Source organism: Pinus tabuliformis, chromosome 1_2 (genome assembly GCF_031772625.1).
Source record: "Pinus tabuliformis cultivar Carrire ecotype Pingquan chromosome 1_2, CPIR1, whole genome shotgun sequence".
Lineage (NCBI taxonomy): Eukaryota > Viridiplantae > Streptophyta > Pinopsida > Pinales > Pinaceae > Pinus > Pinus tabuliformis.
In genome coordinates, this window is record NC_142298.1 from 334,545,616 (window position 1) to 334,617,704 (window position 72,089).

At 38.1% G+C, this 72,089-nt stretch overlaps 1 pseudogene; it reads left to right on the forward strand.

The window, feature by feature from the left end:
* The first annotated feature begins 5,904 nt into the window (after positions 1 to 5,904).
* On the forward strand, positions 5,905 to 35,743 carry LOC149205731 (aldehyde dehydrogenase family 2 member C4-like; annotated as a pseudogene).
* The last annotated feature ends 36,346 nt before the right edge of the window (positions 35,744 to 72,089 follow it).

Sequence of the window (72,089 nt, forward strand, 5' to 3'; positions counted from 1 at the left end):
CCTAGCTATCAAGGTTGCTTGAAAATGGAAGACTATTATATCATTTCATAATTCAAACATGCATGCATTAACTATCTCATTCACACTTGTAGAATAGATAAAGTTCTAATTACTAAACTTAGAGATAAAAGAGCTAATGCTATTTAATCTTGTAGGAAGGAAAGGAGTGAAAGGACTGGTCTAGGTGGCACTTTTGGTCATGGAGCCCAAGTTGAGGGGTTAACCTACACCTAAACTAGGCTATACTATCATTTTTAGGTCAAAACAGGGTCAAAATAGGCTGCTACAGGATGTCCTGAACTGCTACAGGAAGTTGGCTGAGAGGTTTTGGAGGACAAGAATGGTGGAATGAAGTGTTGGAAAGGTGCATGACAATGGTGGAAGGTGTAGGGAAGGTGAACCTCACACAAGGCCAAGCCTAACATGCCAAGAAGGTTGGATTTGCCTAAGATGGTTTGCTCACGGTGGTTGGAAAACAAAGGTTCAGAATATGGGTTGGCATGCCTCAAGAGAAGGTGGAGAAGACCTAGGTGGACTTGGTCCGAGGATTCCCTTCCTCTAGATCAATAATCCCTGCAATGAAACCTGTCTCTCTTTGCATTTACAAATTATTTCATGTCAACATGGAAAATATGAGTTGAATTTAGAAAATCTGATCTAACTATTGTTAAGGACTAGATCTGTGAAATGGACTACCTTCCAAGCTACAACAACCTCAAGAATAATAATAACAATTGCAAATATTTCTAAGGAATCATAAACAGATATCTAGCTATGAATGAGACTTAACCTAGCCAATGAATAAAATACAAACTTTGCTTTTGGGTTGTGAGAGTGGGTACCCTAATCATGGTCCCATAAGGGAGATGAGATAGAGGTCCCTGTCACAATCTTTCCTGATATATTTTCCTTCACTAGACTGCAATAGTAATCTACTCTTTAAGATAATGAAAGCATGGATAAGCAACAACTTAATCAACCTTAATAGATAAACAGAAACATAAATAAATTTAGCAGTTAATCAACATTCTAAGCTAATAATACAGATACAAAAGAGAGGAACTTCTGCTGCTAGGGTTGGGCCCTAACCTAAGAGCTTCAACCCTCCTAGTCAACTCAGTGATGGATCAAAACATAATTTCTCATTATCATAAAAATGTTAAATACATCGTAACAATAGCAGTCAAATCTGCTTCAACTTAATGAACTCTTGGCTACAATAAAACTTTGAATCCTAATGAGTCCCTTAGCTTGCTTATTTATAAAAAACTGGAGCTACCAACAACTCCCTAGAAAATAGGGATAGTTGGCTCCCTAACTCGAGAATAAATTTTCCTTGACTAGCACTAACTTGGCTGTCAATGAACTCAGCTTGCTTGGCTGCCAGTGACACTGAGCTGATGAGATAGAAGGGGGCAATCTTCAAATGATTTGAGGAGTTAAGGAGGGAGATCACTTCCTAGAATCTCTCTTGCTTCCCTACTCCAAGTCCCTGCACTCAAGTCAACTCAAAACTGCTCCAATTTTCTACATTTAACACACATTAAACCATATGACATAGTAAGTCACTTTTACTCTTCTTACTAAGAAAAATATAACAAAATATATAAATAAATGTGAGAAAATACAATTTAATAAGTTGGAGAGTGGCATTGTGACCCATATAGTTTACCTATTGATGAGCATCATCAAATTTATCTACATTCTTCCATGGTATCAAGGGTAATATAACATGTATCTTGTTATCCCCACATTCGTTAAGATTTTATGTTCAACGTCTTGATACAGAAGACCCCGTGGAGATTTTATAGAAAAAGTAGGTTATGTGTTTTATTCACTATCACATGAACATGATGCCTCAATTAAAAAAATATATATTTGGATCGTCAAATGGCTTTGGATGAGTTTTCACTCATGGGGCTTTTTCTTTCGTAGGGCCTCCCCCTCCTCTAAAACCTTGCCATGAAATGATCACCATCAATTTGACTCTTTTGATGTGAACAACTAGACTCATTCATACCTTTTCCTCTAAAATTTTGTGAAGAGTCGTGACATGCACAAGTAGATTGGATAGATGTAGGTATCAGGGCCATGGAACATGGTACCCATCTCTTAATAACCCTACTAACAAGTTGGTGGAACCCTTATTACATTGGGATCATACTTTAGATATCTAGAATCACATGATTTGATGTATTGCTTAATTTTAAACATGAGGAAGAATATTATAAACTTCATATGATTTTGCAACATTATAAACTTTAATTGACGTTGTCACATTTATGGTTTCTCTTAAGGGAAGTTTTAGTTACTCGGTACATGCCTTAAAGTATGGATTTCACTAGTTTCAATCCCATTTCATTTCCTATGTGAGCATCACCCAATGCAATGAGTGCTAATTTAACTATTCAAACAATGAAAAATTAGTTAACTGCAACTAATATTTATGATTATAGGTCATAATGACTTACCCTTTGTAGATAATCTCATAAATGACATTTCATAAAATTAAATTATTGAAATCCCTCGACATTGAAATAAAAGAGTGAAGTGAACTAACTCAGTAGTTCATAGGGCACAATACTTTCTAAGATTTTTGCAAATGGGATAGAGACATAAGTGGGATTGATTATAGGGAAAGCTACATAGCTAAGCTGAGTTGAGCTAGATCAGTCTTGGAATAGGTGACCTCTCAATAAGTTTTAAATATCAATGATAAAGCTTGAGAAGTGTCGATCTATGCTATGTGATTCATTTTCTCATTTAAAGTTCTTGGTAATTGTTCAGTATGCTTAGCTAATTTTGTTGTCGATGCTCCCATTGTGATGCATTCCAAATATTAAAAATAGAGATAGGTAATCCTCATGCCTAGACTTAAAAGAACGTGCCTTAGTCCCAAATTTGAATAAGCCAAAATTGATTTCCAAGCACATAAACATGGCCGTATTTGTAAATTTTTTGCTACTCACATTATCCGCATGGGGGTAATGAAATTTTCCATATGTAACACTGGATCGTATCAACAACCCCTTAAAACAACTTCTCAACTGTCAAACGAAAAAGAGAGCATTGTCTAGTCGAAATATATATACAAAACATGTCAAAAAACCACTAAAAATGTGTGAATGCTTGGTTTCTAATATTCCAATTGTTATATCTCTTGCAAATGAAGGATAAATGATGTGTCATAAGAAGTAGTGCATAGAAAACACAAAGGGTTTTTTGAGGACTAGTTGCATGATACTTTTTGATGCCTTTTTTATGTACTCTATAAAGCATAATGTAAAAATTTTCATCTTGGGGAGACCTTTTTAATGTTATTATTTTGAACATTTGGAGGTCAGAATTAAATTATGTCAACTCAATGATGCTCCATGATCCTTAAAATATATCTAGGCTAATGCCTACCTTCAAATATGTCATTGTTTTTTCTATTTATTTGCTAGCTTGTTCACAACTTGTGAGACTAACATTTGGCTAAGAAACCATGAGTTATGGGAATCTAAGACATCGAAATCATAGAGGGATTGCACTCAACCTAGACCACACCAACCCTTAACAATTCTAGCCTTTTTTGTACCCATGAGGATTTGAACTAGCAACCTTCACACAAGGAGCGCCTTAGAAAAACACCCTTCATTGATTGCTCTAATCACATGGGTTTCAAATAGGTCATTCTATCATGATGCATAGTTTGGTCAACTCCAACATGATCGACAACTTTAAAATATTTTCTTAAGTCATTCATTGTACCTGAATTCTTCATTTGACCTAAAAACACAATTTCCTTTTAAGTAGTTTCATGTCTGATCCATTTCCATTTCCCATACTTATATATGTTATTTCATAAGAAAATTTTAGGGGCTAAATTTCTGCATGGTCTCAAATTCCATGTTTTTTGCCCAAAATAATTCAAATATTTCCATTTTTTTATAAAAGTGATTCACCTAAACTCTATAAAACAAAATTATTGAATAACGAAAATTTTATAGAAATATATAAAATCTTTAAAAATTTAATTTTTTTTTATAAAAATATAGCTAAATATTTTAAAGTTTTTATACCAAAGATTAATTAGATTAGCCAAAATTTATGCATTTTAAGATACATTCCATTCCAATATAGCTAAATATTTAAAGTTTGTATACCATATATTAATTAGATTAGTCAAAATTTCTGCATTGAATTTGATTATACATTTAAATTTAATGTATAACCAATTTAACTAATTTTTCTATTTTGTACAACTAGCTAATAGTATTATTTCCTTCTTATTTATTTTCCTTTGACTTGATTGATGTTTGATTTGATTATTTCTTCCATTAATTTGGATTAGGTTATTTTTATTGTAAGGGTCATGTTAGTTATTTATTATTATAATTTCTTTCTCTTTTTCTCAGTAACTATTAATTTAAAAACAATATATTAAAAACAATTAAAATTAAAATAAAAATTGATTATTCTTATTACATTTAATTTATTGTATAACCATTTTAATTGTTTTTTCTTTTTATAACTAATTCATAAAAGTAATTCCTTCTATTTTATATATATATATATATATATATATATATATATATTTGTTCAATTGTTGTTTTATTACTCCTTCCTTGAGTTAAACTAAGGTCATGTTAGTTAAATATTATTATATAATGGGCTTATTATTTAATTCAATTTATTTATTCAGTTAAAAATAAATAAATAAATAATAATAATAAAAAATTAATTAATATTTCCTTTTTTTCCTATTGAGTCAAAACAAATTGTTTTTAGCCGTTTTCCCCATAGATGTTAGAAGGTCTTGACTCCTTATTTAACTTATTCCTATTGATCTGATTTTAACTTATTCCTATTGATCTGATTTTTCATCTGGTCTTGATAATGAACCACATTGATTGGTTCAAAACACGTCGACCTAAATCTACAATATTATTTCTTCCAAAATTGTTTTCAAATCAAAATATAAATCCAAAAAACTTTAATTTGAAAATAATCTTTTTTTTCCAAGGAAAAAAAAATCGAACTTTTTAATAAGGAATAAAAAAGTTACAAAGCATATGGGTAAACATTCTACAAAATCTGCATGAGAAGGAGCATAAACTCCTCTGTGTAATCAGCAGCATACCTACATACCTACAGAGTTCTATAAACTCCTGAAACCATGGACACTGTAATCAAGAAAGTCTCAAGGAACCTGGGTCTCCTTTCGAAAGGAAAACAACCCATAGCAAGGACAATATACACAGATCACTACACGCTCTATCAAAACAGAACAAAACAGAAAAAACAGAGATAGACACAGTTTTCATATGCCACCAGTATCATATAAAGCCGCTGATAAAACTAGTGCATATATATATAAAGGAAAAAACACATTAAGTGTATGGGGGAAGATCCAACACACGGATCTGGTCCTGGAACTGTTCTGTTATTCTCCATGCGCCCACAGCTTGCTGCAAACCATCTTTAGAAAACCTGTCTGCCTCTTCATTTCTGTCCCTGTAAATGTGATCAATGGAAAAAACATTAAACTGCAGCTTTAAATTTTGTATTTCTTCTAATAATGGCATCAACATATAATGCTGGCATCTATATTTCCCGATGACCCAGTTTACAACATTCAGCGAGTCTCCAAAAATCTGAACTGCAAGGATATTTTTGTGAATGAGCCAGCAAAGGAGTAATTTTAAGGCTGAGAGTTCTGCAAAGTTATTGGATCCTATCCCAAGTCCCACAGAGGCTTTAAGCGAGTGAGAAGGGCTAATGTGAATAATAATCCCTGCTCCTGTGATGTTATTTTGGGCTGCCCCATCAAAGAAAGCCCACGGAATCCCATCTCTAATATGAAACTCCTTCCGATGTTCTGATTTTAAAGGACTTTCCGGCTCAGGAATGTTGTCGAGAATGGCAAAGCTTTGGATTGCAATGGCTGCCGCTGGGGTGGATTTTTCTCTAAAGATACTTCGATTTCTGGCTAACCAAATGCCCCAACAAATAATGGGGGGAAGGTTTCTCAGATTTCTCTCATGAAAATGGTTCCACCAAAATTCCCAGGCATTGGACATAACTTCCCCCTCCCACCTTACTTTGACATTCAAGAGCTTTTCCGCTTCATACCAGACTTGCCTTGTAAAAGGACATGAGAGAAACAGATGCGGAATGGATTCTGAATCAGCAAAACATAACGGGCATCTGCCAAGACCCTGCTTAAAACGAGATTGAATTTGAAAATAATCTTATTAAACCATCATGTTATATTTGTTGTTCGTTCGTTCGAAATATCGAGTTATTTATTTTGAGAGAGAAGCAAGAAACTCGGAGTGTACATGTAGTTTACACATGACGACGTTGACTATAATTAGTAATTCTTTTTATAGCCGTCCTCAAATTTGGTAAATTATAATTTAATAAATATAGAGAAGAGTGGAAATTTGGATTTTTCTTTTTGGTTAAAATTTAGTAATTTTTTTTTTAACATTATGTATTAAGAAATAATTGAGTTATACTTTGAAATAACTTTTCCCATAAAAGACCTAGGAATCCTTTCCAGAACAATGCTATCAAAATTAATTTTAGATTTAAACTTTAATATGCAAAGTCAATGACAATTAACGATCTAACAACAATGTCATCAACACTATTTTTAAATTTAAAAATATATATGTTAAAGTTAATGACAATTGTGGTCGAGATGTTGTATCAGTTGGTTTGTTAGGATTACTGAATTATTATGGCGTTGTTAGGAGGAATTCTCTACATCGTTAAAGTATTTGGTATTGGAAAAAAAAACTTTCACGAAATATTGCAGTAGTATATTCGAATTATGTTTTTTATGATAAAAATAAATTTAATATTATCAAAAATTTATGAAACGCTCCAAATTTTGAAATTTGACAATTGTGGTATAAATTTATAAAAATCTCTAAATTTTTTTATCAAAATATTACCAAAATTTCTCTTATTTAAAAAAAAAAAATAACATAGTTAAACTATGGCAATTATTATTTTCCACGAAGAACGACAAATCCTCAATGTACATGTAGTTTAAACATGACGGCTTATGCCATTATCAATCCTTTCTATAGCCGACCTTATGTTGGATAAATTATATTTATTTACATGTAGTTTAAACATGACGGCTTATGCCATTAACAATCCTTTCTATAGCCGACCTTATATTGGATAAATTATATTTTAATCAATATTTTTATGGGGAAATTTGGATTTTCTTTCTTTATAAGGATTAAAATATACTAAAATTCGGATTTTAAAAATAATAAATTAATTCAAATCCTTTCTAATTTATTTACCTATTTAATTATTTTTTATTAAAAATCAATAAATTAATAATATAACAAATGTTTTAAAAATTAAATTAAATATAAATATAAAATTAACACTATAAATTATTTTGTGGATAAGTAATAATATAATTGGCAAAAAAAATTTATGTTAACAAACTATTATGTATTTGGTTTTATTGTAAGAGATTCACCCCATTTTACCATGGATATTATTAACTTGTAAATAGACTTTGTTAGAATACCATCAGTGAATACCATGACATATCAATACCACATGCTCAAAAACCATAACTTATTTCAAAATGAAAACATTTTATTTTAATTTAATTTTATAACAAGCTAATAAGAAAACGGTTATAATTAATTTTGAGATATATCTAAATCCTCTATCTTCAATACTACTAAAAATATTCCCATAGAAATTAAATTAAGGTTTTAATAAAATAAAAAATGAGAATATTTTTATATTTAAAGACATGAAATTTATATAATACAAATGGTATTAGTAAAAACCAACATAGATCCATCTTAACTAAGTATCCAAACCATGGCAACGAAGGGAAGAGAGGGGAGGGAGAGAGAGGAAGGGATATAGTGACAAAGTTGGAGGGCAAAGATGGAGACAGAGACAAAGTGTGTGTGTGTGTGTGATGGCGGGAGAGAGAGAGAGGAGGGGAGAAAGAGAAGAAGAAAGAAGAGGGGGGAAGAGAGGGAGGAAAGAACAAATACATAGGGAGATAGAGGTGGAGAGAGAGAGGCAGTGAAAGGGAGAGATGGAGAGATAGACGGAGAGAGGAGAGGAGGGAAGAGAGAGAAGAGGTGGGGAGAGAGATAGGGAGAGAAGGGAGAGAGAGAGAGAGGGAGGCACAAATATGGAGAAGAGAGAGAGAGAGAGTGATGGCGGGGGAGAGAAAGAGCTAGGTGGGAGATAAAGAGAAAGAAAGGACTGAAGAGAGAGAAGGAGAGAGATGGAGTTGGAAGGGGAGAGAGAGGGAAGGAAGAAGAAAGAAATAGAGGGAGAAAGTTAGAGAGAGAGAGGGGGGCAGTGACAAGAGCGGTATGGAAGAGAGAGAGGAAGAGAGGAGAATAAGAAAAAGACACATAAATACAAGTATAAATATTATATAGTATTATATAACTAGCTTAGATACATATTAGCCTGAATCTATCAAGCTCCCAGAGAGATGAAATATCTAGAGGTGCAAACATTTCCTCAAGTTTTGCACTCAAAAAAGAGGTTTGCACCTCGAGAGATTGGATCCCTCTCTGCGCTTGATAGATCTGGGTCAAGATGGATCTACGCTAACAGTCAAAGTTAATTTAACTCACCATATCCATATAAAGTAAATTTTACACAATAACGATGTAAAAAACATGCCCACATAATCTTCCATGTTATTTATAGAAACCAAAAATTTCTCATATATAGTAATCCTCAATGAGTGAAAACAAACTAGCATCAGAATCTGGCAAAACTCTCCCTCGATTATCTACAAAGCAAATACTTTGAGAAGGTGGAACTTTTTTTCGGGAACTTTAATATATATTTATATATATTTTGTTACATTGTTCGTGGGAAACTGGTTCATATATATATATATATATATATATATATATTTTATAATATTACTATTTTGATTAACCATTTCTTATAAATTTTGGAAAATCTTTAGGAGTTACTCACAACTTTACCTAAATTCCCAAAATTCTCATGTGTCCAAAAACTCATGCAACATATATATATTTCACTGATCACCCTGCTCCTAGCTACTTCTACCTTATAATATTTCCGTTCAGCATGTCTCTGTTTTGGTGTATAACAATATTAATAATGGGGTCAGAGCTCCTCTTACTTATTCATGTGTAGACTTTGAAGGAGCTGTGTTAGCTATTTTAATCGTTATTCAGACATAAATTTAAAAGGAAAAGCAGAGAAATCGTATTTGAAGTAATTTTTTAACCGAATCCTTCCTTGAAGACTACAAGTGATTATTTGTATTTAATTCGGAACACGTTAATCTCCAGCGTGGTCGTCCAGTGAATTTAACAATTCGTTACTTGAATTTCATTATCTTGTTTTTGTTGACTCGGCGTCGTATCTAATAAACCAAGCAAGGGAGACGTATGGGGGGCTGTCAAGAAAACGTTGCAGAGATATCAAGAAGTATTTACAATTGGCAAATAATATTAAAAATGAAAGGTTACACATCACAAGTATTAAAAATGGAAGGTCACACATCACATGTCTTTGAAAATCTCAAAAGGATCGTTAGGCAATCTCTCTAAGGCTTGACTCGTTCAGTTCAGAGTTAATTGAGATTCGTCCATTATCACAGTGAAGAAGGGTTGACTCGTTCAGTTCAGAGCTAATTGAGATTCGTACGTTATCACAGTGAAGAAATTAGATCTTTCTAGCTTCATATTAAATTTATATTTAAGATGGATTTATACTACTTCTAATCACATGTCACATTCAAAAATTTCTGGTAATGTGAATAGAAAAGTAACGGAAATAAAATAAAGAGTTTCTTTTGTAAAATAACGGAGGTAAAAGGAGCGTATGTGTCTGCACGTGAGATTGGGAAGTAACGGAGGTAAAATTCAGAATGTGTGCATCGATCCCACGTACAAAGTTGACGTGTCTATCTGCCTACCGTAGAGAGATTCTTGGCTCTGTCACTCAGTCATTAGACTACTATAAATAGGATATCAATACATCCAGTAAGCTGTCTGAGGTTCCTCAGTTGAAGGTATTGTTTATGGTGGAATTCTTTCCATTTCAATTTACTTTCCAACTTTCTAAGTGTTGGGTGCATGGCTCTTCCTATGGATCTGTGTCTGACTTCAATGTTAATACTTTCTAATTATAACTAATGATGTGCAGTTTCGAAGGATTCGAGAAATTGGAGTTGCGTGAAAGAATGGCCGGCTCAGATAATGGCGTAGGTAATCGTATCGTGTCTGTGAAATTCACCAAACTTTTCATCGATGGAGACTTTGTGGATGCAATTTCAGGTATTTATATGTTATCTTGAACTATTTTGAGTTTTGCTGGGTTATTTTTTCAATACAAACTTGATAATCTAAACTCTAAGCAGACCATTTTTTTTAAATAATATAAATTTTGTTTAATTTTAAAAAAATATGGGGAATTTTTGAAAATCTCCATTACCATAAAATTCTTGATAATAATAAATCTATTTTTATTATAAAAATGATTTAAACATTCCCACAACTAAATTTCTTGAAAAAAATAACAATCCTAGCTAAATATTTCGAATTTTTGCTGTTTTATTTTATTTTTCGATATAGATATGAAGTGTGTATCTGAAGGAAACATGATTATTTAACTATGTATAATCTAAAGCATGTTTAACATGTTGGAATTTCTGATAATTCTAAACAAAACTCAAAAAACAGAACAATACTCTGTTTTAACACAGCAGAAATAAAAATCGTTTGCGGAATACGGTGTTTCAGCAACGCAGTTTCGTCAGTTGTTGTTTGCAGTGTAACAGCATCGGTGTTTCAGCAACGCTGAAACTCGTGTATCAGCGACACTCTGTTTTGACGTCAAGACTATTTTCTGGTTACGGTGTAATAGCAACGCGCAAATAAAACTTCTATTTATAAACAGTAAACCAACTTATACAAATTTGTCTTCCTCACATAGAGGGATTTTCACAAAAGATTATGCTGAAGAGCATCTTCCTCTTGACAGAGGGATTACAACAAGAACGTTTCAGTTCCACAAACCGATTTTTCATTATCTGAAAATTACAGTTTCAGCACTGTTGTGCGTTACAAAAAGAGACTCTCTATTATTCTTCTAACCTGAAACAGAACTACTGTTCATTACATTTATATGTTAAAACATATTTGGCTTTAAACAATAAGATAATAAAAATATCTTCTAAAGCTTATCTGCGTATTGAATGCAGCAAGCAGTGATGCCTATTGAAGAAATGAAGTCGAGTGGTGCAGGGGAATTTAATGCTGAAAATTTAATTCACATTAATGTGGAAAATATCAAGCATGAATTTGAGGCATCCAACAGTCTGGAATATCTACAACAAATCAGATTTTTGTCCCACTGTTTATGTTGCAGTTGGAATTAAATTCCAACACTCCCCCTTAATTTCAACTGCTGGGTTTTTTCTGCATACCGAAGCATTTCCTGAAATGATCAAAACTTTTCTTTCCCAATGGTTTTGCCAAGATGTCAGCTAGCTGATCCTTTGTTCTGCAGTGCTGCAAAACAATCTCACCATTGTTAACGAATTCATGTATGAAGTGAAATTTGGTGTCTATGTGCTTTGTCCTTTTATGAAAAACATAGTTTTTAGACAATGCTATTGCTGAGCTATTGTCACAGTAAATGGTTGTGCCTTTTTCTTGTTCATGACACAAATCTCTGAGAACTCTTCTCAGCCACACTGCTTGGCATGTTGCTGCTGTCGTTGCCACATACTCTGCCTCTGCTGTTGACAAAGACATAACTGGTTGCTTCTTGGAAGCCCATGAGATGGCTCCCGAACCCATATGAAACACATGCCACGATGTGCTTTTCCTATCATCAACACTTCTAGCCCAATCACTGTCAGTGTAACCTGTCAACATGAAACTTTCAGAAGAGGAGTATAAAATACCAAAACCCTTCGTTCCATTCACATACCTTAGAATCCTCTTGGCTGTCTGCCAATGAGTCTCTTTCGGTCCTTCCATAAATCTGCAGATTAAACTCACAGCGTACATAATGTCCGGCCTAGTTGCAGTCAAGTACATAAGGCTGCCAACTATGCCCTTGTACAGTTTTGGATCAAAATCCTTACTACTGTCTTCTTTGGTCAATTTCAACCCCATTACAGTTGGAGTCACAGCTGCCTTGCTGTTCTGCATGTTAAATCTCTTCAACACTGCTTCTACATATTTAACTTGAGAAATGAAAACACCATTTTCACTTTGGTTTACTTCAATTCCAAGAAAATATCTTAAGAAGCCCAAGTCAGTCATTTCAAATTCACTTTTCATCACTGCTTCAAAATCAGCAATGAGAGAAGCATCATTGCATGAGAGAAGCATCATTGCTAATAAAAATTAAATCATCTACATATAAAACAACAATAAGAATCTTATCGTCATTCTCCTTTATGTAGAGTGTGGGTTCACCATCACACTTATCAAACCCATTCTCAATTAGATAAGCATCTATTCTGCTGTACCATGCTCTTGGAGCTTGCTTCAGCCCATAAAGAACCTTCTTCAGTTTGCAGACTTTATGCTCTTGGCCTTCAACTTCATAGCCAGGAGGTTGTTCAACATAAACCTCTTCTTTTAACACTCCATTCAAGAATGTAGATTTAACATCCATCTGATAAATCTTCCATTTGTGTTGTGCTGCAATAGACAACATTGTTCTGAATGTTTCCATCCTTACTACTAGTGCAAAGGTTTCATCATAGTCTTTGCCTTGTTGCTGCTTGTAGCCTTTCACAACAAGTCTTGCTTTGTGCCTGTCAATCTTGCCTTCAACATTGCTTTTGGTCTTATAGACCCACTTAACTCCAATGGCATCTTTTTCTTCAGGGAGGTCCACTAACTCCCATGTTTTACTCTTCTCAATTGCACAAATTTCTTCATTCATTGCTTCAATCCATTTATCTTCATTTACAACATCTTCAAAATGAACTGGGTCATCAACATGACAATACAAAGCGAATAATGAATTCAGACCGGTATTGTTACTTACCTCTCGTTGTTCATAAATCTCATTCAGATTTCTGAATCTTGGTATTCATGGTGTGCTTGGAGTTCCATCCGAACTTGAGGGTATTTCTGATCCCTGTGGTGTGCTTGGAGAAGCACTTCCTTGACTTCTCAAGGCTGTTCGAATTCCAGCTTGTGGTGTTGTTGTGGGGAAAAATGCCTATGCAGGACGATCCTATCCACCTAAGGTGTGACAGTGCCTTAGCAACAAATAGAGACAACTATTTTAGTATTCTTCCTTTATGAATTAAGAATGAAGAGAGATGGATGGACTAACCGGTGTCTTCCGTTTGTCCCTCGATCCAGTTTCTCTTCTCTTTGGGAGTTCCCAGCTACTTGCCTTCTCGCTCGCCCAGCTTCAAGAGGTTTCTGCAAGATCACAAGAAGAGAACACTACACAAAGACATAGATTCATATTCATAACTAGTTCAGGATTAGAAATAAACTAAACATACTAATGCAATCATACATCAAAGATACACCAGTATATAGGAGAAACCAAGATAGCTTTATTGATGAATAACAAGGTTCAGGAAGAGATACAACCCAGAGGGTTCCAATCCAGCATCTCCTTCCTAACAAATGAAATTCCTATCTTCACCTTCCCTCAAAGCATTAAGCACCCAATAATTCCAATCTCAAACCAACAGCAATTCTTTGCAATAACAAAATTCCAGCCTCTAGATCTCATGGAGGAGAGATCCATATATAGATGTTTGGAGAGAGGATGAGTCAGCTTGAGATCTGACTAGTGTCCTCTCCCTCTGTCAGTTCTTGCTTCCACTTGGAGGTTCTTGCTTCCACTTGGAGATTGAGAACCTCTTACTTATCACTAGTTGAATTCACTGAGGCAAGTGTCATTGAGGAAAATTCTGGAAGCTTCCAGGGTCTTGACACCTTGTTGAATGAACTTGCCATTTGTCAATTCCTGCTTAGCGCACCATGGTAGTGCTTCTACTTGCGTTGCAGTGTAGGTAGCCAGTGCAGACTTTGCATTTCAGTGCAGACAGTTAGTGGAGCCTCTGAATTGATCCTGAATTGACTTGTTTTTGAGCAGTTTCTGGTGGAGAACTTCTGTGAATTGCTGTGGTTTGTTAGCCTTGTTCCTCTAGGGGTAGGAACAACATGTTTAGGAACTTTGGATCCCTTAGATTATGGACATTTCATGCTTATAGCTGTAAGGCACAAAAATGTCTATAACAGTTGCCCCCTAAAGTATGAGGCCGTTTATCGGGTGAAATGCTTTATCAGGAGGATCCGAAGTTCATTCATTGCTGGGAGGAGACCTGTAATAAGATACAATACAATACATTATTTTTCATACTGCTTTCATGATCTAGCTGAGGCGGGCATTCCCATGCTTAGCTTTATAAATTCATTTTTCTGTACATAGAACAGACAATCGTCTGATAGTAGACTGATAATTTTGATGAAATTATCATCCTTTGGGGTAGGATGATTATCTGCTGCAATGATGTACATGTCAATGTCTTTATTTTTCCTGAATATATATCGCAGCCCGGATGGATGAAACTAGATCCGGGGTCTTCAAACTCGTTCGATCTTCACTCTAAGTACAAGTCAATCCATGTGAGAAATGTTCTGAAGTCGAACATGGAAAGACATCGCTTGATTACCGGTCAATGAGGTAAACCGTTAACAAGCGCGAGAGGAATCACCGATAATGATAATGACCCTCAAGGTACTGCAGTACAATTCACGTGGTGTGAATAAAGGACTTGGCGTCGAACACCATGCAAAATCTTTCGGTCGAAGGTCATTGATGTATACCTGTCGCCGGAAGTGAGAAACTTGCCATTGAGGCATGCAAGCTTCAAAGCACTGAAGGGGTTGTTCCTAGATCAACTTCTTGGATAATGAGCTGATGTCGACAAGAAGCGATCCGTCAAAGGAGGGCCTTAATGTATCCCACATCAATGACACGGAACGGAGCTAATGATTTTGATGGAGGTGAAAACGATCTGATGACATATGATTCAGGGCGGCGGTCATGAAAGGATGAAGGATAATGTACGGCAGTGGATGGGACACGGTTGACTTTTCTGAACGACTTCTCTTGAACATATGGCGACACTTATGCGATGGATCGGTAGCATTACCCCAAATATGGATGGTATGGCGAGACCATGGTGATGTGACCAGTGAATGAAACAACCCAACCCGACTGTGGTACGGAGGAAAAGTGTCATGTTCAAGAGCGACTTGCTACCATCAAAGTTTTCTTGAGTTTCTCCCAATTTTTCCCCAGTCATTGCTGACCAGTACCTCTTTATTTTTGTCAAGCTTGAGGAGGATAACATATGCTTGTTCTATAACTTGCCCTTCGGGCAAGCCCATCGCTGTGTTTTAACGAGCCTAGCGATAGGGAAACTCGCTCTCGTCTAAAGACAAGTTTGTCGCTATTTAATGATTTATCGAGTCTAACGACAAAGAGAACTCGATCCTTTTCATTTTTAGAGAGTCAGAAAAGGTACGTAAAGTCAACTCCGAAAGTCCTTTTTCGTCATCTAATCCCTTAAGTCCGAAAAAGTATAAAACAATACAGAAGGGATGAGTTTTCGATAGTTTTAACGAGCCGAACAAAACAAGCGCTCGATCTTTTTGTGCAATAATCCCTCAGGTCCAAAAAGATTAAAATCTAGAGGAGGGATAGCACTTCCGGTCGCTTTAACGAGCTGGAAGGCCAAAACTCGGCAATCTTTTCATATTTTACGAGTCAGATGAAAAGAGCTTAAAGAAGACTCATCTTTTGAGGAACGAGTGATAAAATGGGTTAGCAGCTGATTCCAGGTACGGGTTGGAATTTTCCAATCATGGCGGTGTCACAAGGATGGCTAGTGAAATCACTCTTCGCAGCTGTTCCTCAAAATGGGTAAACAATCATATGGAGGTGAACGATCGGCCAATGGAAAAGTGGAGGTGGTGGGAAAACACGACCAAGGCTTTAATGGCTAATGATATTACATTCACGGTGGTTATTTACCGGAGGGTAGTTCATTTTTAATGAGCTTAAACGCGGAAAAACACTGCTCAGCCTTATGTTTATTTTTTAACGAGCTTAAACGCGGGTGGAAACATTTGCTCAATCTTATGTTTATTTTTTAACGAGCATGAACTATGCGCTAAAACTGCTTGGATCTTGCGTTTATTTTTTAACGAGTATGAACTGTGTGCTAAAACTGCTCGATAACCCAGTCATATGATAAGAATGTCTCATTGAAGATGCTATTTTTTATGGAGCTTCATCTTACAAAGCTTTGCTCCGGATCCTTTCGTTATGCAAGTTCGGAAACGACTAATCCTACGAGTTTAAAGGGTTAGACCTACAGGTTTAAAGGGAGGACCTAAAAATTTAAAAAATAAATAGCCGCCCCTTGCTTGCACTCCAAAAGGTTTGCATGCCCCCAGGTATAAAATATGATTTCAAGGTTACCCTTACTTTGTCCGCCAAAACATTTGTTTAAGCAGGAAAGGCCTACCTCTTTTAGGCTACCCAAAGATCGTTTCATTAATCTTTCAAACAAAACACTTCTTCGGCGGTGTCTACCGAGATAGACAAAGGTGAATGACCTTAGTGCCAAACACGTAGCTTTGACAAGAGAATCTTATTCTAGAATAACCCCTCTCCAGCAAGGGCGGGGTACAGACTAGTCATATTCTCCCGCGGAAACCTACTCTATACCCAAAGTTTTCCTGCCGAAGCAGACCAGGATGCATGCCCCCTGGGTTCCAGTCATATCCTCCCAGATTACTCGCGCTCAGTAGGACGACGGACCGTGGGTTGAGACATTTCTTGCGTGAAGAGACCATTTAGGGATGGTATATGACTATTTGCGATGCGTGATCCGGGAAATGAAAGCTGGTCTACGAGCTTGACCACTCTTCCTTCGTGCGGAAAACACATTACTCTAAAGAGTGAGGAGACGATGGCTCCCATGCAATATATATAGTCTCGTCCAAGGATTAGGTTATAATCCAAGGGTTCTTGAACGACCATCACGTTCATTTGAACGGTCTTCCCTTTCAATGTTATAGGCACATTGGGGAGGATCCCTAACGGTCGACTGGTTCCTTTATCAAAGCCTGTCAGATTTCTCATTTCAGGCAAAAGCGTTGGCGAACCAAGTGCTTTCCAAGCAATAGAGGAAAGGATACTCACAGATGCCCCCTCATCAATGATGGTGCCAGCCATTACCATTCTGTATATTTGAATGATAATTCTGAATGGTATGCTTGCTGGCAAACAGGGTCTGCCTAGTTGGTTCCAGTCGAACGAGACAACTAGGTTGCTTGGTGGTGGGACCGAATAGACGGCCGGGTATGACTCTGACGAAGTTCCTTCCTGCGATAAAGGAATGGGCAAATTGTCCCCTTGTTCGTCGGAGTCTGTGTTGATGAAGAGAATTTGGACGGTGTCGTCTTTATTCTCCTCTGTGATGGTATCATTCGAAGATAGAGCTTCTGAAGGCAAAACCGGGTCAACTGCCACCTCAACCTTTTGACTTTCGTCAGGTATGGATTCAGACGGTTCATCTTCAATGATAGGTGTTTCGGCTGACCACCTGAGCGGGCCAGCCAGGTTCTCAACTAGTGAAGGACTTGGCAGGAGTTTTTGATATCCAGGAGGAAGTTGCGCTCGTAAAATCGGGCGATCTTCCAAAACTCGTTTAGCCTCATCTAAGAAGGGACAACGGTGGATGGCATGGTCGCCTTCACACAGTTTGCAGGGAAATCTAGCTTTCCCTCTCTGTCCCGTGGCTTCACTTTCACTAGTTGACGGTGTGCTGTCAACATGGCTATCAGAGGTTGACGCTACTGAATTGTGCAAACGGGGAGACCAGTCCCTTAGTATTCGAGGGATGCAGGGACAATCTCTGTGGAAGTGGTCTCCCTTGCATATGACACATGGCGATTTAGGCCTAGTCAGTGCTGTGTGTGGATTTTTGTCAGACGACACTTGTTTGCCCCCAGTCGCTTTTGGCTCCTTCCTCTTCTTCTCTTTCTTCTTCTTTTCCTTCTTCTCCTTAGGAACTTGGTTTTTTGTTTTACCAGTTCCGCCAAGCGAAGATGAAGGAGGAGAGGAAGAATTAGATGAAGTAGAAGGTTGGTGGGCAACTCTGGTCTGGTCTAACTGTTGATTCGACTGTTCAGGAATAGTGGTGTTTTGAACGACATTGGTTGAGAAGAGCCAGACCGGCAAACCAATTGTCAGACCTGGAAGCGACAATGTGGCCATGTGGGGCGCACCAACATCTACCCAAGAGGAGAAGGGACTAGGATTTCCACCAAGGGGAATTCCTTGGTTGGTGTGCTCCATTTTCTCAACCTAAAGATCAACGCAGGAAGAAGGGGTGATTGTTCCGTTTAAAATAAATTTTAACGATGCTTTAGACACAACTTGCTTTTTCAATTTTAAAGAGTCGAGAAAAAGCTAAAGATGACTCTAGTCTCCTTCGATGTTTTAACGAGCCCGAAGTGACAAATGCTCAGATGGAATTTTTCCGTTATAGAGTTTGAAAAAGGCCAAAAGGAACTGCTCTGGAGTTCTAGGTAGAGGGTGTGCCAAACTTTTCGCAAAACCGCAGAATACTTTTTAAGGTACGGGCGGTCGATCTTCCTGAATGCTGTGTTCAGTGCATTGCGATCAGTAGGGCGGCCGACACGGCTTCCTAAGGATAAAGGTTTTATGCCTATAGGGGTCTCCCAATGTATACTCGACGGTACGTGGGAGCACAATCCGTACTGGCGCTATCATCCCTCAGGAGGAATCACCCACCATCAGCGAGATCAACAGTCACCAGGCTTTACGACGCCGGAACACGTCTCTAGCCTAGACCTCTATGTTGTGCGTTAAGTTACAAAGCGTTGTTAAGTTCATTCAATTTATTTTAGGTTGATCTTTTTAGAAGTTTGCCTTTTGAGGTTCACCACGAGATGTATGATACAATTCCTAAATGCAGTCTAAAGATGATAAGCAAGCTTTATATCTTTTCAACTATGAAAATCCTAACTACAAAGGGAAAAGAAAGACACCATCTTTTCTCAAAGAGCAATCAGCACACTCTAATGCACTTTTCCTAAATCAAGCATGCAAACTATCAAGATGAAAATGCACAATGCAGGTGTTTGTTTTCCGCTTTCTTAGTATTGATGCCTAAAAAGAAGGCTTTTTGTACAACTTTGAATTTTCTTTTAAATGACAAATACAAACAAGTTTACTTTTTCGAAATCAGAAAGGGTAGAAGAGATTACAACACTTAACAATTTTCGAAATGAATACTTGTTTCGACACTTAAAAGAGACAAACTCAAACCAAAAGCAAAAATGAATGTATAGCCAACCGTAAACAGCCAATGAACGCTCTCCTAAGATCACAATCAACAGATCTGAATCAAGGGCTACAGGATGACTATTTCACTCTTGCAAAGGAAAACTGTAAATGACGCCACAAACACATAAAAACACTCATAGCCTTTTTGTACAAAAGGAGGCGGAATTTAAGCAGAGAAAAGGAGTTATCAGACAGGTACGTATGCTGGTTACAGGCTGCAAAAAACAGAGATCAAAACAGGGCAAAACAGAGCGGAGAACCACAGCTGCACAAGGTCTAACTGGATCAACACACCCTCAACACAGGGGTTTTGACATTCAGCGCAGGTAGCCTTCACGGGACCTGCGTTGAAATGCAGAACCTCTTCCCAGGGTCTGCGCTGAAGGAGAAACGAGAGTTTCTCACTGGGTTCTGGGTCACAGTTTGCTGATTAATCTACGGTTTCAGGCCAAATCAAAGCAACAAGCAAGGTACAATCAAAGGGATGCTTTGAGGAAGGGCTAAGATCTATCACAAAGGATCATCAAATCATTTGTGAGTCCATTGTTCAGATCATAGACAAATCCAGTGATTGGATCAAAGCAGCAGCTGTCTACTTTGCATCTGAGAATAGCAGATGCAGTTTGATTGTTGCTGTTGAGTCTACGAAACAAACAATGATAGAGACACAAATAAAATGACTAAACAGATCTCCCCAGCGGAATTGCCAATTTGTTGTGGGGAAAAATGCCTATGCAGGACGATCCTATCCACCTAAGGTGTGACAGTGCCTTAGCAACAAACAGAGACAGCTATTCTAGTATTCTTCCTTTATGAATTAAGAATGAAGAGAGATGGATGGACTAACCGGTGTCTTCCGTTTGTCCCTCGATCCAGTTTCTCTTCTCTTTGGGAGTTCCCAGCTACTTTCCTTCTCGCTCGCTCAGCTTCAAGAGGTTTCTGCAAGATCACAAGAAGAGAACACTACACAAAGACATAGATTCATATTCATAACTAGTTCAGGATTAGAAATAAACTAAACATACTAATGCAATCATACATCAAAGATACACCAGTATATAGGAGAAACCAAGATAGCTTTATTGATGAATAACAAGGTTCAGGAAGAGATACAACCCAGAGGGTTCCAATCCAGCATCTCCTTCCTAGCAAATGAAATTCCTATCTTCACCTTCCCTCAAAGCATTAAGCACCCAATAATTCCAATCTCAAACCAACAACAATTCTTTGCAATAACAAAATTCCAGCCTCTAGATCTCATGGAGGAGAGATCCATATACAAATGTTTGGAGAGAGGATGAGTCAGCTTGAGATCTGACTAGTGTCCTCTCCCTCTGTCAGTTCTTGCTTCCACTTGGAGGTTCTTGCTTCCACTTGGAGATTGAGAACCTCTTACTCATCACTAGTCGAATTCACTGAGGCAAGTGTCATTGAGGAAGATTCTGGAAGCTTCTAGGGTCTTGACACCTTGTTGAATGAACTTTCCATTTGTCAATTCCCGCTCAGCGCACCCTGGTAGTGCTTCTACTTGCATTGCAGTGCAGGTAGCCAGTGCAGACTTTGCATTTCAGCACAAACAGCTAGTGGAGCCTCTGAATTGATCCTGAATTGACTTGTTTTTGAGCAGTTTCTGGTGGAGAACTTCTGTGAATTGCTGTGGTTTGTTAGCCTTGTTCCTCTAGGGGTAGGAAAAACATGTTTAAGAACTTTGGATCCCTTAGATTATGGACATTTCATGCTTATAGCTGTAAGGCACAAAAATGTCTATAACAGGTGTGGTTTGTTGTACTTGCTGTGGTGGAGGAGGAGCCACCAAGGAAGGATTATTTGCTGCTGTCCCTTCCTCTTCTTCTTCGTGAGACACAATTGTCTTCACATTCACTGTCTTCTCTAAGCTTCCATCCCAAGCTTCATCTTCAATGAACTGCACATCTCTGCTTACTATTAATTTCTTGGTGGATGGATTATAGAGTTTGTATGCTTTTGACTCATCACAATAGCCAATAAAAACACACTTCTCCCCCTTACTGTCAAGCTTCTTCCTTAGCTGATCCGGTACATGTGCATATGCTACACAACCGAATACTCTCATGTGAGTGACAGTTTGCTTTTGACCACTCCATGCTTCTTCTGGTATTTTGTTCATGACAACTTTAGTTGGGCATCTATTCAAGATGTAAACTGCGCAAATGACAGCTTCTGCCCAATACTCATGCGGCAAGTGTTTTTCCTTCAGCATACTTCTAACCATGTCAAGAATGGTCCTATTCTTCCTTTCGGCAACACCGTTTTGCTGAGGTGTATACCTTGCGGTGAACTGCTTTTGTATGCCATTCTCTCTGTAAAAACGCAAAAAGTCTTTGGAGATGTACTCTCCTCCTCTATTTGTTCTGAGCACTTTGATATAATGCCCACACTGCTTCTCAACAAGAGTTTTGAAGTGGCGGAATTTCTCAAACACTTCACTCTTCTGTTTCAGCATATACACCCATGTCTTTCTGGTGTAATCATCAATGAAAGTTAAAACATATTTATTTCCGGCAAATGATGGTATTTGCATCGGTCCACACACATCAGAGTGAACAATTTCCAAGGGTGCTTTTGCCCTTATACTCTTTCCTACTGGAAAGCTTTCTTTATGTTGCTTGCCCAAGATGCAGCCTTCACAAAGGCTGTCTGGTTTCTCAATCAATGGCAATCCCTTTACCATTCCCTTTCTGTGCAACAGATTCAAGCCTCCGAAATTGACATGTCCAAATCTCAAGTGCCACAACTAATTCTCATCTTTCACTTGTTCCTGAAAGACTTCTTTTGTTACAACTGCAATAGTTCTTCCTTCCTTCAAATCTGCCCTGAGTTTGAGAGGAAACATTCTATTGCTGGTCATCTGCACCTGTGCAATGATATTCTTACTTGGAGGTATGTCTCTGATTGTACACATATCATCTTTGAAGAACACATTGTAACCTTTGTTAATGAGTTGTCCAATGCTCAAAAGATTACATTTTAGACCAGGTACATAGTATACCTCTGGCACAATCATCTGTTCTCCATTTCTTGCTCGGATACTGACTCTGCCCTTACCCTTGACAGATATCTTACTATCATTTCCTGTTGTTACCTCAGATTTCACATTTTCATCTAGATTGGCAAACATTGCAATATTTCCAGTCATGTGATTACTACAACCTGAGTCTAAGAACCAAAAATCTTCTTGTTTGTCTTGTGCAATGTTACATGCTAACATCACAATCTTTGGATTCTTATCTTCTTCATTTGCGAAATTAGCATTCTGCCTACTATTCATGTCATTTTTTTTTTCCTACATTCATTGGCGTAGTGCTCATATTTCTTACAATAATGACATTGGACTTGGGATTTGTCATACCTTTGTCCATAAGCTTGCTGTTTGCTTGAACCTTCATTTCGGTTCAGATTGCAGCTCTTTTTGCTTGTACTTGCAGGATTATTTATGCCTTTGTTTTGGCTTCTTCCACGACCTCTGTTATTTGCTCTGCCTCGACCTTTTACTCGGCCAAAAGACATCTGAGTCTTGAATGCTTGCTCAAAAGAGGAATATGTTCCTCTACTCAGTCTGTGTTCATGAGACAAAAGAGAAGCACTCAGTTCATCTACTGTGAACTGTGAGAGATCCTTTGTTTCTTCTATTGCTACCACAATAGATTCAAACCTTGAGGGTAAAATTCTCAAGATCTTCTCTACAATCCTTCTTTCTTCAAGAATCTCATCATGAGATCTTATTTGGGTTATCAACCCAATAACCTGAGTGAAGAATGAATCTATTGTATCAGATTCCTTCATGCTGAGTGTTTCAAAGTCTCTCCTCAACATCTGCAACTTTGCAGTCTTCACCTTCTCCATGCCTTGATAGGCAGTTTTGAGAATATCCCATGCCTCCTTGGATTTTGTTGCTGCTGCAATCCGTGGAAAAACACTTTCATGTACTGATTGGAAGAGAAAAAAAGGGCTTTGGCATCCTTTTTCCTGTTGCTCTTTCACTGGTCTCTTTCTGCTACTGTCAAAGCAGCCAATGTTGTTGCATCTGCAGGTTCAGCATAGCCAGTTTCAACCAGCTCCCATATTCCTTGAGAAGCAAACAATGCTTTCATTGTTATGGACCAATAACTGTGATTTTTCCCATTAAACTGTGGCAGTTGGGAATTTGTCAAACCTATTCCACCATCTGCCATCTTAACCTGTATAAATAAAGAAGAGATACTGACTGTATAAATAAAAGCAAGCAAAAACTTTCTCTGCTGGAGAAAATCTGCTCGTAAAGCTTCTTACAGCTCCTACAGTGAAAAAACAAACTCTGTTTTTGACTCACTGAGTGCCTAGACCAGCTCCGATACCATGTTGGAATTTCTAAAAATTCTAAACACAACTCAAAAAACAAAACAATACTCTGTTTTAACACAGCGGAAATAAAATTCGTTTGCGGAATACGGTGTTTCAGCAACGCTGAAACTGGTGTTTCAACAACGGAGTTTCGTCAGTTGCTATTTGCAGTGTAATTATAAGAACTCTATTGGTAGAAAGTCACTCTTGAACATGACACTTTCACTCCATCACCGTGATTGAGTTGGGTTGGGTTTCCATTCACCGTCACCATTGGTCCGCCATGCCATCCATGGGGTTAATGCTACCAGTCCATATCAGTGTCACAAATATGTTCAAGAGAAGTCATTCAGAGAATTCACCATCCAGCAAATGCCTCATCCACTACATTACATCCACGCTTCATTTTTCATGACCACCATTCCTTAACCTCATATCATCAAATCATTTTCACCTCCACAAAAATCATTTGCTCTGTTTCGCGTCGTAGATGTGGGGTACATCAAGGACCTCCTACGACAGGTCACTTCTTGTCGACATCAGCTCATTATCCAAGAAGTTGACTTAGAAACAACCCTTTCAGTACTTTGAAGCTTGCATGCCTCAATGGCAAGTTTCTCACTTCCGGTGATAGGTTTACATCAATGACCTTCGACCGAAAGACTTTGTGTAGTGTTCAACATCAGCACATATATTCACACCACGTGAATTGTACTATAGTACTTTGAGGGTCATCATCATTATCAGTGATTCCTCTCACGTCTGTTAACTGCTTACATCATTAGCTGGTAATTAGGCAATGTCTTTCCATGTTCGACTTCATAACATCTTTTCACATGGATCGACTTGTACATTAGGCGAATATTGCACGAGTTTTAAAGACCCCAGATCTAGTTTCATCCATCTGGGCTATGATATATTCAGGAAAATAAAGACATCAATTGTACATAGAAGCTGCACAGATAGTCATCTAGCCAGGGAGGATGACTCTTCATATGAAGAATCACAAGTCTGCAATAGTAGATGATTTTCTGTCCTATGTACATGAAAATGAATTTATAAAGTTGAGCATGGGAGTTCCCACCTCAGCGAGATCATGAAAATAATATGATGATGATGTATTGTATTGTATCTTATACAGGTCACCTTCCAGTTCGAATACCTCAGATCCTCATGAATAAAACATTTCACCCAACATCAGAAGATTTACGACCTCATGCTTTGGGGGGCAGCTGTTATAGACATATTTGGGCACTGCAACCCAAAACTCATATGTCCATAAACTAAGGGATCCTTAAGTCCCTAAAAGTGTTGTTTCACACCCTAAAGGATCATGGTTAACTGATTACATCATTTCCCAGAAGTTCCACCTGAAAAACTACTCAAAATTGGCCAAAACTGGACCATACAGACTGCTCCATGGGCAAGGTGCAATGCATACTGACTGCCTAACTGGCCAAGTGTGATGCAAACTCAAATGGCCTTTTGTGGGGTGCGATGAGCGAAAATAGACAAATGGCAAAGACAATTTGCGAGGTGGATGATCATGGAATCTTCCAGAAACTTCTCCTGTGACACTTGCCTCTCTGAATTCGCCTAGGGATGAGTAAGAGATCATGGAATCTCCAAGTGTAACGAAGAACTATTAGTGGAATGACACTAATCAAAAACCCAGAGCTGACTCACACCCTTGCAAGACATCTATAAATGGATCCCTCATCTGAGAGATATAGAGGCTGGAATTTTGTATTTTGTAAGGAAGTTTTGTTGGTTTGTTGAGAAGAGACATTACATTGTTGAGTGATTTCCTTGTTCATGAGGTGAAGAGGGCTTCTACAACTGGGAGGATGATGTTGGATCAGACAGCTGGGTTGTAATCCTCTCTTACATTACTATTAATAAAGTTCTTTGAGTTTTCCTCCATATGATCTTGTATTTGTGAATCTTATTGTTTATGAATGCAATTGTATAGTCAATGTGTTTCTGATTCTACATTGTTTATGATGTTTTAGATAGAGATGCTTTGATTTTTTTTTGTTACTTTGACTCTATAGGTACTCTTTGAAGCGGGACAAGTACGAGAGGAGTGGTAAATTCTATCAAGGAAAGGAGAAATCAAGCTAGGATCAAAGCAGAAGATCTAGGTTGGTCCTCTATTCTTCTCTTCCATATATCACACTTAATGGAGCTCTTGAAAAGCTTTCACTGTTTGTTTCTAAGATAGCTACCCATCTTAGTGGGACTAGCAGTTCGAATCGACACTAGTTTTCCCTGAAATAGAAGAGCCACAAACTCCAGATGTGAGAAGATCATTTCGAGAAAGAAGGAAACCAGAAAGGTATAGTCCATCTGCTTTTTGTTCAATTTTTTCTTTATCTATTACCGATGATGATCCCATAATTGTGAGGGAATCAATAGATTTAGAGGATGGGAAACTCTGGAAAGAGGCCATGGTTGGTGAAATGGCATCTTTGCACAAAAATGAGGCTTGGGATCTAGTGGAGTTGTGGCCTGGAAGGAAACCCATTGGTAGAAAATGGGTGTTTAAGAAGAAGATGAATGTAGAAGGCAAGGTGGAGAAATACAAAGCTCATTCGGTAGCAAAGGTTATTCCCAGGTTCCAGGAATTGATTTAGGTGATATTTTTTCTCTTGTTGCCAAGGTAGCTTCTATTAGATTACTTTTATCTGTTGTCGCTACTTTTGATTTTGAGGTAGAACATATGGATGTGAAGACAACATTTCTTCACGGGGATCTAGAAGAAGCAATCTACATGAAGCAACCTGAAGGATTTTCAGTGAAGGGTAAGAAATACCTAGTATGCATGTTTAAAAATTGTATGTACGAGTTAAAACAGTCACCAAGGATGTGGTATCAAAAATTTGATACATATATACGGGGACTTGGCTTCACCAGAAGAAAAGTAGATCATTGTGTGTATTTTAAATTAATTGGTCATTGTGTTATTTATTTGGTCTTGTGTGTAGATGATATGTTGCTGATTGGAAATAAAAAAGAAATTATCCAGGAATTGAAGACCCAATTGTCCTCCAAATTTGACATGAAATATCTTGGTGTTGTGAACAATATTTTTGGCATGGAAGTTAAACGAGATCGGGAAAAGAGGAAGCTCTGGTTAAACCAGATAAAGTATGTCAAAACAATATTGTAGAGGTTTAATATGCAGGATAGTAAACTAGTGAAGGTTCCTATTCTTGTAGGTGTAAAGTTATTTGATGAACAATGTACCAAGACACAAGAAGAGGAAGAGGACATGTCCCATGTTCCATATGCAAGTGTAGTCGATAACCTAATGTATGCAATGGTTTGTACTAGACCAGACATTACACGTTAAGTGGGAGTATTGAGGAAGTTTATGTCAAAACCAAGAAATGAGCATTGGACATTAGTGAAGTGAGTTTTCAAGTATTTGCGTGGCACTGGTGATTATGGTTTGTGCTACCAAGGAAGACCAAGATTGGACAGAGTTTTGGACATCCATGGCTTTGTTGATGCAAATTGGGTTGGAGATCTAAATTAGAGAAGATCTACAAGTGGGTATGAGTTTAACCTATTTGGAGGTGCAGTTAGTTGGATTAGTAAGAGACAAATTGTAGTGGCCCTTTCAACTAAAGAGGCATAATACATGATAGCCACTCATGCAAGCGAGGAAGCAGCATAGAAGCAGTTTTGTTGCCAGGATTATTTTCAAGTATGGGATTAGTACAACGAGTTATAAGGATAGACTGTGATAGCCAAATTGCAATTTTCCTGGAAAATAACCCTGTTTATCATTCAAAGGCAAAGCACATTGATGTTTAGTATCACTTTGTGAGGGATGTGGTTGAGGACAAAAATGTATTGTTGGTAAAGGTGGATAGTTTGAAGAAGATTTCAAATGCATTAACAAAGTCTGTGACCACTAAGAATTTCTCTTGGTGTAGAGAAACAATGGGCGTTGCAGGTCTGGATCAATGACTAAGCTCTCCTATGGCCCCCTGTGGAAAGAAAACAACATGTGGGAGAATGTTGGGTGTAGCAGGGGTTCACCGGGGGAGGGCTTCCCCCCCTGTCAAGGGGTATGCAGGGGGTGATAGCCCCTCTGAATGCGGTCTGGAGCAGTCCCCCAAGAAAATGTTTTTAGACCCTATGTTAGGTGGGCGGACCTACCTATGGTTTTGTGCATGGATTTCTGATTCAAATGCAAAATGGCATCAACCCATGATATTCATCCACCCATGTTATTCATCCACCCATGGAATTTACCGATGGTTACAACATCGGTGTTTCAGCAACGCTGAAACTCGTGTATCAGTAACACTCTGTTTTGACGTCAAGACTATTTTCTGGTTACGTTGTAACAGTAACGCGCAAATAAAACTTCTATCTATAAACAGTAAACCAACTGATACAAATTCGTCTTCCTCACATAGAGGGATTTTCACAAAAGATTATGCTGAAGAGAATCTTCCTCTTGACAGAGGGATTACAACAGGAACGCTTCAGTTCCACAAACCGATTTTTCACTATCTGAAAATTACAGTTTCAGCACTGTTGTGCGTTACAAAAAGGGACTCTCTATCATTCTTCTAACCTGAAACAGAACTGCTATTCATTACATTTATATGTTAAAACATATTTGGCTTTAAACAATAAGATAATAAAAATATCTTCTAAAGCTTATCTGCGTATTGAATGCAGCAAGCAGTGATGCCTTTTGAAGAAATGAAGTCGGCTGTTGCAAGGGAATTTAATGCTGAAAATTTAATGCATATTAATGTGGAAAATATCAAGCATGACTTTGAGGCATCCAACAGTCTGGAATATCTACAACAAATCAGATTTTTTTCCAGCTGTTTATGTTGCAGTTGGAATTAAATTCCAACATAACAACTGTGTCAAAACTTAAATGCTAAAATATTCCGAGCTTGGCATATTTGTGGTTTAATGCGTGCAAGGATGAGGTGACATTTCTGTGGATTAATGCGTGCAAGGTGTTGGTGGTGCAGGGAAGACTTTTGAAACTTTGGATCCTCGAATAGGAGATTTGATAACGTGTGTCGCAGAAGGTGATAAGGACGATGTGGATTTGGCTGTGAAGGCCGCCCGGGAGGCTTTTGATAAGGGACCTTGGCCTCGAATGTCTGGCTATGTAGTATCAGTTTTCAGACCCTTGTGCATACATAGATTCCCTTGTGTTTTTGCCTTGTGATTTCGATCTCATGAAGAATTTCCTTTTTTGTGTGCAGGAAAGGGGTCGCTTTCTGAACAAGTACACAGATTTGGTAGAGCAGCATATAGATGAAGTAGCCGCTCTTGAAACCCTAGATAATGGAAAACCACTGACCCTTACTCGTGCAGTCGATTTGCCGGAGTGTATCGAGATTCTCAGATACTATGCAGGTACTGAACAGTCAATACCTCATGATACCTGTGCTTAAAATATTTCCCATTAAGGAATTTTGAGTCTTATATGTAACTACTCCATGATACCTCTGTTTAAAATATTTCCCATTAAGGAATTTTGAGTCTTATATGTAACTTGTGGTAGGTATAAGATTGAAAATTCCTATTATATTATATGTATCTTTTGGTAGTTGTCAAGGAGGGAAAGCCATGTGGGACGGTTTATGTTGTATTTTTGGTTATAGAGTTTGAATTTTATGTTATATTTTTAGTTATAGAGTTTGAATTTCGTGTGGATTATTGTTTTTCTTTTATTTTTAGTTTTAATATTATGTTACGATATGTTTATATACTAGCACAGATCTATCTTAAATATGGATCTAATATGAGTTTAGAGCGATACAATTTCTTCACGTGTAAATTTTTTTTCTAAGTTGATATTATTTAAATATTTTGTATAGTTTTATTTTTGGTTATGGAGTTTGAATTTCATGTTATGATGTATTTGTGGATTGCTTTTTTTTTTTTTTCTATTTCTAGTTTTAATATCATGTTATGATATGTTTATATACTAGCACAGATCTATCTTAAATATTGATATAATATGAGTTTAGAGCGATCCAATTTCTTCACGTGCAATTTTTTTTTATGAGTTGATATTATTTAAATGTTTTGTATAGTTTTTTTAATTTTTAGATTTTTTAGATTTTTTATTTTGGCAGACATGAGCAAAATTTCAACTTCAATGACGGATGGACATTACACATCACACTCGGATGTAAAATGAGCCTTTCGGCTCAATGAACCTCTTGGCTCAATAATATAATTATCTATCTTGATTTCTCATTTCTTAAAATAAAGACAAATAATGTTTAGACCAACTAAATTAATACAATAAACTATCTAAATTTTTTTTTGTTTTCACTATATAACATATTTGCTTGTAATACCACCTTAATTCCTTTATGTTGATTTCTTAAAGATAAATGTTATTTGTACCAATCAAATTATTATTATAAACTATCTAAGAAAAATTATCTCATATAACCTACTTGTTTGTAATGCCACCTTGATTCCTTTAAATAATAGGTAAATGTTGTCACTAGATTGTTGTTTTTTTAAGATATATTTATCTAATACCTTGATTCTTTAGTTAGAAATAATTAATTCCTACTTGTCTATGGTTGTAATTCCTACTGTACGTCTGAGATAGAATTCGTATCTTGAGACTTTTGTTTGTACAAATATGTGTGTAATTTTCTTGATGTAAGAATAATACAATTTTTCTGTTGTGTGCTATTTTATCTTGGTATCAGAGCTTCAGAGCCTGTAAGGGCCTCTGGCCCTTCTTGTGCATAGAGAAATAAATCACTGCGTTTGTATAGCTTTATTAAATCTTTGTTTTTCCAGAGCTGCTATTTTGTGAAGCTCTGAGTGAAGAAGAAATCTAAGAGTCTGTGAGCTATGTATCGATCTTCCTGCTGAATCGCAATTGTATACGGAACCTTATGCGGCTGGGACGTCTGTTCGTACAACTGGAAGTGGTATTCCTACTGCATGGATCATGGTGTGGAGGTTGACGCTGAGTTGATCTGGAGGTGTTTATCGATCATATCTGTGTAAACAGATCTTGATCGATCATGCGTATTGATTGCGTACTGCTGACCTTTTTTAACTCCGTGTTGCTGCTGGCCTGTTTAGGAGGAGTATGATCTGTCAACTACATTGGAAGTTGCGTAGTGGATTGTGAATTGCTACAGAATTTTGGTTTGCAGTAGATCGCCTCCGTGTAGAGTGAATTGCTTGTGTCGGTGATGTCTGTTCGGAGGATAAGTTTGTTATGGTGTTGTCTCGGTGGATCCGCATAGATTTTGAAGAGGAGCTGAAGGAAGCATTCCGTGTTCTTTGACAAAGATTAAAATGGTTTTATCTCTGCTGCTGAGCAACGTCACCAATGCGGAAGTGAAGGCTCCGGGCCAAACCATTCTCAGTGTCTGCAAGTCTCTCACTGCTGACGGTGTTGCCGGAGGAGTGTCCTGCTCTGCCGTGGCTCCATTAGTCGCTGGGAATGATGTCGGAAGCCGAAGAAGAGAGTTCCAATTCGATGCAGCAGTGGGTGTTGGTTGACGGATCAGGGCTGAGTCTGTTGGGAGGCCGAGCAGAGGAGACTGTTAAGGTAGATCAGTGGAAGAAGTCAGATCTGTTGTGATTGGGAGCCGGCGGTGATGCAGAGCAGTCAGCATGAAGAAAGCTGCAAGAACGCTGCTAAGAGGAGCCGGTGAACGTGGAGCACTGGTCTGATCCCGTGGTGGCCTTGCGTGGCTGCTAGTTTATTTTTTCACTGCCGAAGAGAAGGATTGGATTGTGAAAGCCGGTCATCAGAGCCTATTAGAGAGATAGTGATTGAGGCATGTATGCGTGCAGCGTGGTGAAAATGCGTGGAGGAAGCCGCGTGGTTGAGGCTGACAAACCTTCCTGAAGTCTGCGTGTAAGAGGATTGCCTACCAAAGTGCACTGGTGTGGCAGAAGTTGACAGAAATGCCTGCAGTGGGCAAGGAATCGTGGTGTGCCACATTGATTGAGTGGAGCTGTGTGATTGTGGCAGCAGAGCCGATGGATTGCAGATCGCGGGCTAAGTGGTTTGCTAGTGTGGTGGTCGACCCGCAGCGGAAGTGTGACTGCGGGACTACCGGGAGATTGGTGAGCGCAGCGTTGATGTGTCGGTAAAGGTTGTGTCTGGTCATCATATTTGTAGGAGGTCAGCTGGTTCTTGTTTGTGAATTAGCATGGAGAGATATGTTGTCAGCAATATGACAGGGATTAGATCGAAGACAACATGCAGTGTTTGATCTTGGATCTTCCCACAACAACAGTGTGGGCGGTGTTCTGGTGAGCTGAAGTTTGGAGCAGCCTATTCGTTGGCAGTGATGGCAGTTACCTTGATGGCGATGGAAGCTAGGCACAAATCTGGCATTTCGTAGAACGAGCAGTGTTCCAGACTCTAAATAGTTGCTGTTATGTTTGGAAAATAATCATCTTTGGGCAGAGATAGAGAAATTAAACTTGAAGAATTTATGTTTTATTTAGTTTCTTGGAATCATGTTTAAATATTATTGAGCCTTATTGAGCCTAGCTAACTCAATGTAGGTAAAGTTGTTTTGTTAGAATTCATGACTCTAACAAATGACAGGATAAGCATGGAGTTTCAAGAATTTATTTGACAAAGATGCCCAAGATGTGAACAATGAACAGATGAGGTAAAGAAGCAGTGACAACGTTTATGGTGGACAACAAAGTAGATGTTTGTTTAAGTTAGTTTGGTTTGTGGAATAGACTCCCTAACATGTTATAAGCAAGTCCAGTTGTTGTAATGGTCATTGTATGTACCCAGAAACTCCAAAATGTTGAAGTATGAAATGTAAGCCTTTTAAAGGCATCTGAAAGTTCGTGGTGATCTTAAAACCACTTTGTAATGGTTTATGTTCAACCTGAAACCATCTTTTGTCACTGTAAAGTGATGGTGAGCCAAAAATCACATATAGAGTCTTAGTGGCTACAGGATTTGCCCGGAGGTGGCACATTTAAGTTCCGGATTTGCCCAGTGGTGGCAGATCGGATTTGTCCGGAGGTGGCACATTTAAGTTCTGGATTTTCCCCGTGGTGGCAGATCGGATTTGCCCAGAGGTGGCACATTTCGGACTTGCCCGGTGGTGGCATATTGCCTGAGTTAGAATAAGAAATTGGTGTTGTTAGTGTAGCTTGTACCAATAAAACCAACTGTATCGTGTGGTAGGTTAACGAGTGTTTGTCAATATGGTTCATTGTCCAAGGTTAATAAAACCAAATGTATCGTGTGGTAGGTTAACGACAGTTTATCAATATGGTTCATTGTCCAAGGTTGTAACTTCTAAGTTATCACAATTAGAAACATCGCAGGACCTCCCTCTGTCCAATAATAAAGAAATATTATATTGACTTACGCAGCTTTGGAAATGCAATTAACCATGGTTTCTATGTAATTACAATATATAAATTTCATGACATGTACAGGAGCGGCTGATAAAATACATGGGGAAACATTAAAAATGGGAGGCCAATATCAGGCGTATTCTTTGCATGAGCCTATTGGAGTGGTCGGTCAGATTATACCATGGAACTTCCCACTTCTCATGTTTTTCATCAAATCTCTCCAGCTTTGGCTTGTGGATGCACTATAGTTATCAAACCTGCAAAACAAACTCCTCTAACTGCACTTTATTGTGCACATCTGGCCAAGGAGGTAAGTCAATATGTGTGTAATTTCTATTCACTGTTGAAGTCAGAAATCATTTCTTATCCCCAAGAAGTTTTCATGCCAATGTTTCAATGTTTTGCTGTTGTCACAGGCAGGGCTTCCACCTGGTGTTCTTAATGTCATAACTGGTTTTGGAGAAACGGTTGGTGCTGCAATAAGCAGCCATATGGATATTGACAAGGTAATCATATTTCTTATTTATCTTTCTTAGCATCAAGGTACCATGGAAGCAATATTGGTAAAGAAGTATTTGTTTCTGTGTAGGTTGCCTTTACAGGGTCTACTGAAATAGGTCGGATTGTCATGGTGGCCGCTGCCAAGAGCAACTTGAAACCTGTAACTCTCGAACTCGGTGGAAAATCTCGTTTGATTATCATGGATGATGTTGATATTGAGGAGGCCGCGAATCTTGCCCACAGTGCCATATTTTATAACATGGTAATCTCAAAGCAGTCACTGCGATATTTTATAACATGGTAAGCTCAAAGTATCAAAGTAGTCATTGGCAATGTTTTTATTATAATTAAGTAAATAGTTAAGTGGGGAGATTTAGTCCTGATATAATAATTTATATTTATAGTAATCGGATCACGAGCAAAACTTTATATATTTAAAAATTACTAAAAAAAAATTCTTCCACTATTCAAAGCAATTGCTATTTCATTTGGATGGCAGGGACAAGTATGCTTCGCAGGATCCCGGGTATATGTTCAAGAGGGCATCCACGATAAATTTGTGAAGAGAGTAGTGGAAAGAGCGAAGAAGCAGGTGGTAGGCGATCCTTTCAACCCAGAAGTTGAGCATGGTCCTCAGGTAAGTTTATGTTTATCTGTGCAATTATATCCGCAATTTTCTGTAAGGGGCTGCCATTTTTAGAACTGTATTCATCTGAATATGGGTTACCAATATTGGTTGAAATTCGACATCATTTCCTTTGAAATTTGAAATTGTAATTCCCTAAATGAATTCCATACTCTCTAAAAGGCTACTGGAGTAGTTATGCAAGGTTGAATTTATGTTAATTGCAAATTCCTGGAATATCGAAAAAACTGATTGTTGGAAGTCTTACTGTAATATAGTTATGCAATGTTGAACTTATGCAGATTGTAGATTTCAGAAATATCTAGGAAATTTATTGTTGAGAGTGAGGTGAATTGTTTAATTCTCAGATTAGAGAATATTATATTTATGTAATATTTGAATATTTAAAATTGTTTGATTTTTTATTTTATTTTATTTCAAATTTTAAAATATTCCTAAAATCTACCATCCACATAAAAATACCACTTTAATGTAAAATATATATAAAATACCACTTTACCATTTATGTAAAATATATATATATATATATATATATATACTTTAAAAAAAAAAATTTCTCCAAAATCACAAATATAACTTTTTATTATTTTCACCGAATATTCATGTAAATACACTTTCCTTTCTGAGCAGATTGACAAGACACAATTTGAGAAAATATTGGAATACATTGAGCATGGGAAGCGAGAAGGAGCAAAACTATTGACAGGCGGTAATAGCGTGGGTGAGAAAGGATTTTACATCGAACCAACCATTTTCTCCGATGCGCACGTTCTCCCACTGAACACTATACAGCTAGATGCCATAAATTTTTACTTTGACAACACTTTTAGAAATATATATAGAAAAAGCATGTGGGATACACATGGAAAATAAAATTTCCTGATGTTTTATGGTTGATTTCTTTATGCGTTGAGATATCAGGAGGACATGAAGATTGGGAAACAGGAAATATTTGGACCAGTCATGTCCATTTTCAAGTTTAGATAAGTTTGAAATCTAAATAATTTTTTTTTATTAATTATTAAATTACACTATCTATTCTCTGTTATGATTCCTGTCACACTTAATTGTTTTTTACGACTTTACGATAATATTTGCAGGACCATTGAAGAAGCCATAGAACTGGGCAATAAAACAATATATTGTTTAGCAGCTGGAATTGTGTCGAAGAATATAGATACAGTCAATAGGATTTCGAGATCTATTCGAGCAGGAGTGATTTGGGTTAACTGCTACTACGCATTTTTTCCTGATGCTCCGTTTGGAGGGTACAAGATGAGTGGGATCGGTAGAGAGCAGGGTCTCGATGTTCTTAAAAATTATTTGGCAGTCAAGTGTGTCATAACTCCTCTCCATGATTCACCTTGGTTGTACAACTATGCTTTAACCTCTATCAAACGTGTTTCTCAGATGCTTCATAGCTTTATATATTTAGGTTGAAGCTTCAATAAATTTTTGTTGTCAAATGCTTCATAGCTTTATATATTTAGGTTGAAGATTCAATAACTTTTTCTACGCAATCACTTGAGTCAATGATTTCATTTCCTTCACATGAATTCCTTATATTTATGTATCAAATTAGTCATTACATTTACATGGGTTTTTATTTAAATAATTATACATATAAAATTGAAATGATATTATTTAGAATATTATATTTTTCAATTTTTTGAAATTTTGAACTATTTATTATTGATGTGTAAATTTTTAATAAATTATTTATTTAGTATGAATTTAAAATTAGATAAAGTAATAATGATGGAGAGGATTTTGATTATTTTTAGTGATATAATTTATGTTTATTAAATTTTAAGAAATTATTTAAGATATTAATTTACAAGATTTAATAGTTTTACAAATATTTTGAAATTGTTATATATAATATTTTTGAGATAAAGTCTTTTTTATTGTCTAGTTTTTTAATAAATTCTATTAATGTTGAGAGGCATCAAATCCCTTGAGATGGACTTTTCTTAAAAGAAAAAAAAAAATTAAGAAAGGTTTTCAAGACAAGGTCTTTGATCCATCTTGATGTTTGATAAATCCAATTCCACTATTACTCTAGATATATGTTGGTTCCAATTGTTGTGTCTACATTAAAATTTAGATGATCATCAATTATGTACATTTAATTTTTTTTTTATTGAATATCCTCTATATTTTTTTTTATGGGTTACCCACGATTCATAAAGAAGGGGTTCCTCTTAGACCATTACTTAATACCATTGGTTCACCAATCCGACAGAAATGAAGAGGGTTAGGGCTTCTTTGGATGATTTTGGACACTCAGCGCTATCCCATCCCCAAAATTATAAAGGAGGTAAAAACGAAAATTTCAGATTCCAACCTTGAGGATAAATTAAAGAAGAAATTAATCCCTTCTTGTGAAACTATCCCAAGAATTTATGGGTTACCCAAGATTCATAAAGAAGGGGTTCCTCTTAGACCAATAGTTAATACCATTGGTTCCCCAACCTATGAACTCGCTAAGTATGTTGAAAAAATCCTTAAGCCCCTTGTCGGAAATACTGATTCTTTCATCAAAGACTCCCATGATTTTGTGAATCTTATTAAAAATGAGAGAATAGAACATGATGACATCCTTGTTAGCTTCAACGTAGTGTCCTTATTCACCAAGACTCCTTTTGATGAGGCCATTCAGGTTATAAAAGATGTTACTGATCTGGGAACTGCAAAATTGGCCGAAATATGACATCTGGTGTGGCAATGGGATCCCCCCTTTCGCCAATAGTGGCGAACTTATACATGAAATACTTTGAAAAGAAAGCCCTTGAATCGTACCCTTTGAAGCCAGCTTGGTGGAAGCGATTCTTCGATGATACCAACATAAAATGGACACATGGTAAAACAGAGTTTGACAAGTTTTTTATTCACCTAAATTTTATCTCTCCAGAAATAAAATTTACTATGGAGCTTGAAGAAAACATGAGCATCCCATTTTTAGACGTACTCATTATCAGAAAAGAGGATGGCTCTCTAGGGCATAAGGTTTTCAGGAAGTCAACCCACACAAAAAACTACCTACACGCTGATTCCCAACATCACTCAGCCCAGAAATTTGGTGTTCTAAACACTCTTGCTATTAGGGCCCTTCGAATTTCTGATGTTGTTCATCTGAATGAAGAGAAGGAGCATTTAGTCTCAACCTTTCAGAGTATAGGCTAAAAAGAAAAAGAGATTAAAAGAGCAATATAGAAAGCTGAAAGAAGGATGTTATCTCATGAACCTAAGGCTCAAGACCAACTTCAGTGTGGTAGGGTATTTCTACCTACAGATAAGATTGCCAAAATCCTAAGAAAGAAAAACATAAACACACAATTCTCAGCACCTGGAACTATTAGGCAAGGTATGAGGCCAGTCACAATTGTTGCAAGGGAAGAACAACATCATAGGCGAAATATTAGAGAAGCTCTTGAAATAATCAAACATCCGCATAATCTCAACAGAGACAATGGTATGGAGATTAGTGGAAGTTGGCTTCCCCTAATAAGATAAATTAAGGTCACCAATACATCTTAGGTATAGCAATCAGTGGTAGGTTTCCCTCTCCCATTTTAATAATTAAGTAGTTTGTAGCATTGCTATAATAATTTAAGCATAATCATAGTTATAATAATAATTAGTATTTAATTACAAAATTTAGAATAATAATTATGATAATAGATATTAATATTATCATTAACTAATATTATAAATTGGTATTATTAAGTATTAATTAAAATCTATTTATAAATTGGTATTATTAAGTATTAATTAAAATCTATTAATAAATCTATTAATTAGTTAAACTATTAAAAATTAAACATGTCCTAGTAAAATTTTGATTATTATTTTAATTATTAATATTAATTATTAAGTCTTGATATTAATTACCAATTATCAATTATTCATATTAATTAATTAATTAATAATTAGTAATTATTAATATTATTTATATTAATTCATATTAATATTGATATTAATATATTTTAAGTAATTTTAATTTTAATTTTAATATTAATACAATACACTAATATTACTATTCATTAAATACCAATATATATTAATAATAAATATTTCATATACTATTTTATATGAAATATTATACTAACATATATTATATATATTAAATATTAAATACAATACACGAAGATTACTATTCATTAAATACCAATATATACTAATAATAAATATGTCACATACTATTTTATAATTAATAATACTATACTAATATTAAATGCTTATATATGAAGTATTAGTAGAATAATTATTAAAATTAATAATTACTATATTAAAATTAATTAATTAGTAATAATATTAAAATTAATTAATTTTAATTATAATAATGATTAACATAATAATAATTTATAATAATTTAAATCAATTAATAAACTCATCAATAATTAATCAAAAATAATTATTCAAAATTCTACAATTAATATTATTAAAACAGCCGACATTCATCTCATCTTTAAATCTTCTCTCCTCATTACTATTTAAATCCCTCAATTAAGCTCTTCTACTATCAAGCATTCAAGCAGTCCTGATGATGGATCCCGGTTGGGATTTGAAATGTTAACGAAAAATGGTTTTTACTATGGATTCTCCAGTAATTTCAAAAGATATAAACCACAGATGTCTTAAATCTAGAATCTAAATAATACTATCAAGAACACCACTTCAAACTTTACATAAGGAATAATGTGAATATGGTAAATAACATTGTTCAATGATGATGATGTGAATGGTAAGAGAGATCACAAATAGATTATAGAATAATCTCAATTATTATTCGTCACCATTTTTTATAGCTATACTTGGTAGATGGGAATGGTAAGATATATCACAAATAGATTATAGAATAATCTCAATCAATATTCTTCACAATTTTTTATAACTATACTTGGTAGGCTTCTTATATTTTTGTATTAACCATAGGGAGGTGTTGAAGCCCTGAAAATCGGGTCTACAACAAGGGGGATACCCACCGAGTCCGGACCTTGAAAGCAGCTCCTTTTCTGTTTGGGATGGTGGGTCCGACTGGGGATAATGGGATCAGTTTCCCAATTTGTTTGTGATGATAAGAGTTGATGTTTTCCTTTCTAAAGATTTCTAAATAAAATGCTTTTAATCTAAATCTAATCTAAAACATGCAATTTTATTCTAATGAACAGAAACATCTAATTCTAAAACTATCTCGAGAATTATCTTTTCACTTATGCGATCTAAAATAGTCTCTAACAACAATCTGTAATAAAGATCATTCAATTGCTACAAGAAAAGAATTCATTAAAAATGAATTGTTTTGTATAAGAAATTATCCAAAACAATTGTGAAAAGTATACCGCATAATAAGTTATTCATACATTTAAGCATAAACGGAATAGTCACCACCATACAAAAGTGCCAAATGATAACTTAAGCATTCAAGCTTTCATATATAAACAATTGAACATAAAATATTACTTTGACACATAAGCAGAAATAATTAAGAGATAAAAGTACCATTGATAACAAGTCCTACTCATGAGCTTCAGCAATATAAATTTATCTTCTCATAATTCAATATCTACTAAGAGTACAGAAATGCATTTCAATAGCAGACATTAAACATAGATATCAATAAATTTTGTTCCATTCATTCATCAAAACCTCCTCACAGGGTAGAAGTGCATGTTCTGAAGAAATGTTTTTGACAAATTTATGGACCCCTCTCTAAATGCATCAGAGGGGTTAAAATACTACTAACTAAAGACTAAAAATAGTTTATTACAAAAATATAGGAGGAGGTTTAAATGACCGTCTTCATTTAAGGAAAAAATAAATAAAAAATAAAACTGAAACTGTATTTGAAAATTAACTATGCATCTGTTCTCTGAGATCGCAAGCATTCAACATCGGCTTTAGGAGCATCAGTTGTCTGACCTCCGATTTTAGTTGTCCTGCGAAAACAGAATAGGCAAGTGCTGGCGCTATCTTTTCAGCAGAATTTGTAAGGCATTTCAGAGTCATGCATTGACTGTGCGGTTTAACGAACTATTGCTAGTAAGTGTCCCAATTCAACTTGGTTAACTTCTTGATTGACTCTGCCTTTTCTTCAGCTTTCTGTCTCCAGCTCATCTACAGTTGTTGTGCCTTTGGGAGAAATCCCGGAGTGGTTTCTGATATCAGGTTTGTTCTATGTAGATTTTCATTGACATAGTCAATGACATTACTCACCGTTGTTGCTGCTTCTTCCATTGCCTATTCTGCCTTTTTAATCTATGCATCCCACTTATGGAACAACATTTCTTTGTGGGCTTCATTGATTTTGAGCAAGCCTGCTTTCTTCCCTTCCTTCGATTCCTGCCAAATCAAATAATCAGAAATTTTCTTATCAATTAAATCATAATCGAGTCGCAAATCCACGACTTGACTTGTAATTTTGTCGCTCATCTCGCAATGGGAGCTCCATTGTGATATTCTTTGGCAGAGTGCCTCTTGTTGTTGCAAGAGTTGGTCATTCAAGGCAAGGGCTTCTGAGACAAATTCTGTGACTTTGGGGTCATCTTTATGCATTTCTAACATGGCCTGTAATTGATGTTCCTTTTCGGCCAAATTGCTTTGATACCCCAGCTGCATCTGTTGAAAGTCCTGTTGTAATTTTTCTAATTTTTCTTCCGCTTCTCGGTTAGCACTGGCCTGCTGTAACTGTTGTTGCAAAACTAAGATTTTTTTCTCTTTATCCTTAAGTAGTAGTTGTACTTCAAACACTTTATCAATAGTAGCAGAAGCATAGGCTCGTGCGATCTAGGATAACTTAGTCAAATTTTCTGTAGGATCAATGGTAGTGTCTCACCAAAGGACATCTAGCTGCTCTACCTTAGGTGAGAGCACACTGTCTAATTTTCGTTTCTTTCTTTGTCTTCTTACCACTGCTTTGTGATGTGGGCTATACGTCTAGAGGAGGAATCTCCTCTATCTTCAGCATGATTTCAGATGATGGGGTTATGGGAATATGCTTCGTTTTTGGAGCATTGACGACTGTTTCAATGACCATTTATGTCATTGTCTGTACTGTATTCTCAGGTGTCTTCAAGTTTTTCTCCTCAGTATTGATCAATTCATTAAATGTTTCCCACTCCTTCTCTAGCTCAGTTCTCACTAGCTTTGGTGGCTGGATGAGGGGAGCGGGAACCTTCACCTGTGGTGTCGAAAAAACTTGTTTCTATGGGTGCTCTTTAGATTGGACAGTATCCCTGACTAACCATTCACTTTTATTATGGTCACTCTCAAACCATTTAGACCATTCTGGTGCTTCTTTTCCAGATTAGACTTGGACTTTTCTATACCCGAGATTCCACTTAAACTGATGCTGGGAGTTGGCTCCCTTATTGGTTCTAAGCGCAACTTATCCAAGGGGATGTTTGCTAATCTCCTCTCTCTGTAGTGTTTGAATTCTTGGAATTCCACTAGGCCAAATTGAATTTGGGCCATGTGCAAAATGTCTTTCAGTGTTCTCTTCTACTGGAAAATGTCATCAAAGAGATCATCTTCCTTAGTGAATACCTTTATTTTGACAGTCGTAGTAAAATTTTTTATGACATCAAAGGGATCGAATTGTCTCCCTGGAAATTTAAACAGTCATAGAATCAGCATGTTGTCTACTTCTTTGAAAGCATGACCTAAATCAAACAGTGAAAAGGCCCCACAGGCCACAAGGAATTACGGCCAGACGACCTTTTTATTGTCTTTCAATTCTTTGCTTATTCCTCCAACCCCGCAGGTTTGGTAGGCTATTTCACAGGCCAATAACTTATCAGGAACATACAAAGGAAGTACATGAGGGGAAGAAATGCTTTCAAATACTTTGATGTAAGTGAAAAACTGTTCTCCAAACCATCTTCTGAAAGGGAGAATATCAACTTCAGCTTCGAGGGAAAATCTTGGGGTGTCTTTATTATACAACATTCTGTGAAGGGGAAACATAAATCCATGAAAAATTCTATAAAAATATGGGGAAAACTTGGAATCCCACAATTCCTTATGATAGATGTGAATGGGCAAGGGATTCTATATAGTCCACTTCCAACCCATTAAAGGAAATCTAGAAATAGAACAGATTGCATCCATGACATAAGCAGCTAAAAGGAAAGGAGGATAAATCCTCTGAGAGGGAGTTATTTTAGACAGGTAATTCCAAATAGCCGAGGCTAAATTATTAGACAATATTCGGGCCCAATACATAATAGTGGCGTTAGTGGCCGCATCTAATAGGGGTAGCCACTCAGATGAAAACTTGTTGATATTAGGCCTTCCAAATAGCCTACATAGCATAGCAGTAGAAAAACAATACGGGGAGGAGAGGGAACCAGTACTGTACATACCATGTTTGTCCTTTTTCAATGGTTCTTCCTTTGTCGACTATTTCTTGGTGCACTGTGCCAAATCTTCATTTTCCTTGGCAAATTTCTCCACGAACTGCTTGCTGTAGCTAGCTTGCGGCTCTGGTAAATGATACATAAGTCTTAAATCCTGTGGGGTAAATGACCCAATAAGCTCCTGGCTCTGAGACTTGAATTGCCTGTCTGTTATATCAGCATTGTCCAATACCCACTTGACCATGTCGGTATAGGGAAGTATCTTAGGCCTTGCTGCTATGCAGTGTAGGAATGAGCATGAAAGTTCAGTAAGTGATGCTTCAGATGACCCGTGTGCATCTGCTGTAACTGTAACTTCCATAACTCTAGGGTTTTCTTCTTCCAGCAGACTGTACATGCCTTCCTAAGTGGATATGCTAGCTTCTCTAGTACAGGTGGTGTCTGTGAATAAGGGCGTCATCTCTGTTTTCTCAGCAACTGGAGCTTTTCCCTTTTTCCCATTACGTTCTGTACACAACTCTGTATATTATTTTGCTTGCTGCTCCTACAAGTTTACAAGTAATGAAAGAATAATGGTAAGTGATAAGGTGATGGGAAAGTTCTTAATTTTGAAATCATATCAAATATATCACCCTACGTGAAACAACCTTTCGATCAGATCTAAATCTTTTCTCATAAATGACCATCAATAAACCACTAAGTTGACATTAATGCCCATAATTCGGTATCAGATTATGAGAAATATTTCATTGAACAATGAGCCTTGTTGATCTGTGATAAAGTGATTTTGCGATTTGCTTCGCAATATCGCAGATCGCCATATTGCTAATCCTTTTTGTTAACAATCATTTATTTATTTATGCGACTGCGAGATGCTTTATCGCATATCGTAGGATTGGGATGTTTTATCTTAGGTGGTGCTTGCGACATATGAAATCTGTGATGTGCGATGAGTCTGTAAGGCACGCGATCTCGCATCATCACATTTTTGCAATTTTGAAAGTTTGTTTATATGATATCCTCCATTACCCTTTTGCGATGCGATGTTTATTGTTAGGAGAATGATTTTATTTGAAACTTATCATAATACTTAAGATTTTGGGTTTTGCAGATGTTTTTCCTAAGTTTATGATAGAGTGTTTTATTCAAAGGGAATTATAAGTGCTAGTTTTTTATTTTTTTAGAAGGGTCCCCATTTATTTAGTTTTATTACTAATACTAAATAAAAAAGGGGGGTTTTTGCCGGCCACAACAGGAGGTTGATTTTGAGGGCCATTCAAAATTCCAAGTCAAGACAACAAGTTGTATCCTACCTCTCCTTTCCAATACTACTAGTTACTTTCTCCAACATTAATAGTTGTTACTTCATGAAGCCTCAAGAAGCACCCCACTTATGAAGGTGGGTATCATAAGGACTACTCATCCGAATTGATGAAATATCAATGAAAATTTCAACACCTTGGGGTGTACTTGGGATTACAGGAGACTTCCTTAGTCTTTGTATTTTGAATTGATCATCTTTGAAATTAGAGTCCATGTGACATTTGCTACCTATTCTTAGCCATCTAGGCTTAATATAAATGATATAAGTGGGTCATATGACCTCTTCATTTAGATTCTTACCATTTGGTCCATTATAGTTGAAGATGTTGGAATGATCTAGCCTTTTCTTTCATAATTCTAGTTCTAGTAGCTAATGATTTGGGGCTCATGTAAGCACTTTCCTCTAATTATTTTTCTATGATAGTGATTTGAGATCATCTAAATGACTACTCATATTTTGTTTGATTTTTAAGTTATATTATTGTACCATGTGATTTCCTAATGTTTTTGATATGTGAATAACTATGGATACTCCATTGGGTAGTTCAACCCAACATATCTAATAAATTTTATACTGAAAATACAAAATCTATATTATGAGGATCATTTTCCTTAGAATTATGGATCTATTAGGTTTCTATTTTTATGTATATAATATAAAAAATGAAGAAATAGAGAATATACAAAATATAGTTACTTATAATCATAATAACACAAGATATGACTCGAGAAATTGCTTTGGGAGAGAACGCAACTAGAAGGTGATGTTTCTTTACTATCTCTTTCTATAAATATAAATGGATCCAAATACAAAGAAGTGAGATAAATGGCTCATAGAATACTATAGTGCACAAACCATCTTTGTTCTCTCTCACTGACCAGGTGCTTAAAATTAGTCTTAAGACTCAAATTGTCAGAATATCCATAAAATTAGCTTCAGATCGAAGATCTTGTCATCTTGATTCCAACGGTGCAAACGACACTCAAATCCGGGCTCGTATGAAGAAGTTAGAGAAAGTCAAAGTTTAGGTTTGATTTGGACAGATGCCAAGAAGATATGATGTGGCAGGGCTCTTCATGGAATGGGGAAGCACCAAGTCGTAGGCCGCTATTAGCCCCTGCATTTCATAAATCCCATGTTGCACGTGGGTCGACGTTAAAAATCAGCCCGAGAAATAGCTAGTGTGCGATGCGATAATCGTAATTGCACATCGCAACAGGGTAGGCGGAAAGACATTAAGGAATTGGCCCCTGAGCAGGGAAGGGTTGTGATGCGATAATCACAATCGCAGATCACAATTGCACACCACAGAAAACATAGTCCTGCAGATATAAGATCGTCAATACTCTACCGATTGTGAATTGCGAAAATATCCCGGATGCGATAAGTTTATGAGTTCTGGTTAATAGTTTTGTTGTGTCTTCCATATCGCAATCGCACTTCCCCCGCCATATACACAAACCATAAGCCCTTCAGTTCTCGCCAATTGCAATTTGCGATGGGATAGCCAGTGCTGATAGATTATGGACTGTTGCATGGTAAAATTTTCGCTCAGTTAACACTTTTTGGAGATAATTTGTAGGATCATGTTGGATTTGGAGCAATTTGTGGGGCAAATAGTGGGAAAACTAGGAGACGTCATAACTTCTTCAGTTTTCCACCAAATTGGATGCAAAAAGAGGCTAGATATCCATTTTTGGTTATTCTGAACTTACTAGAGTAGGTTTCAGAAGCATTTGACCATTGTAAACACAAAATTTTACTCTTTGGAGCATAATAGACGTATCCCAGGAGGGGTGAACTCATTTATCACGTTCCTATTGTAATGTGTTTTTGATGATGTTTTGTACATATTTATGTAGTTTTTCAATCTCTTATTTATATTAAATCACTCATAAAATTAACATAAAAACTCATCATTTCACTTGCAAAAAATCATGAATCCTTAAGCACAATGAAAGCAGTTTGTTTCTAATCTGAGAAGGATCTTAGCACAAAAATCTAATATTCTAAATCAGATCATTTTGGTATCATAGCTCTAGGTTTCCTTTGTGAAATAAGAATTTAATTGTTTGCAATTTTATGTCATGTTTACAAGGTTAAAACTCAAAAGAGGAGAAGGGAAATTGGTTGGAAGCCCTGAAGTTGGGTCAAGGGGAAGGATATCAAGGTTTCCACAATCTCCAACACCAGTTCAGCCTCGAGTTGCAGTTGACACTCTAGAGATCACGTCTCATGAAGGAGAACCTACAAACGTGACAGAAGATGAAAAGACCTTCATAATGGCTTTCTTTGATATGGTAGAGATGGCGAAGGTCCTCTATGAAGAGAGGAATAGCAAGTTGCGAGGGGAAAGTTCCAAACCTCCCAAAGGAGAAGGCTCTTCAGAAGGAGGTAACGGAAATGGAGACAAACCTCGACCCTCTCCACCATATTCTTCATCTTTTTCTTCAAAAGAATCTTTACCCTCTTCCACTAACACAACCCTTACTCATACTCATCATCATTCTTCAAAAGGAATCGATAAATCACCTTTTTTAAAACTTGATGTTAAATTTGAGTTGCAAATGTATAATAGTGAAGTGAATGCAAAGAAGCTTGATAATTGGATTCGTCATTTCGAGGTCTATTGTAGGATTCAAAACCTTCAAGAGGATGACATAAATATTCAATTAGCTTCCTTGAGAATGGAGGGTGCAACATTGGTATGGTGGGAATCAAAGACTCATGAGGTGATTTAAAAACATGGTAAGATCTCAATTTCTTGGATTGATTTCATTGTTGCAATCAAAATACAATTCTACCCTCTAGCTTATATGTTGGAAATAATACTGAGAGGGGGGGTGAATCAGTATTATCAGATCAATCAAACCTTTTCAATGCTCAGAAACATATACGCTACTTCAGTTAAGTAAAACAGCGTGTACACGCTACTGTGACTAAATAAAACAGCGTATAAGCAGAAAACTCATAACTTAGTTAGCTTATTCTTCAGTTAAGTTCATCAGGACATTATTCAGCACATTAACAGTAAGCAGATGCAGTATAACAGAACGGATCAAAAGTCACACACATGAACACCAAGATATAAGGTGGAAACCCAATGTGGGTGAAAACCACCTGCTGCAAGTTATCTCTATCTTTCTTTAAGAAACTTCAGTTTACAATCTTTTGTACTGGTGCAGCCTTATACCAGTACGCAGGCTACAACCTGCAGAAGGCTACAACCTTCTCTCGTTCTCCAAACTTCCTTGGAAGGGAGCTCCAACCCCCTTTGTTCTTGTACTAGCCAAGATACTAGTACGTAGGTGCTGACCTACAATCTTCTTTTCTTCAGGTATCACCTTTCATACATTTTCAGACTTGAATATTCCTGAAGCACAACATTACAATCACAATTCATTCAATTTCCACAACAGATCATTGAAGCATAAAACAACCAAACTCTGAATCACTGAACCACTGAACCCTGTCAATCACCAGTTATCAGAACACAGAGCAGACTACAGAACTCTGCAATAACTGTCAGACCCCACTGTAAACCCAAAAACAAGCTTCAAAAGATATACGCTACTTCAAGGAGCCAAACCCGCGTATACACGCTCTTTTACCGAAGCCAACCTGCGTACAGATCTAAAAATAAACTTTCTCAATTTGCAGCTGTACCAGACATTAGTTAGACCCAGAACATAGCATTGCGACAATATGCAGATCTAGAAATAAGCATAATCAACCATATCATGATAGTGCATTTCAAACCATTAGATCCCGATCTATCCTTAGATCTAGTCTTCCATCAACCAATGTGATCTCTCCTTGGCTTAGATCAAGCAACCCAGCACCTGCAAATCAGATCTCTTTCACTCTTAGATATTCAAGCCCTTTGTCAAAAGATGATTTTGCCTAATGATCTTCTTCTCCTTATATAGTCTTAGGCCTAGCTCAATACCAAGAGCCAAAACCATAGTAACACAATACCATCAACTTCAAAACTAGGGATCGACACGCCCGTCGAGACACAATGGTCCGAAATCATAGGCACAACTTCCAAGGACTAACCACCATGGACCAAAGGAACCTTTCCACATACACGCGCTTTTTATGAATCGAACTAGCGTGTACACGCGACTTGGGCTTAACGAAACGGCGTGTATGAGCTTCCTTGGCATGCTGTACTGAGATCTGTCTTCTGATTAAGATGCCATCACTTGTACCAACCTCTGAGCACTTGTACCATCCTCTGAGTGAGTTGCCATCAAGGACAACACTTGAATCATAATGCCAACAATCTCCCCCTTTGGACTTGATGGCAACCACCACACCAAGTCACTCTCCCCCTTTGACATCAAGAGCAAAGGGCTGTGCTCCCCCTGAGGACATGCTGATACCTCTGCTTGGCTGTGCTGACTCGTGCTCCCCCTGACAGTAGGCCAGATCTGAAAAAGATGTTCTTCAACAAGAGCCAAGATTTATACACCATAAGGGACCTTCCTATCACCAAAAGACTCAATACATACATCCATACTCCCTACCAAGAGGGGACATATCAGAAACAACCAATTATATTACAGCATTCATCCCAGGCATAGTGGGGAAACCAACATAGGCCGTTACATGACCTTGACACCATAAAAGAGATATGACAAGAGAGATACATGACATAGAGACAACAGATCTAGACCAAGACTTAGGAAAGACACCAGCAACATCTGATAAACATCTTGTTAGATCAGCAACCAGAATTTCTTTCTGAGCTCCTTCTCCTGAAACCAACAACCAAAACATCTGAATGCCAACAATGCTTTATGAGACTTTTGAGCTGCTCCCCCTGAACCTGTGCCTGTTGCACTCCCTGAAACTGTGCCTGAAGAATTCTGACATTCCTATTGCTTTTCAGAACTTCAGAGTTTTCCCTTGCTGTTCAGAACTTCATATACGCGTTTTATCCTGTATAAAACAGCGTATGTACGCGGATATTCTTTCTGCAACAAGCGTCCAGCATACACGCGACTTACCCACCATAAATCCGCGTGTATACGCTCATATCCCTTCCGTAACCTGCGTATACCAACTTTTCTGTAGAACAAACAATCTTCAACAACAGGATGAAGCATCAACTACTCCCAGCTTTTGTCTGAGATATTCAAAAGTTTCCCTGGGCAGTGGTTTTGTGAGAATATCAGCAACTTGCTCCTTAGAAGGAACATACTCCAACTTGACCTTCTGCTCAAGCACTTGTTCCCGAAGAAAATGGTACTTGATTGGTATGTGCTTGGTCTTTGAGTGCATGACAGGATTCTTTGAAATGCTGATTGCACTTGTATTATCACATAAGATAGAGACAGGTGGAGTGCAAGTGATTTGAAAGTCCTGCAAGGTCTGCATCATCCAAAGAAGTTGTGTGCAACAAGATGCTGCAGCCACATATTCTGCTTCAGCTATAGATAAGGCAATCGAACTTTGTTTCTTGCTGAACCAAGATACTAATCTAGAACCCATGAAGAAAGCACCTCCACTTGTGCTTTTCCTATCATCCACACTTCCAGCCCAATCTGCATCTGTGTAAGCATGAAGAGTGAGATCAGTATTTCTAGGATACCATAAGCCATAGTTTTGGGTCCCTTGAAGATATTTGAAGATTCTTTTGACTGCCTGAAGATGAGTTTCCTTTGGGTTGGCTTGAAATCTTCCAACCATTCCTACTGCATGTGTAATATCTGGTCGAGTACCTGTCAAATAAAGCAAACTCCCAATCATGGATCTATAAGTGGGTTGGTGAACTGCTGCTGATTCATCATTTGCACTGAGGCTGCATCCTGTAACCATGGGTGTACATACTGGTTTTGACTCTTCCATGCCATACTTCTTCAAGATCTGCTTGAGGTATTTGGTTTGAGACAAGAAGATACCTCCTTCATTTTGTTGGATTTGCAATCCAAGAAAATATGTCAATTCTCCAAGAAGTGACATTTCGAATTCTTTCTGCATAACCAAGGCAAAGTTTTGACTCATGGTCTCTTCATTGCTGCCAAAAATAATATCATCTACATAAACAACAAGGATTAGCAATTTGTTATTTTCAACTTTTATATAGAGATTGCTATCTGCTGATCCTTTTGAAAAGCCTTGTTGGTGAAGATATTTGTCCAAGCGATAGTACCAAGCCCTTGGAGCTTGTTTGAGCCCATAGAGTGCCTTTTTCAATCTGCATACAAGGTTTGGATCATTTCCAAGAATGAACCCATCTGGCTGCTCAATATATACTTCTTCTTCTAAGTCTCCATTTAGGAAGGCTGATTTCACGTCCATTTGAAATACCTTGAAGTTTTGAAAGCTTGAGAGAGCAAGGAACATTCGGATGGCCTCTAGTCTTGCCACAGGAGCAAAGGTCTCTTCAAAATCTATTCCTTCTTGCTGTGCATACCCTTTACAAACAAGTCTGGCCTTGTTTCTAATTACTTCTCCATTTTCATTTAACTTATTCTTGAAGACCCATTTTGTTCCTATTACATTCTTATCTTTTGGTCTAGGAACTAATTCCCAAGTGTTGTTCCTTTCGATTTGCTCAAGTTCTTCATCCATTGCTTTGACCCAACATTCATCTTTGCATGCTTCTTTCACATTTTGTGGTTCAATGGAGGAGAGTAGAGCCAAGTAGCTTGAAGCTTCTGCAAGTGTCCTTCTTGTTTGTACTCCTGCTTCTTTCTGCCCCACAATCTGAGTTTCTGGATGATTCTTTTGGACATATCTGGATGGAGTCTTCTCTTCTATTCTTGTCTGCTCCTCTGGTTCTTCTTGAGATTCTTCTTCTTCATCATTTCGCCTTTGAGAGTAACCTTCATCTTCTTCAATGTCTTCATGATGAACTTGCCTAGGAATATATCCCTTCTCATCAACCACTATATCAATACTGTCAACAATTCTGCCAAGTCTTTTATTGTAGCACTTGTATGCTTTGCTATGTGGAGAATAACCAAGAAGAATGCCCTCATCTGCTCTAGGTTCAAGTTTGCCAAGTTGCTCATCAGTATTCTTAATATAACATTTGCTCCCAAAGATTTTGAAATGCTTCACGGAAGGAGTTTTACCACTCCAAAGCTCATGAGGTGTTTGAGTGCTGTTTACTCGGACATTTGTTTTGTTAAGAATGATAACAGCAGCATGTGCAGCTTCACCCCAGAAGGTTGCAGGAGTACCTGATTCATCGAGCATAGCACGAGCCATTTGTTGGATAGTTCTGTTCATTCTTTCCACAACCCCATTTTGCTGAGGAGTTCTAGCTGTAGAGAATTCTCTTCTTATCCCATGTTCATCGCAGAATTCGAAAAATTCATTTGATGTGAACTCCCCACCTCTGTCAGATCTGAGGCACTTAATTTTGTGTCCTGATTCATTTTCAGCCAATGCTTTGAAGGATTTGAATTTTTCGAATGCTTCATCTTTGTGCTTCATAAGCCCTAACCAAACAAACCTTGAGAAATCATCAATGAATAATATCAGATATTCTTCTCCTCGAGGTGTCCTTTTCCTAAATGGACCACATACATCTGTATGGACTAGCTCAAGAGGCAAGCTAGCTGATCCTTCCTTTTCTGGAAAGTTAGTTCTGGTTTGCTTTCCAAACTGACAAGATTTGCATATAGTGTTGTCTGGAATTTTGATATCTGGAAGATCGCGAACTGCCTGATATTTGCATGCTTTTCTTATTTGTGAGAAGCTTAGATGTCCCAACCTTCGATGCCATAGCCAGTGCTCTTCATCCTTGCTAAGATAGCATTGTTGTTGTCCTTCTTCAAATATGTACAGATTATTTGGAGTTCTTTTGCCTTTGAGAACTGTTTTACCTGTATCAAGATCACGAACAAGACATCCATTCGATCTGAAAATAACCTCGGTTTTTTGATCACACATCTGACTGACACTTAGAAGATTATGCTTCAATCCATCAACATACAAAACATTTCCAGCCTTGACCTTTTCTTTCAAAGGAGCAATACCTTTTCCTTTTATAGTTGCAGGAGTATCATTTCCAAAAGAAACTTTCTTTCCCTTTTCTAAAGTAGAATAAGATTCAAGTTTTTCTTTATCACCTGTCATATGTTTCGAACATCCACTGTCAATGTACCATAGATTTTCCTGTCCTTCTGCATAAAACGCTATCCCACATCTTTCTGTCTGAGGTTCTTTTATTCTCCATTTTTTGGTGCTCGTGGCTTGTTCCTTTTTCTCCTGAAACCTGCTCCTGCATTCAGATTCTTTATGACCAAAATTATTGCAAATAGAACATTCAACTTCATTTTCAAGAACCGAAAAGTTGTTATAGGTCCTCTTTGTAATCCCTGTCATACTTCTTTGTTTTTGAGCTTCCCTAGTCATGATTGTTTTATATGCAACACATTGAGCTGCTTTGTGACCAAAGTTATGGCAAGAAAAGCATTGTCCATTGAAGAAGCTTCTGCGGTTATTGAATCTACCAGCCAACTGATTGTAATTTCTATTTTCATCTATTCTTGTGCCAAACTGAGAAGATTTTACCTGTGGTTGGTTGTAGCTTTTGTTCACCCTTAAGAAGGATTGTCCCTGATAGTTTCTGTTTGTAATTCGTCCCTGCTTTACCTGATTATCTTCATTGTTCTTCTGCTCATTTCTTCTTGCTGCATCAAGATAATTCTTTGAGGTGGATGCTTTAGAGGTTTCTCCATTATAGCCCAAACCTGTCTTGTTTAGAGGAGACCGCTGCACATTGATAATCTCATCCAAAGTTTCAGATCCTTTGACAAACTTAAGATTAATAGCTTTTGTTTTCTCAATTTCTTTTCTGAGACCAACAATTTCACCTTCTAGTTTTTCAAGATGTTTTTCCTTTTCATCAATTTGAAATTGCAAAGTATCAATGATCACACTTTTTTCTTCTATGCATCTCTTGAGTCTAGTAATTTCATTATAGAGATTATCCACATCTACAGCATCCTCATAATCATCATCTTCAAATGCCATTAATAGCTTATATTTATTACCTTGTTCATCTTCATCACTGTTTGATAAGCCATCACTATCTTCATGGGTGTAGTAGCTTTTCTTATTTGCACTTTGTTTCTTATTCCATCTAGCAGGTTCTTTTCCTTTATCTTTATTAGGACATTTTGCAGCATAATGACCTACTCTTCCACAAGCAAAGCATTTGAAAGGTAGCTTACCTCTGAACCTTCCAGCACCCCTTTGAAGATTTCTAACAAAATTTGATTCTTCTTCCTCTTCCTCTGGAACATGGCTTGCCTCATAGTAATCTTCTTTTCCTGATGCCTTAAAAGCAGCTTCCCTTCTGTCTGATGGACCTCCCTTTCTCATTTCATAAGCAGTTAGAATTCCATGTAACTGAGACATAGTGAGAATTTTGAGATTTTCCTTTTCTTCTATTGCAGATACTTTAGATTCAAACTTGGGGGATAATGATCTTAGAATCTTTGAAACTACTATAGTCTCTTTTATTTCTTCACCCAAATTTTTCATACAATTAACAATCTCGTCTACCCGAAGAAAATAATTTGCCACACTTTCATCATTATACATCTTGAGAGTCTCATATTGAATCCTGAGAGTTTGAAGTTTAGCTTCCTTTACCTGTTCATCTCCTTCATAGCTAGTGATCATTTTGTCCCATATCTCTTTTGCTGATTTGAAGTGCATGACCTTCATGAATTCTGTTTGGGATATACTTCCTAATAGAGTACTGACTGCTTTTGCATTTGTTTCATATGTCTTTTTCTCAGCTGGATCTGTAGGAGTAACTGAAGGAAAAGCATAGCCTGTTTCTACAATGTTCCAAACTTCTGTACCAAGAGATTGAAGATATGCAGTAACTCTTACCTTCCAATAATTGAAATTTGTTCCATCAAAAACCGGTGGCCTGATTGATGCTTCTTTCTCGTAGTTGCTCATGATGAATGATCTACCTTCAAGCGATCAAGCTTCCCTGAAGGACCTGCTCTGATACCAATTGTTGGAAATAATACTGAGAGGGGGGGTGAATCAGTATTATCAGATCAATCAAACCTTTTCAATGCTCAGAAACATATACGCTACTTCAGTTAAGTAAAACAGCGTGTACACGCTACTGTGACTAAATAAAACAGCGTATAAGCAGAAAACTCATAACTTAGTTAGCTTATTCTTCAGTTAAGTTCATCAGGACATTATTCAGCACATTAACAGTAAGCAGATGCAGTATAACAGAACGGATCAAAAGTCACACACATGAACACCAAGATATAAGGTGGAAACCCAATGTGGGTGAAAACCACCTGCTGCAAGTTATCTCTATCTTTCTTTAAGAAACTTCAGTTTACAATCTTTTGTACTGGTGCAGCCTTATACCAGTACGCAGGCTACAACCTGCAGAAGGCTACAACCTTCTCTCGTTCTCCAAACTTCCTTGGAAGGGAGCTCCAACCCCCTTTGTTCTTGTACTAGCCAAGATACTAGTACGTAGGTGCTGACCTACAATCTTCTTTTCTTCAGGTATCACCTTTCATACATTTTCAGACTTGAATATTCCTGAAGCACAACATTACAATCACAATTCATTCAATTTCCACAACAGATCATTGAAGCATAAAACAACCAAACTCTGAATCACTGAACCACTGAACCCTGTCAATCACCAGTTATCAGAACACAGAGCAGACTACAGAACTCTGCAATAACTGTCAGACCCCACTGTAAACCCAAAAACAAGCTTCAAAAGATATACGCTACTTCAAGGAGCCAAACCCGCGTATACACGCTCTTTTACCGAAGCCAACCTGCGTACAGATCTAAAAATAAACTTTCTCAATTTGCAGCTGTACCAGACATTAGTTAGACCCAGAACATAGCATTGCGACAATATGCAGATCTAGAAATAAGCATAATCAACCATATCATGATAGTGCATTTCAAACCATTAGATCCCGATCTATCCTTAGATCTAGTCTTCCATCAACCAATGTGATCTCTCCTTGGCTTAGATCAAGCAACCCAGCACCTGCAAATCAGATCTCTTTCACTCTTAGATATTCAAGCCCTTTGTCAAAAGATGATTTTGCCTAATGATCTTCTTCTCCTTATATAGTCTTAGGCCTAGCTCAATACCAAGAGCCAAAACCATAGTAACACAATACCATCAACTTCAAAACTAGGGATCGACACGCCCGTCGAGACACAATGGTCCGAAATCATAGGCACAACTTCCAAGGACTAACCACCATGGACCAAAGGAACCTTTCCACATACACGCGCTTTTTATGAATCGAACTAGCGTGTACACGCGACTTGGGCTTAACGAAACGGCGTGTATGAGCTTCCTTGGCATGCTGTACTGAGATCTGTCTTCTGATTAAGATGCCATCACTTGTACCAACCTCTGAGCACTTGTACCATCCTCTGAGTGAGTTGCCATCAAGGACAACACTTGAATCATAATGCCAACATTATATGCAAAAAGCCATCATGAATTGGCAGAACTTTAGACAACTCAAAGGTAAAAATGTGCAAGATTACACCCAAGAATTCAGAAAAAGGTCTTTGACATTAGGTGTAGATTTGCAATCACAGGACACATTGCTGAAGTACATAGGGGGTTTACACAGTTACCTTAGACATAATATCTTAATGTTTAATCCAAATAATCTAGATGACGTGTGTGTGCAAGCCACTCATCTTGAGGCATGAGGGAAAAACACCCAAGAAGAAGGTAGTAAAAAGCCATTTAAGAGTAAAGGAAAGGAAAAGGCTTTGAAAGGGAAGGCAATGAAAAACGCATTTATCAAAAAAGAAGGAGAGAAAATTATATGCAAACATTGTTCCAGAGAGGGTTGTGATGAAGCTCATTGTTGGAAGTTTCATCCTCAAATGAGACCAAAGAAAAACAACAACAAGGGAAAACAAAAAACAATTGCAACCACTCAACAACATTTGGGATTTGATTCGGGTGATGTAACTAAAATCACAACCATGAGTTAAAAGGAAAAGAATTCATTGCTAGCACTAGTTCTTCAAACTCACATAATGAAACTCCAAATTAAAAGAGGAGAATAGAGTTTTTTCACATACAGGTGATATAAAAACACAAAAAGATTGATACGTTGCTCGATAGTGGCTCTCAAGCCAATCTTGTCTCTGAAAACATTGTCAAAAGTTTAATTTTGGAAATCGTCCCATATCATAAACCGTATCCATTGGGATGGGTGTGTGACAACACACAATTGGAGGTTACGAGAAAGTGTAAACTAAAATTATCCGTTACTGCAAATTTCATAGATGAAGTGGAGCTTGAGGTTGTGTCGTTAGATATTGTGGCATAGTTTTCGACTTCCCGTACCTTTATGATAGAAAAGTTATCTTCAATAGACATGAAAATGAATATCATTTATTCAAAGGTGGAGTAGAATATATTGTGAGAGCTCATAGCAAGAAAATAAATCTTTCCCCTGTTAATGCAGGGAAGATGAAAATACAAGTGAATTAGAGCAAGAATTTTTTGCTTCTAATGATGAAACCCAACAATGATGTTGATAATGAAGCTTTTAAAGGTTGTGATTCAAATTTGAAATCTGAATTGGGTGACGTAGTTAACCAATATGACAAGATGTTTTAGGAACCAGAGGGATTACCTCCCAAGAGAGGAATCTAACATGAGATACAATCACAGCAAGATTTTCCTCTTCCTAACATTGGCATGTACAAGATGTCAGTGATGGAAAGTGCAGAAAATAAGAAGAAAATTCAAGAGTTTTTGAACAAAGGGATCATCAGACCATCTTCCTCACTGTGTGGTTCACCTATTGTCTTGGTTCCAAAGAAGGATGGAACATTGCACATGTGTGCGGACTTTCGTGTATTGAACAAAATTATGGTAAAGAACTATTACCCACCACCCAGAATAGATGATTTACTTGATCAATTGAAAGACGAAAAGTATTTTTGCTAAGTTGGACTTAAGAAGTTGCTACCATCAAATTAGAATAGGTGAACGAGACATTTGGAATACCACATTCAAAACAAAACAGGGTTTGTTTGAATGGCTAGTTATGGCGTTTGGTTTATGTAATGCTCCTGCTACATTCATGCGTGCGATGAATGATGTACCGAGGTCATTTCTTGATGAGTTTGCCATAGTCTACTTAGATGGCATCTTGATTTTCAGTAAATGTTGTGCTGAACATGTCATGCATGTAAGAAAAGTACTTGATGTCTTAAAAGAAGAACAATTGTATCTTAAGATGTCAAAGTGCGAATTTGGAAAAACTTCGTTAGTTTACCTGGGTCATATCGTTGGAGGAGGTGAGTTGAAATTAGATCCCTCCAAGGTTGATGTCATTGTGAATTTTCCAAGGCCCAAGACAGTTATGGAGGTAAGAAGTTTTTTGGGAGAAGCCCAATATTGGAGGAAATTCATTACTAATTTTTCTCTTACAACAACTCCTTTGCATGCGTTGACAAGCGTGAAAAAGGCTTCTCAGTTGGGAGGCAAACATCAAAAGGCCTTTGATGCATTGAAGGAAAAGATTAGTATAGCTCCAGTACTTGCACTTCCAGACTTGAGATAATCATTTGAGATTCAGACTGATGCTAGTGACTACGCTATGGGTGCAATCCTCATGCAACTTGGTAAGCCTATATGTTTTCATTCATAAACTTTTAATGATGCAATGAATAACTATCCTACATATGACAAGGAACTGTATGCATTGGTGCAAAGAGTGAAAAAATGGAAACACTACTTGATGGGTAAGGAAACAATCATTCACACTGATCATCAACCATTTCAATACCTGCAATCACAATCAAAGTTGCAGCAATCGAGGCACTTCTGATGGATGGGTTTTCTTCAACAATTCCACTTGGTAATCAAGTATAAGAAAGGTATCTACAATAAAGTTGCTAATATGCTTTCTAGTCCTATTGTTAGTGCAGCTACTCTACTCAAGCATAATTTTTTTTTACATGAAAGTTATATTGAGCAATATGCATTATATAATGAATTTAAAGATGTTTATGCAAGCTTGAGTCAAGGTAACCAGGTAGCGGAATTGGATTATCATTTGCATGATAACTTGTTGTACCATCTTGGCAAGATTTGTATTCCACTGGGAGAAAGAGTTAACATTATAAGAGAGGCACATACTTCTCTTATTGCTGGTCATTTTGGTGTAAGTAAGATGGTGGCACATCTATAGAGGTATTGTTATTGTCCCCGTATGCTTGAAAGTGTGTCTCGTTTATTTAAAGGATGTTCATTATGTGTAATCAGTAAGCCTAACAATAGGAAGTTAGGATTGTACACACCACTTCTGGCTCCTTCATGACCGCGGGAGAGTGTTTCTATGGATTTTGTAGGAGGTCTTCCATTGTCAAAAATAGGTCATGATTATTTGTATGTAGGTGTGGATAGGTTTAGGAAAATGTGTATTTTGATGCCATGTAAAAATAATGTTACAACTAAACAAACTGCTCAATTATTCTTTCAGAATGTTTGGGTGCATTCTGGATTGCCCACATCCATTGTTATTGTCGAGATTCTCACTTTGTTGGGAATTTTTGGTCAATCTTGTGGGGATTCATGGACACCAAATTGAAAAAGAGTACATGTTTTCATCCACAAATAGATGGTCAAAGAGTGGTGAACAAAACAATGATACATCTTCTTCTTGGGTATTGCAGCAAGCATCCTAAGTTGTGGGATGAACATTTTCACTATATTCAACATGCTTACAACCGAGCCAAGCACTCTTCAACTCAAACTTCGCCATTTGAGGCATGCTTGGGATACTTTGCTAAATCCCCTTTGGATTTTATTTTTGGCAAATATGTTGCTATTGAAGGTCATAGCGACATAGACAAGGCAAGAAATTTCATTCAACAAATCCAATTAGTACACCAAAAGGTTCAAGAAAAACTTGCGAAAATCCAAGGCAAGTACAAAGAAAGGCACGATAAACATCATCAAGATCACAAGTTCCAAGTTGGTGATGGATTTTGGCTTCACATTAATAAAGAGAGGCTCCAAGAATAAGTTAAAAATCTAAAACCAATTAGATATGGTCCATTCAAAATTTTGGAAAATATTGGTAACAATGCCTTCAGGTTGGATTTGCCTTCATATATGCAAATTTATGTTGTTGTTAATGCTGAGAATTTAAGGTTGTATGAGCCTCCTTTTATTGAAGATAAAGGAGAGAATATTCAAATTCCATGTATTGAAGTAAATTCTCATGAATTCGTTGATGAGCTTCAACAAGACACTATACTTGATAGAAGAACAAGAACAACAAAACGGGGAAGTATCGACTATCTTTGAGTGGGGTTCAAGGGTAAAAATACTTTAAAATCCAAATGGATGGAGGTTGGAAAGTTGAGGGAACTGTATCCTCACCTACTGGACAATTGAAAGTGATCCTGTTGGGGTCAAAAAGCTTCGAGTGGGGAGGAGTGATTAGTGCTCAAAATTAGGCTCAAAACGCAAAGTGCCAAAATCTCCATAAACTTAGCTTTAGATCGAAGATCTTGTCATCTAATAATTCTAGCATTCACATCACACTTGTTCATTGAGTAATTGATATCATCATGGTTAGTGTATGTTGGGCCTCAAAAATTTCATCCACTTTCACCTTAATGTCCATCATTTTACCCTCATTTCATAACTCTGTAACTACATAACCCTACATTAAGTAACCACTTTCATGATCATATGGGTTTAGCATTATATTTTCGAAAGCCATTTATTTTAAGTATTTTAAGTGAATTTGTGAGTAAATATTATAAAACTAACATGTTTTCATATATACATGAAAGTGGTATATGTTTTGTGATATTGTAAGCCTACTTGGAGCTTCTAGAAGGGTCCTACTTGGCCTCCTAACTACAAATTCAAATTTCAAGTTCCAACTCATGAAGATTTATGGAGTAATTATAGAAGATGAGGATCGTTATCTATGCATATTCAAAGGAGAAGAATCATGGATGGGAGGATTTTAAGAGGATATGTATCTCACATTTTTAGGAAATTGGTTGTTACCACATGAGATAAATGTAGATTTAGGAGAGATTTGAGGGATCTGCATTTATTGATCAATCATCCTCAGTTTTTGTATAAATAGGGGTGCATCCTTCAAAAGAAACATATCTATCTATATATCTATATATCTATGTATTATATTCTTCCAATCAACAAAAGAGTTTAGTCCAAGATTCTCCAGCATATTGTTACTTTGAAGATGTGATGGTAGTTTGGTGTGCTTGCTGAGGAATGGAGGGCCCCCATCAACCATAGTTTGCAAATCTTTGTACATTGGTAACATAATATATTTTTGTTATTTTATTTCTTTTCATGCAAGTGTGCTTTCAATTATTCAAGTGTGAGTGTGATTTCCTTTCAGTAAGAGTGCTTTCAATTCCATAAGTGTGGTGTGATTTTCATTTTTGAGAGTGTGATTTTAGTTTTTGTATGTTTGTTTTGGATTGGATTAGATTAGATTGATTTAATTTCTTAGTTTTAATTGCATTTAGATTAATCTAATCTGAAATATAACCACATAGTACATATAGTACAGGTATACATCATTAGTTTACAAAACCCCAGGTTGACAAATTAAATGACAAGGATTTAACTAACCATTAAATCACCCAAAAATATGCACACATTTTTTATAAACATTGACGTAGTGTCTAAATTTATTCAAGGAATGGACAACAACTAGGAGTTCCTTCTCAATCATAGTGTAATTCAGTTCAGCCTTAGACATTATTTTTCTGATGAAGTATATGGCATAAGGAAACTTGTCATATATCTGGCCTAGAGCTACTCCTACATATTTGTCGGATGCATCAGCATGGATGTGGAAATGGAGAGCCCAATTTGGGCCTCCAACTGTGGGTACAATAGTCAACTTGTCCTTCAAGATTTCTAGTGCCTCTTGGCAACTATCTAACTAGAAAAATCCAGAGTCCTTGGGCAGCAGTGAAAATAATGGTGAGGCTACTTTGTTGAAGTCCATGATAAACCTCCTATAATATCCAACTTGGCCTAAGAAACTCCTGACGTCCCTCTACTTTTGAGGAGTAGGGACCCTTTTTATGATAGCCATTTTATTTGGATCCACTTTATTGGACATTTTATAAACCAATGCTCCCTGTGTGTTTTGCGACATGGACTAACCACCTCTCGTGGATCCCTATCTCTGATGATGTGAAGGTTGACTAAGACTTTCGGGTTTTGGTTTAACGACAATCGTGATTGCCAACAAGTGGTATCAAAGCATAGGTCACGAGTTTGATACACACTCGACTCGCATTGGGGGGGAAGATTGTTGGACATTGGATAAACCAATGCTCCTCGTGTGTTTCATGACATGGAATAACTGCATCTCATGGATCCTTATCTTTGACGATGTGATTATTTGACGATGTGATGATGTTAATACCGAGAAAGTTAACCTTTAGAGTCAATCACATCAATACCCCAATCCATTTGCTATGTTTGCAATTGAGTCCCAACCCAAAGTTTCCACCCAACCTCTATCATCACCCAATGGTACCTTACAGATCCATCAGTTGAAGGTTGGGATTATTCCCAAGATCCCTAAAGGTCTGTTATGCTAAAATACTGCTTCTACCAAAGTTGGCCATACATATAGCATAGTAGATGACTTGGCACAATCTCCTGCAACAATGTCAACGCTAGAAATCCTCCAGATGTTTCCCTCCCAATGGAAGGCTCTGTTATCTGCTTTGGGTGTTGTGGATCCTCAAGATGATCAGATGATTTTCTTTCATGTTGAAAAGTCAAAAAATCCTCCCCTACCTTCCTCCATTTCATTTCAAATACCTATCTCCATCAGAAACGTCATTGTTCAGCGATGTATCATTCATGAAGGTGCCTCCACCTATGTGATGGTTTCTAATGTTTGGAAGAAAATTTGTTTCACTAACCTATCCCCATCCAGCATCACTCTTCGGGCATGGGATGGCCATCCTTCACATCCCCTTGGCTTATATTGCAACTGCCCAGTCACAATTGCCGACAAGATTTTATGTATTGACATTGAGGTCATTGATGCTCCCCTAGACTATAACATCATTTTGGGTTATGGTTATACTTATGTCATGTCAGTTGTCGCCATGGAAAATTTTAGCAGCTAATATTCGCCCAGTGGGCTAATTTTCCATGATTTTTCCACAAAAAAGATTCACCAATTTCCAATTTTTATTAAAGATGACTTGCCCAAATTTTAGAATATAAAATCATTTTAACATTAAAATCACCAACATTATATAGAGACTATATATAAAATCATTATAAATTTGAATAATTTTATAAATAGATCAATAAACATTTTATAGTTTGCATATTATGGATTAGTGAGATTTGCCAATGTTTTTAAACTTCAAGAAAATTTTCCATCCTTAAAATTTTCCTTGTCGCATCTTCAATTCACCATAAGATGGGCTTTCCCCATAATGGAAAGATCATCACCATTGATAAGTTGATGTAATATGACCCCAAAGCCCACACTTCACCTCAGTCCAACATTTCCTCTGTCGCTGATAATATCAATGTCTCTCCAGGATTCTACAAACATTCCACTTCGCTTGGTGCTTACTATGGTCCACTTCCTACTCCTTCTTAGCTTAGCTCATCTAGTGTTTGCATGCTCCAAGCATCTCGGGCCACCCGCAAATGGTCTATTCTGCCTTCACAGTAGACTGCACCTCCACAACTGATCCAGGTGGATATTGGTGGCCACCTGCCAAGTCCACTTGGACCCCCACCATTGTTTCTTTCAACTTTTCAGTTTCCTTAATTGTATCACAATTTACTATTTTTAGCAGATTTTTAGGTCCTGAACTTACATATCTATTTTGAGGCCCTGAGCGATGTTTTTTGGGAAAACTGGGAGCAACATGGGTCCATGGACCGGTTTTTCTCTTCCCAATGTTGCAGTTCTCGGATAGATATTTCTAGCGAGATACTATGTGCTTCAAACGGAGATCGTATGCCAAAGTTACGACCCCGGGAAGTTGATGTACCAATTTACCCAAACTGGGCCCAAAATTTGGCGTTTCATCTTCTAGGGTTAGGTTTTTGGATGTTTAGGGTTTTCCATTGTTTCTCAACAATAAATAGGCCTTTGAGCCTCATTGTAAGACAGTTCAGAGGCATGTAGCCACCACATCTCTTCTCAGAGATGAGCTACCATCGCCCTAGCTGGTTTATTTCCATTTTTGGTTGTAATCATATTTTAGTGTTTTACATTAATGAAATGAAGTATTATTTCTTTTGCATATCTGTATTTATGGTTGTATCTGTAATCTTTTGTGTTCCTGTTTAAATCCGGATTAGTGGTATCAGAGCAGTATGTTTTCTCTCTGTTTTTCTTTGCATGTCCCCACTGAGATTGGGATATAAGGAGTTAGGGCTTGAACTAGTCGAACCTTTGCAAGACCAGCCTCGCAAATCCTGACAACCTCCAATGGCAGATGAAAAGAAAGACGACGGGTTAGGAGATCCTATCAAAATCTTGCTCGAAGAAGCCCTCGAGTGATAAAGGAACCTGATGATGGAAAAATTCACCCAGATCCTTCACCGACTACCTAGAGGGGACACATCGACTTCCAATAGCTACTTTGGACATGCCACACCCTTTAAGGTACAAGTTAATTTTGAAATCCCCATATTCGAGGGTCAGATAGACGTAGATGCCATAGATAAATGGTTAAATCTGCTAGATGTGTATTTTTTTGTTCATGGTTTTTCCAGTTGGGAAAAGATTATTTTCACTCTTCTCAAAGCAGCCCCCCACATCAAGGACTGGTGGGAAACCTACTGCGAGCAGAAGGATGAAAGTACGGGCTCACTATTTTCAGCCGCACCAACTTGGAATTCATTCTGGGATGCCATCAAGGAGTAGTGCTACCTTGTTGGAAGCTATGAGGATCAATACATAAAGTGGACCACGCTATGGCATGGAAGGGACCAAGACGTGCTGAAGTTTACCAATATTTTCCATACCCTTCGCACAAAGATGGGTGTCAAGGATTCGGAGTAGCATTTGGTACTCAAATACAATGATTTCTTGCACAGGGACATCCAGGAAGAAATAGAATTCCTGAACATCTCCTCGCTCGACACAACATACCGATATGACGTCAAGATCGAGAAAAAGTTTAAACAGAAGAAGAGAGACTTTGGATCTACAAGCAAGGGAAAGGTGACCCAAAACCATAGAACAATGAACAAATACAAGGCAGGGTGGCCCAAGACAACCTGCCAAAGCTGCAAGAAAAGAACAGTGCCACAAAGTCGAAAAAGGACACGGGAAAGTGGTGCGAATTCCATAAGAGCTCCACTCACAAAACAAGTGGGTGTCGGGCCAAGTAGTCACTGGTGGCTGAGTTAAAGGTTTCAAAATCAGATGCATGTTCTGACTCTAAGTTAGAACCCGACAAGGGGAATGACAAAGGGAAGAAAATTATCGATGTGGAGCCCAACGCCAACGTTGCCACCACGAATATCCAGAAGGAGGAACCGGAAGATCCAGAGGAGGAGGATCATCTCTTCCACTCCTAGATGTGGGTAAAGGGCTCCTTGCTACAATTCATTGTTGATAGTGGGAGCCAAAAGAACCTCATTTTGGCAGAGGTCGTGAAGCAGATGGGCTTACTGACCACAACACATCCACAACCGTACACCAAAGGGTGGCTTCACCAAGGACAAGATCTTTGCGTGACCCAGCAGTGTCACCTTCCATACAACATCAAGCCCTTCACGGATGAGGTATTGTGTGATGTTGCTCCCCTTGATGTTTGTGATGTATTATTAGGACAATCATACTTGTGGAAGTGACATGCTATGTATGAATCAAGGCCTCGTGTTATTACTGTTACTTTGGGAAATAAGTTGTACAGGATACCAGAGGTAGCACCGCCTACCGCCATTTGTTTGGTTACTATAAAACAATGCAGTAAGCTCATTTCCAAAACTGGGAAATTTGTTATCCTGATGATACGCCCTCAAGGAAAGAAGAAGACGGTGGCTACGACCTCCAGACAGGGCCCCTTTACATGACTACAGATGGACAAGGTCATGGAGGATTACGAGGATATCTTCACTTCCCCCGCAGGGGTTCATCTACACTGTTAGGTCAAGCACTCCATCGATATGACCCTAGGTGCGTCACTGCCCAATGGACCAATCTATCGGCACTCGGTTCTAGAGAACGATGAAATCAAGAGGCAGATTCAGGAGCTGCTACAGAAAGGTCACATCCATATGAGTTCAACGCCCTGTGGGAGCTCAATCGTGTTGGTATAGAAGAAGGATGGGACTTGGAGACTCTGTATTGACTATCGGGCGGTGAACAAGATCACTCTCCGTAATAGGTACCCGATCCCATGCATCGATGACCTCTTGGACCAACTGAAGGGCGAAAAATATTTAAGAAATATTGATTTGAAGTCAAGATATCACTAGGTACCAATCGAACCATCCAATGTGTGGAAGATGACCTTCAAAGCCGAGGAGGGCCTTTTTGAATGGTTGGTTATGCCTTTCGGATTGATGAATGCTCCTGCAACCTTCATGAGGTTTATAAATGACATCTTACGTCCATTCACCAACTCATTTATAGTGGTATACTTGGATGACATCCTGATCTTTAGCAAGAGTTGGGAAGAGCACATCCACCACATCTGATAGGTTCTCCAAACACTGCGGCAACACAAGTTATGTGCCAATTTGGAGAAATGCACTTTTGGCATGACCCAGGTTCAGTATCTGGGATACATTATTGATGAACGGGGGTGCATGTGGATCCAGCCAAGATCCAAGTCATTCAGGATTGGCCATCTCCAACCACTCTGACAGAGCTCCATAGCTTTCTAGGTCTTGCCAACTTCTACCGCAGGTTCATGTTGGGATATTCTCATATCACTTGGCCCTTGAGTCAAGTCACCAAGGGAGCAGCGAAAGAAATTCTTTTGGTCTGAATCCCAACCAAAGGCATTTAGAGTGTTGAAGTATCGCCTCTTCTTAGAGCCAGTGCTCGCATTACCAGACTTGTAACAACCATTTGAGGTCGAGATAGATGCCTTTGACTATGCTATTGGGGTAGTCCTTACTCAACACGGGCATCCAATGGCATATCACAGTGAGACACTTTCAGACATAGTCTGAAAGTATCCCACAGTTATGATAAAGAGATGTATTCCATTGTGTAGGCCTACCAACAATGGAATCATTACATTTTGGGGAAGGAAACGGTCATCCACACAGGCCACCAACCCTTGCAGTTTATACAGACGCAAGGGAAATTGTAGAATGATCGCCATTAGAAGTGGTCCACAAACTTGCATCAGTTCCATTCGAATACCAAGTACAAGAATGGCAGCACCAATAATGTTGGAGATTTCCTCAATCGACCATCGATCATGGCATTAACCACTGTGCTCAACTCTTGTCAGCATGAGACTTCTGATTGGCCACTTCTCTACAAAAGCGACCTGGAATTCGGCCACACATACCAGCCATTCTTGTAGGGTTAGCATGTTCCAGATTTTCAAGTCTAGGATGCCCTGTTATTCCACCTGGGTCACCTTTGTGTTCCTTTAAGCGAGTGTGCCAAGATGATTTGAGAAGCACACTACACTTAGGTTGCTGGGCATCTCATGGTCAAGAAAATGGTGGGCCGAATCTTTGACAGGATGTTGGGAAGTAAATCATATCATGCACTTCCTACGCCATTGCCAAAGTGACCATCAAGAAGCAAGGCCTCTATACCCCACTGCATACCCCTAGTCGACCTTGGGAATCCATCTCCATGGATTACATGTCGGTGCTTCCTTCCACTAAGCATGGAAACGACTGTGTTTTTGTGGTCATCGACAAGTTCTCGAAGATGGCCATTATGGTGGCCTGCAAGAAGAATATCATAGTAGAAGCCACTGCTAAACTCTTCTTTGAACGAGTGTGGGTACACTTTGGGATCCCATAGTCTATCATCTCAGATCGGGACAACAGGTTCCTCAATACATTTTGGTCCAGTCTCTAGTCGATGCTAGACACCAAACTCACTAAGTTCACAACCTTCCATCCTTAAACTGATCATACACATTTTGCACATGTACAACTCAAAGGATCCATGCACATGGGATGAGAGCTTCCCCTATGTTCAACACAGCTATAACCAGGCTCTCCACAGCTCGACTGGCCACAACCCTTTTCAGGTGGGCTTGGGATTCCAGCCAATATGTCCCATTGATGTGGCCATGCCATTTGCAGCTACTCACGCAGATTCGGCTCATGTCTAGTCTGAAACAGATAAGGTAAATAGCTTCATTGAGCACATCCAACATATTGGCCACTAGGTCCACGACATTCTAGAGAAATCAAATGTCAAGTACAAGCAACGACATGATCAACATCAGGTGCCACACAAGTTTAAGGTGGGCGACAAAGTCTAGTTTCATTTGCAAAAGGAACACCTTATCAGAGCCTATCGGAAACTTACACCACTCCGATATGGTCCTTACACCATTACCAAGGTTGTGGGAGATAATGCATTTGAGCTCAGCATTCCCCCATTCCTTGGCCTGCACCTAGTGTTTAATGTTGATCACCTTCAACCATACTTTCCACCATTAATAGACACATCCTACATTGCAGAATAACTGACACCCACAGAGTTAAATCCAGATTGCATGGAACAAGTTGCAATTGATTAGATCATGGACATTTTTGGGCATGGGATCCCTCACTGCAGGTTCTGGCACTCAAAGCCCAAGTTTTGGTCAAATATGGTGTAAGACTCTACGAATTGATTGCGCGGAGCGCGAAGTCTAGGATTAGTCATAGGGTTGTCGGCCCTAAAATATTGTAATTTACTGTAAAGTTGTGTCGGCTTACCCATGGTCCCCGGACCATGGGATTGTATAAATAGAATGAGGCTCTAAGTGTAAACATAGTTTAGTAGAGTAGATATAGAATAGCGAAGGCATGGTTCGAGGTTAGAGTGGAATATGAAGTGTACTGGGTCATAGTAGTAGGTAGAGGCTCTGCAGCTAAGTGCACAGAGGCCTAGTAGAGTCTGCAGCTGAGTGCGCGGACCCCTGCAACTGAGTGCGTAGGGCAGAGTTGGGTCTGTACTTGGGATTGAAAGTTAATAAAGAGAATTTATTTTGTGCATTTGTTCTTGAATCCTTATATTGATGTTATACATTACTTTTACTCTATTTATTTACTGTGCACACTTGATGCATACTCGTATGAATGCTTATATGTGAATTTAGTCTAAGTAATCAGCTAACAGAGGCTAATTAAAGAATACTTGGGTAAATAACACGGGTCACGCTGCGGCTAGAACTGCATGAAGACAGTAACACAAGGTGTAGGGTGCTCGCAGGTGTGCATAGTGCAGTGAGTGCGAAGGTTGGACAACATACCAATAACCTCATATCAGACATCCACAGGGTGCGAAAACCTGGTTCTAGCACCCTCCCATACTACTTCGGGTGAGACCTCAATCCACGCTCTGCGGACTGTTGCCGAAAGGGCTAGTAGTACTGGGATTTTCTTGGCTAAATTACTTCCGAACCTGGGTTAGGCTCCACTAAGCGAACAAATGGTTCCGTTGCCAAGATCGGGATCTACATAAGGGATGTTTGATATCAGGCCACTAAAACCCAACAAAGAAGGAAATTGAAGAGTGGTTGGACAAGAATATTCATGAGTTCATGACACAAGAAAACAGAACCTCGCAAGTATCTGAGGAAAAGTGGTTGGAGCACTACGTGTATACAGAAATCCACGAGATTTCTTTTGCATCTTTTTCGTCAGCGCTGTATGAGTGGATCACGAAGTTAGTAGATAGCTAAGGAACGTGTAGGCTTAACAAACCAATAGTGTGGACTTCGGAACTAGTGCGCAGACTAGAAGCCTTAGAAGATAAGATAGCATGAGCTGGGGACCACTGCTCAACCGAATAATAGGTGGATTTATCACTGAGTTTGCGGTGGAAACCACCGTCAGTTACAGCGAGGCAAAGCGACATTTTCTCAGGGGACCGCGAGGTAGGTATATTAAATATTTGAACACCTGTATTAAGATGATGTTATGTGAAAAGAGGGTTATGCGAATAAATTAATGTTTGGAACTACGTAGAGTGGAAAGATTTATAGAAGCGGAAGTAGTGAAGAATTAGAAAACAATCCCTTAATTTCACCCTCATGAGAAAGCGAGGAGGAATTTGCTAAGGTCTCTCCAAGAAGCACGGTCAATTTGATAAGGCATCACATTCTACGGTTACCACCTCCACCCACACCACCACCCGCTTCACCTCCCTCACCTCCATCTCCACCCACTCCACCTCCACCACCTCCATGGTTCAGTATGGTGAGCGTGATCAAACTGCCAGTATTCAGAGGGGTAGGGAATGAAGATTTGGACCAATTCTGGTTCGTGGTAAGAGCAGTATGGGAAGCATAAGGTGTTACGGTCGACAATATTAAAAAGGATACATTGGTGAGCATGCTACAAAGTCACGCATTAAGATGGTACATCAAGCACTCTAACGACCACCCAAACATAGGGATAGCAGAGATCCAGAATGCGCTGAACAGGGAATTTAGCAGGCCAAACTCAGAAACACAATCAATCATCGGGTTTAAAGAGATCACGATTCTCTTGGGCGAGACTCCCTGGGATCTGGATCAACGGCTGAAGAGTACGATCTGCGAAGCCAATATGACGCTAATGGATGCACAACATCGAGCATGGTTTGTAGCATCTTTGGCACCACACTTGAGGATGGGGCTATCACAACAGAAACTTTCCACTTAGGCCGAAGCATTGGAAATGGTGATGAGATTACATGAGACCTCGATACAAGACCCTGGGTTGGGATTTCAACAAATCCACATGCAACTACAAAATCTACGTTTGGAAATGCAAAGCTTGAAGCAGGATAGTGCACTGTGGCCAGAGGCGCGCGAGGAAGTATGGTGCATAAAATGTAAAGGCTAGGGCCATGAAAAGGATCATTGTCCAGTGTTCGCGAACTACTTGGCAGGAGGAGGGCCAATGCCGTTGAGACCAGAGGCGCAGGCGGGGCCAAGTGCGACACCTCCCTTATGGTGCGTGATCTGTCAGATAGGAGAGAAACATATGATGGATAATTTTCATTTGCTGTATAAGTATGCATAGACACCCTAGTAATTTTTTTGTAATTTTTGTAGGTTGGTAGGCCACGATGAGCACACTTGCCATAGTTACGAGCTAATGATGGATCAGACTACGGAGCTGGTGAGGCCGCAGTGCTCCATATGGTCCATGAGGGGCCCGAAGATGTGGCGGTTGCACCAGAAGTTCCAAAATCGTCACGGATGCTGCAGCCAAAGAAACATAAGCAAACTATGGGACCAGTTCGTGTATCCCCAAGAAACCCACGGTTTGGCAAATTGTCAATGGAAGAGAAAGGCAAAGCCATCACCATTGAATCAGATGCAGAGGAGGAAGACTTACAGGCTCTAATTGATCAATTATAGGTGTAAGACGATGTGGAGGAGGATGTCCCACCAATGCCTTCTGCAAAAAAGTTACTCACATACGTCCCTCTGTGGAAATGGAAAGTTGGGGCGGCCAAAGACCTAGAGGCCATGAAGAGTGCGCTCTAGACCCCGCTCCTCCCCGACGGCATTAATTTTGAAGGTTAGCCCCTCGGTTGGGTGCCTACCCTAAAGTTCGAAGATTGGGACCTCGCAGATAGCGAGAAGTTCCCGTATCTGACAATGGAAAGCTTGATGAAACAGAGGTTGGAGGGGTAGTGATCACGTTGGAACTGCGAAAATGGCTGTGCAGTGTGGAGAAGGCCGGGTTACTTCATCTACGATGGATAACCCACTTTCACCGCGTGCCGATCACCATTTTCGTCATCAGGCAGCTGCTGTGCCAGGTGCATGATCAGTATCTATGGCTGGAGGAGCTGATTCCCATCACGGTGGAACTTATTCATAGGATTTCTCAGCTTCCTTTTAAGGGAAGGGACCCCGCAGAAATAGCTGGTAAAAGAAGCGATTTGGCTCTCGTAGAAGCCAAGAAAACCAAGTACAAGCTGGAGAAGAAGAAATGCGGCTATGCAATTGCGAGTATCGAGGACAAAGGCGTGCGCGTAGCCACCCAACTCCTGGCCAGCAAGTTAATGCGAAAGTGTCGTGCTGATGAAGTACCAGTGGCTGTGGTTGCGTTAGACGAGTAGTGCGCGGAGGGGGTCTAGTTCAACTGGGCTAAGTTTTTCTGTGAAGAATTTTTGATAAACTGCAAGGAGGCCCAAGAGCAGGGTAAGACCTTACACTACGCATGGTTACTCTTATCCATTATGCTAGTAGCAGGCGAACTACAGGCAGATAGCCAGTTCCCACCTATTGACTAGGACCTTCCTGGGGCTGCGAAGTATGCTTTGCTCTGGGCCACGAAGGACGCAAAGTGGATTCATGCAGTCAAATTGTTTTGGGTGCTGATGGAGTCGAGCATCCGGATATAGATAAATAGAAGGCTACAATTGTCTCCCACAATGTATGCCACTCTGTGGAACTTTGCAGAGTTTAAAGCGAACATGCACAACATTCATGTTTGGATGCGGAAGGATCCATCGAAGGAATGGACAAAGCTTCCATTTATTCCTATAGATGACGCCATCCTCGCAGCATTGGAAACATGGCCTGTGGAGTGGTGCGCCCTGAACTTGGCAAGAATGGAGAAGGCCACAACACATCAAAGGAAGAAGGACACCAAGCTGCGCATAGCGCAGCTCGCCAAAAAGAAGTGGTAGGAACAAGAAGCAGCCACACAGCAGAAGACGGTTGATGCAGCAGCAGTGGCGCAGATGACAGAAACCACAACAACAACAATAAAAGAGGTAGAGTGGGGCCAGGAAATGTCCATAGGGTAGGAGACTAAGGACATCGACTAGATGGAGAGCGCGCATATCCGAAAACTACCTTGCAACAACTGAAATGGCCATGTGTCACTAAGAAATCGATCCCCAGAGAAAAGACGAAGGCATCTAAGACGTCC